We start from the raw sequence: 72089 nt of genomic DNA, 5'->3' as shown, positions 1-72089 counted from the left end.
CCAGCTCAACCTGACAAAAAGGAAAAAGAAAAAGTGCATCCAAAGCAAAGGAAACCACAGTGGTGTTTCTGACTCATCCACTACCCGAGGTGACTTCAGCTCCAGGAGAAGCGAGTTCAATTAGGCAGTAAGGGTGCAATTTGGGGGAAATGGGATCTGCTTCCTAGAATCTATAGCCAAGCAAAGCCCCTGAAGCAAACGTCTGGGGGTGTTTCTTTTTTTTAATGGGTCACCTGGTGGGGCCACAACACTCCCATGACATCTTTCCCCAGGCAGAAGGGCTGCTAACTGCAGAAAGTGACGTCAGTCCAGGCTCCTAATGGTGCAGCCTGGGGACAGGCAGGATCAAATGCTGCTCACGATGATGTTTGGCTCTCACTGGCCACCTTTCATCTGGAGCATCTTGGAGCACTTTACAGGAGATAGTTAATTAGGCTTCCTGAGGCTTCGGGCAGGAACTTGCATCACACACTGCACTTACGTCGGTGACTATGTCAGAAGAAATGCTCACGGACTAATTACTTTGCATTTGTATGTGTCATCTCCTTTCACACGGAATCTCAAAGCAATTTCCCAAGGTAAGTAGGGGAGCTAATTGCTTTGTTCCTGGGAGGCCTATAGACTATCGGGGGCAAGGAGGTTAGTCACAAATTATTTCTTCCTGTGTTCAGGTTGGCACAGGGGTCCTTGAGGGGTGAGAATCCAGAAGAAGAAGGATGACTAAGAAAACGGCAAAGCAGTCCAGGGATGGCCCGTCATGGCATCATAGAATGTCAGAGCTGGACAGGCCTTCAGACATCATCTAGATTCATGCTGTCCAATATGTCAGCCCCTGGTCACGTGGGGCCACTGAGCACTTGAGATGTGCTGGTCGCATTGAGATGCACCATAAGTGTAAACTACATGCCGGACTCTGAAGAGTTAGTACAAAAAAGCCCAGCACACTCTGATTACCTGTTGGAATGGTTAATAGTTTGGATATATGGGGTTAAACAGAATATTATAATTTTACTTGTTTCTTTTGACTTTTTAAAATGTGGCTACTAGGAAATTTTACACTCCACATATTTCCCACATTCCATTTTGTGTGACAGTGCTAAGCTAGATTACTTCCCTCATTTTAAACATAACTAACCTAACACCTAAAGAGGGTAGAGTCTGATTTGTCTAAGGTGAGATTCCCAGAGCGAGGACTGGAACCCATGTGTCCTAACCTCCTCTGTCAATATACTGTCCGTTACAATTCAACAAGCAATTGCCCCAGCTTCTCCAGCCCATCTCCTCTTAAGAGTTGACACCATGGAGTTGCTGATGGAGGTTGGGTGCCCTTTCCCAAAATCAGGAACAGCATGATCCCCAAGCCACCCCAGTGAAATATCCTCTCTAAAAGCAGTGTACCGACAACACCCAACAACGCCCTGGCCAACCCCAGCAGACTCTGCCCTACCCCAACCCATGCTTGCAAGCAGGTTGCTACCCGGGACCTCCCCAATGTAGAAATTCTAGAGTCAATACTGCCTCTTCTGGTGCTCTCTTGCTCAGCCAAAGTTAAAGACCAAGAGCACCGTAGCCTTAAAACCTATTCCTATCTCAAAAGTCAATTATGCATCGTCTCAGCAATCTAAACTTTCCAGAGTAATGTTATAGGGGACAAAAAGCTTTTCCTTCTCTAAAATTCTGCCCACCAGCCTGACATCAAGGGAATTTGCAATTGGGCCATTCTCTTTCTCTACTACCAGATTTTCTTCCTCTGGTTCATCCAAAAGATGGAAAAGTGGTCATCAAGCCAGAGACAGCTATTGACCTGATATTCCCAAATGTCTAAAATTCCACTTTAACTATCTCAAGAGTGAACTCATTCTCCTAAATTTGCAGTTGTGACAATTGGGCTGGTATACTCTTCAGTATTGCAGGGGCCCGGGGGAAATCCTACACTGCCTGAAAGGAAACAGCGTAGTCCTCTTCATCATCACATGGACTCCGGCAAGAAATCACTCTTTATCCTATTCTTTACTTGGAAAAACTGAAGCATTTGTGTCATTGGAGCAATCAGTGTCATCATTGGCCATCAAGCCCACTCAACTGATCAAATAAGAGCAGGAAGAAACTAGCCCATTTTGAGAACCTCCACATCTGAACCCCCAGAGTTGACCCTGGAAAAACCCGCCAAGCAGGTGAATGCATCTTCAACTGGCTAGCTTCCCCTGCGGCCCATTTCTCCCTTTCTGCCACTTCCGACCCCACCTGTTCATCAGTGTCCAGGTTTTTGTGTTCCAAGTGCTTTCACACATTCATCTGACCTATCTCCTCACTAAGTACCATAAGATAGATCCACTTTACAGAAACTTCTCATTTAAAATCACCCATTAACCCCAAACGCTAGACCTGGCATCTCGACTCCTAGGCCAGTAGAGTTCTCTTCCGCTAAACCACTGCCTTAATCCTTCTTCGGCTCTGCCCAAACCTGCCCTTCAAAAGAGCTTCGTATCAGTTGTTTTCACTCTAACCTGAGATAGCATGCTGCCTGCACTCCTCAAGACAGTGTTTTTGGAGCAGGGTCCCTCATTTTGAAATAAGGGATTCACTCACTTTCACAGACAGTGGAGAGGGGCGCAAGCATGGCGTGAATGAAACGTTTGGTTCGGGGTAGGTTTGCACTCAGAGTGGTTTAATGTCGTCAGGAGCAGGGCCTGGGGGTCTCTCCATCAGGTAACTTTACCAGACAGGGAAGAATCCCCACAGAGGACTAAGGCCGCGGGTGTCAGTCATGGAGAGCGCTGCACCTGCCGGCCTGAGCACCTCGTCCCTGGCTGCGGGGCAGGCAGAACCCTCGCGCAGTCAAAGCACGAGTTATACAAGTGTTCATGGTTTTGCTGTGTTTTCGTTTTCCACCATGATGAAAAACTTGCACCTTTTACACAGTCACCAAAAAGACTCGTGACAACTTTTGAGGTTGCGTTCATGTGTTTTCATATTTCTGTCTCCTTCCCAGCAGTTACAAACACTGCTCTCCATGAGGTAGTGGGCACGTGTGCTTCTCCCAGTGCCCGCGCTTCTGTGTGGTGGAACTTTATGAGTTCAAACCCAGATTTTGTGACCTTCTGAAACCCCACGGCTTTGCCAATCGAGTGCTCTTGGAGAAAGTTCCAGTTTGCCCCTAGGCAACAGCATAATTGGCTGCCTACAAGTACTCCTCCTTGCTGGAGAAGGGGTTCTGCTCATTTCTCATTGTCAGTCACTCCCTCTGCCTTCGGTTGGGTCTTAGTGATTGCACTGGTTTTACAACAGTTCAAAAACATTAGGAAGATGGTATCACTTATACATGGAATCTAGAATTTTAAAAAGTCCAATTCATAGAAACAGAGAGTAGAAAAGTGGTTGCCAAGAGCTGAGGAGTGGGAGAAATAGGGAGAGGTTGGTAAAAGGGTACACATTTCAGCTATAAGACGAATAATGCCTGAGGATCTAATGTGTAACATGGTGACTATAGTTGATAATACTGTATTGTATTTTCTATTGGTAGTTGAAACATTGTATTTGTAATGGAAATTTACAAAGAGAGTAGAATATAAAAGTTCTCAAAAAAATAATGATAAGATAAATATGTGAAGTGATGGATATCCTTTCGCAATGTATCTGTACATTAAATTATCATGTTGTACACTTTAAACATCTTACAATTTTCCTTGTCGATTTTGCCTCAGTAAAGCTGGGCAGGAGGAAGAACAATAGGAACGATTTCATCTGAATCTCCACTTTGACTTTGGGGAAATAACTTAATTGGCTCAAGCTTCAATTTGCTACTCTGTAAAAATGGGAACAATGATGACAATTTTATAAAATTACTTTGGGTGTTCAATGAAATCATATGCGTGAAAGCTTCAGATATAAATCTTTACATGTAATAAGTTTTCAATAATACCAACTGAACCTCAGTCTGAAGTATTTTGATTTTTCCAACACAGATTTGGTTTGTTTTATGTGAGATCTCATGTTATTTATTCTGATATAAATTTTCTTTTTTAAAAAGGTGCTGCTTTTTTGTTTTTTTTAAACTTTTCCTCACTATCAAAAACTTTTTCTTCCCTTAAGACCTTTTATACAGCCTTATACGATTAAAAATACTATACTTTCCTAAAACCTGTCAAATTTTGTCTGTCTTCCATTGTCATTTTTGCCCTTGTTTTCTTGAATTTAATCTTGGTTTAATAGCAATGAAATAAAGTACTAGGACTTATTTCCCAAATTTTAAAATGCCTCTCTCAATTCCCTCATACTTGTGTGCTCTTTCTCTCCCTCCCTTTTTCTCTAATGAATTTGTGAAACTCACAGATCATCATTTGCAAGTCAATGAATGTCTCTGAAAAAGTGAAGTTTGCAGTTTCCCAAACACCAGCTGTTCCCAGGAGGGGCGTGTGCATTTATCTTGAGAGCTGAAGGAGTCTGTGGAAATGAATAGATCTATTTGTTGGAGACATGTCAAACTTACTCTGCATAAAAGGGTTGATATGTCTTCTCAATGTATGAAATCCCAAAAAATATACTGTCACATGAAAGCCTGATGGTCTAGAATTGCTCATTTTGAGAGAAGCCGTGACGACGTGACTTTGGTTCAGTGCATGTGTCTGGGGCAGGGGAGGGCAGCTGGAGCCATAAAGCAAGCTCAGTGAAGGAGTGAGGAGGATTTCCCTCTGAGAGACAGGTGAGACTATTGAGATAAAAGGAATGGGGCAAGAGGGTGAAAAAGAGCACGTGCTCTAGCTGTGATCCCACGTTACAGAGCTATAGCTGTGAGAGCATGAAGTTGAGGGTAGTCCTCACTGAGAAACCTGGGGAGCAAAAAGGCTGTGGGACTGCGCCAGTGCTTCTGCATGGAGGGGCCAACTACCCAGTGTGTCCCTTCTCATCCTGGTGAAAAGGCAAGGTGAAAGCCTGACATTATGGAATTGGAACCTGTTTTCGATCCAGAGAGCCTCCACTTGCCGAGCCCTGAGAAGCACTGAATGAAAAAGCTAACCAACAGACTCATATCTGCGAACCAAGGTCAGATTGTTTTTGTTTGGAGGGAGGGTTGTGGAAAGAGGGGGTGAGGGATTTACCTTTTCTGCTAGAGGGGAAGACAGAGTCCTGCCACCTCTGGGAGAGACCAGGGCAGGGACGGAACAGAAAGGGGACGGAACCAAAGAACCCTCGCATAAGCTCAACAGAGGGCCCAGCAACAGAGCACAGAGGATGAAGACAGCTGAGAGGGAGCTTGGCGGGGAAGATGGGTGATGGGTGACAGCCAGGGAAGGAAAAGACCAGGGTGGGGACACAGGGAACCTGCCAACAAGGTGGCACTGGTGGCAGCAGCACCAGCCCATCCAGCAGGAGGCACTCCAGCCAGCAGAACAAGGCCCTGTTGCAAAGTGCAGCATCGGGTGCGGGAGAGGCCGGTGCATGACAGTCCAGGGGGCAGGACTTCAGAGGAAACAGCGCACACAGAACTTGCTGTGACGGTGTGTGCAGGATTTTCTCATGCTGCTTCTGCGTTAGAGTTAGCTTTTTGTTTTCCTTTTTAATGTAATTTAAAGGAACAGTTTGGCCTCTTTCCACTTTCCTTCCACTCTCCTGTTCAAATTCTGAGTTTAGTCATTCTGTCGTCCAGATACCCTTTCAATATTTCCACTGTACGAGTATTTAAGGAATCAGTAATATCAAGGTCCCTCAAACAAACTATCGATTTTAGAATCAATCTCTTTTTCACTGTGTTTGAATTTAAAAGATATTTGATTTATTATCAATGTTACTTGGCCAGTTATATTATGACATGCTGGGGCTCCCATCAGCTACAATAAAGCTCTAAAGAGACATCCACACTTGGGTCTGGGTGTCTAGGGACTTTTTTATTGCGATCAACAGAAACAAACTTTGACTGACCCAAGGAAGGAAAAATGATGCTTATCATATGAATGTAGTGAGTTCACAGAATATACAGGAAACACTGAACAAGCAAGGTCCAGGCCCACATCTGTGAGGAACGGGTGAGTAAGTACTACAATTCACTGCTCCTCTTGAACATGAGAAGTAGAAGAAGAGATGGTCCTCCAGGTGAAAGAGGGTGATGTTATTAGAAAATAAGATCAAGGATGTTGGCAGACCAAAACAACACAAGGACATAATCAGTCAAATTCAAACTCTTCCTAGTGAGTAGAGATTTTGCTATTTAAAAAGTGCCTTACTTACTGTTCTAGCTGCCTACACTAGATGATCTGATGGAAAACTCAAAGGGCCCATCTCTCAGAGCCTGTTTTCAAAGACAATGCTAAATACCCATCTCTCCTTGTCTTCTCCTTTGGGCTTACCCTCTTTTGCTTTTCAGAAGCACACAGCTCTAGACAGGCATTCTAGGCAAGAAAAAGCAATAAAAAGCATCCAGATTAGAAAAGTAAGACTATATTCACAGATGGTATGATCTTATATACTAAGGAATCCACTAAAAAACTATTCAAATCAACAAGTTTAGCAAAGTTGCAACATACAAAATTAATATACAAAAATAAGTTGTTTCCGTAAACTAACAATGAATAACCCAAAAATGAAATACAAAAACTGTTCCATATACAATAAGATAAAAAAATAAAATACTTGGGGTAAAAAATTAACAAAAAAAGTAGAAGACTTGTCCACTGAAAGCTGTAGAACATTGCTGGGAAAAAGTTAAAGACAATCTAAATAAGCAGAAAGAAATCCCATGTTCATGGATCAGAAGCCTTAATATTGTCAGGATAGCAATACTCCTCAGACTGATACACAGATTCAATACAATTCTATCAAAACTCTAGCTGGCTTCTTTGCAGAAAGTGACAAGCTGATCCTAAAATTTATATGGAAATGCAAGAACCTAGACTAGCCAAAACCATACTGAAAAATAAGAATAAAGTTGGAGGATTTATCCTTCCTTATTTCAAAACTTACTTTAAACCTATATCAATCAAGACTGTGTGGGACTGGCATAAAGGTAGACACATGGATCAATGGAATAGAATTGACAGTCTAGAAATAAACCTTTATGTTTATGGTCGATTTTGCCAAGTGTGCCAAGACAATTCAGTGGAGAAAGAAAAGTCCTTTCAGCAATCGGTGCTGGGAATTCTAGAGGAAAAGAATGACGTAGAACATTTTGCCTAAAACCTTATGGAAAAATTAACCCAAATGGGTCACAGACCTAACTGCAAGAACTAGAACTATAAAACTCTCAGAGTAAAGCATAGGAGTGAACCTTCATGATCTTAGACTAGGCAACACATTTTTAGAAGACAAAAACACAAACAGCACAAGCAACAAAAGAAAAAAATAAATTTAACTTCCTCAAAATTAAAAATCTTTGTGCTGAAAAGATACCATCAAGAAAGTAAGATGACAACAGACAAGATGGGAGAAGACATTTATAAATCATGTATCTGATAAGGGACATATGCCTAATATATAACAAACCTTTACTACTCAATAATAAAAAGACAAGAAACCAATTAAAAAAACTTAAAGGATCTAAATAGACATTACTACAAAGAAGGTATAAAAATGGCCAATAAGCATATGAAAAGATATTCAAAACAAAAATTAGCCATTAGACAAATGTAAATCAAAACCCCAAGAGATATCACTTGACACCCACAAGGATAACTCTTATCAAAAAGACAATCTGTAACAAGTATTGTCAAGAATGTGGAGAAATTGGAAACCTCATCCATGGCTGATAAAAGTATAAAATGGCACAGCCACTTTAGAAAACAGCTTGGCAGTTCCTCAAAACATTAGACATAAAGTTACCATATGACCCAGCATTTCTACTCCAAGGTAAAATCGCAAGAAAAATAAAAACATATGTCCACACAAAAAAAACGTGTACATGAATGTTCTTAGCAGATTTATTCGTAGCCAAAAAGTGGAAACAACCCAAATGCCCATCAACTGATGAGTGGATAGATAAAGTGTGGTATGTCCACAGCATTCTGCAATAAAAGGAAACGAATTATAGATACATCCTATGCATGGATGAACCTTGAAAACATTACGCAAAGAGAAAGAAGTCAGTTTAAACAAAGACGTATTGTATGGTTTTATTTATATGAAATGTCCAGAATAGACAAACCCATAGGACAGAAAGTAGGTAGTGATTACCTAGGCCTAAGAGAAGTGGAGAGAAGCGGGAAATGACTAAAATGGGTACGCATTTCCTTTTTGGGATGATGAAAATGTTCTAAAATTAAATTGTGCTTCTATTAGTGTGCTATGGCTGCCATAACAAAAGCCACAGACTGAGGGGCTTAAACAACAGGAATTGATTTTCTCGCAGTTCTGGAGGCTGGAAGCCCAAGATCAGGGTGTCAGCAAGTTTGGTTTCTTCTGAGGCCTCTCTCCTTGGCCTCTGTGCCCTGATGTGTTAGCCCCTCAGTCTGTGGGTTGTCTGTGTCTAATTTCCTCTTCCCATAAGGACGCCGGTCATTCTGGATATGGTTCATCCATATGAACTCATTTTATCTAATTAGCTTAAAGGCCCTGTCTCCAAATACAGTCGTATTCTGACGTACTGGGGTTAGAACTTCAACATATGAGTTTTAGGGGCACACAGTTTAGTCCCTACAGTGGTGACGGCTGCAGAACTCTGTGAATATACTAAAAAACATTGAATTGTGCAATTTAAATGGGCAAACTTTATGGCATGTGAACTATACTTCAATAAAGCTGTTGTTTAAAAAAAGAGAAATAGGGGAACATTTTAAGATTTCTAGGAAGGAAAGCAAAATGGTCCAATTTGAGTTTTATAAAAAATTTTCTGTCAGCCACCTCTAGGATGAAAATACAGGGAGGCTGGAGAGAAAGGGACAATAAGAAGATTAGTGCGATAATCGAGGTTGGATGTCCTGGGAGTCTCAGCTAGCCCAGGGCACTAAAATGAGAAAGAAGGAAGAAGATAGGAATGACTTTGCCTGGTTAGATACGACCCCCACCAGAAAACATCTCGACGGGCAGACTGCAGGGCTGACTCCACGGCCAGCTGTGCAGACAGCTGGTGAGGTGTGCAGGGTTCTGAGAGGTCTTGGGGAAGCTTGAAGACCTGACCAACATCAGTGCCTGAAACCTCCATATTGCTTTGTTTTAAATTGTGTATAAAGTTTTGAATAAAATAAAATCTTAGCTTCTGTGTTCTTAGAAGGAGCTACACATTAAAACATTACCATTTGCTAATGTATTTAGTATAGATGATTCAAAAGGATCTGTTGGTCACTTGGCAGGCTCTGAGGGCTGGGACGCTCTCTCAGGTTCCGCCGAAGGGAAGGCCAGAATGAGAGGTGCAGAGCATGTGACAATGGGCTCACCCCAGGCTGATTCTGTGGACACCAAGAGGCGAAGTGGGTAGACAGCTTGGAGAGGAGACAGGAAAGGCCAGGGAAACCATGTTTCCTGGGCCCAGCACTGTACCATCTTGGGGTATTGGTACAACCTTGATTTAACAAGGAAGGCGCTTTCATCTGTTTATTTTCTATTTTTTCCTGTTTAAAACTTGATTTTCTAGTATATCTCACTGCTACGGTAGGAGTCCAGTGCAAGCAAGTTGAATAAAAAGGTATCCACATGAGGTAATGTTCACTCTGTGCTCCAGTATGCATGAGTATGCCTCTCTTTCCCTCTCTCTCTCTCTCACACACACACACAAAATCACTCCAAGAGGACCTGGAGAAGCACATTTTGCCTGTGAGCTCCAAGTCCTGCCTTACACTGCCCTTTCTCTCCTCTATCAAGAGCTCAGCTCCCTCCACTTTTCTCCTTCTTCTCGCCCTCACCATCTACTTTTTAAAAATTTGGATTCTAATCATTAAAACAGAGAATTCAGCCTAGTGGAGTGAAAAGAGAAAGAGATTCAACACTTGAAGACCTCGTTTTGATCCAGCAGCTCACTGACCCGGGTGTATAACCTTGGGACTCTCTGACTGTCTCTGACCCTCGGTTTCCTCATCTTTAAAATGACTATAACAACATCACCTGCTTCACAGGGTTGTTATGAAGTTCTAATGAAATAATAGGTCTGAAGGTACATGCAAGGCTCTAAACAAACACAAGACATCATTACTTCTCCCTAGGGTATTAACACCTGAAGTCCTTTACAATTTTTTGGAGTGGAAGCTTAGCCCTGAGCCGAGAGGTAGAAGAGCGTTTGGGATGAGGGCAGGAGGTTGCCCAGACTATGTGGAGGCGAGCGCCTCCTTTCTGCCTATGTATAAGACCTCTTTACACACACACATGCACAGGGTTTTAATCCCTAAAGCTACTTCAAACCTTCTATTCAAGTCTCCAGGGTACATTTTCATTCCTTTCTGGCTGAACTCAGAAGTGGAAAATTCCCAGAAAGTCCTCCCCTCAGCTGTCCAATTTCGGGTTTGATAAGCTGGATAGCCCACAATGACGGGTGTTTCATTTGTTTTGCACCATCTGGTGGACTGTGCCTGGAGCTACAGGGCTTGCTCTGGAATTGCCAAACAGCTGGGGAAACTGCCAGTCATTGCCCCAGGGCAGGAGGGGAGGCGGAACAACCCCCCGAGGTGGCTGGCAGGGTAGTCAGGATCAACAAGAAAAACGGCGACAGAAGAGACCCCAACTCATCTTTCTTGAACAATATGTGACAATCTGCAAGGAACTGAATTGTCCCCTCATACCCTACACCCCGAAAAGCTGGCCTCCAACTCCTTTACAGGTGAGAGTGCTCTCCCTGGTTCTTTTACTAGAATGTAAGCTTCTTGAGGGTAGAACTACATCCCAATCGTCTTTGCAGTTTCTCCTTCCTCTTCCCCTCCCGCCTCTATAAACACACACACACACACACACACCCCTCAAACTAGACTGAGGACAGGACTCAGCAAATGTTTACAGTTACACTGAGTTGCGCAAACAAAGGACTCTTAAGCCTGAAAAGAGAATTAGATTTTAGACTAAGCCCTATAACTACCTGAGGTTAGGCAACGTCGGAGTGTGTTGGTCCTCCGTCCTCCTTTTCTACGCCTAATGAAATGGGGACACTAACACTCACTGATGACATAATGAGGTCATAGACGTACATCTAAGCAAAAGTTTTATTCAGAATCCAACGGATCCATCAACAGACATTTACTGAATACATGAGCTATGCCAAGCACTGGGTGACATGCTTAGGGTAGATGGGTAGGCAAGGAAGGGGAAGCAGAGAATAAGACTGTTGTGCTCATGCCTGCCATGTTAGCTCACAGGCCTAACTAGGAAACACGATGTACTCATAGGACATAAGAGCAAGCCAGTAACTGAGCATAACGGACGGGCTACTCAACGATGGCCGCCATACCAGAGACCAGGGTGGCTAGTGGAGAACTCATGGAGGAGATGCCTAGGTCTACAATGCTGAAAAATCCTGCTGAGTGTGGCACCTTTCAGAGTGGCCTGAGGCTTCCTAAAGGGACTTGGCAATGCAGTCCCTGAACAAATCATGTGTTTCTTTCAGGCCTTTCCCCCGCATGACTGCCTTCCCCTCTGGTCCCTATCTTTTCAAATTCTATTCATTCCTCCGGCCCTACCTCCCATACTATAGCTAAGGCTTTCCTGATCACCCCAGGCTGACTGATGCCCTCTTCTCCTCTAAATGCCTGCAATTCCTTAAAATCTATATCACATGACAAAGTCCACAATCGTCACCTTACATTTTCTGACATTCCATGTGTATGTGCCTTATCTCCTCAACTAGATTGTTAGCTCAGTAAGGTAAGAGTGAGACTGTCTCCTTTAGTGGTCCCAGGGTGCCCTGAAGAGTGCTGTACACATGCTGCGTGTGCATGGACTCAGAGCACATGCAGATTCCATCTCTCTGCACCTCCAGTAGAGAAGAGAGGTGCCCCCTCCTGGCTGGGGGAGCAGCCGCAGCCAGCCTCCGGATCAGCAACCTGGGAAGTCTGCCAAGAAGCGAAGAGGCCCTCCCAGCTACACTAATGTAAGTGCAGCCCCAGCCAAGAGGCCATAAGTCTGGCCTCCCCCATTAAGACACCTCCTCTTCTACTCCACGTTGCAGGGTTTTGGGACTTCTTTTCCACTTAAAGCCAGGCTCTAATGTTCACTTTAAGTGGTGTTCACCTGGACACCAATAGAGGAGAGAAGAGACATCACTGTTTGGTTTGCCGCAGGCTCTAGAAGGTTTATCCTGAGACCCGAGGGCTGCAACAGAGTTTCTGTGGAACTCGTTTTAGGGCACTCTCCCAAAGTATGTTTCACAAAATACTGGTCTTGTTGGAATGTTCAGACACAAAAAGTAGTCTCAAATCAAATATGTTTAGAAACACTGACTTAAAAGAATTAAGACAAAATTTTATGTTTTGTTTTATTTTATTTTCCTGCAGAAAGTTCCAGAGCCCTTAATGGGCATTATAAGTGTCCAAGAAGGGGCTGGAGCACATCACTCCAAGTGTATTTGGCCAAGGAAGGGTTTTTCCAAGATCGCTTCCCACTGAGCACTTTAGGAAATGTTGTTCAGGGCTTCCCTTACAATCTTCCCCACAAAATTCCCCACAGAGTTTTCAGAGCTGCTTCCTCCAGGCATTTTATTTCTTTTAGAAATTATGATATAGATACAGATAAATACATATAAAATAAATTTCTCTGAAGACCAAGGTAAGACGTTCATGACAGAAAACTTGGAGAATGGAGAAAAAGACAAAGAGGAAAATCTAAAACCAAGGAAAAGTGAATAGCATTCCTGTCCTGAAAGCATTTTCTACTGAAAATGAGTTAATCCTGCCGAATTTCTGCTACTTGTGGAGACCTTTCCAGATAAAATCATGCCTTGTTGTCCCACAGGTCACAGCTGTACTTCCTCCATTTCGCCTATTGAACCCACTGAGCAAAGATCACTTGCGCTCATCTTTGCGCCCTACGTAGCCTGCAGCAGGCTCTAGTCCTCATCAAAATCAACACCCAACAAAGCAAATATAAAATCTGAATAGGTGCTGTCAACATGCAGAAATCACCAGCGGGCTGGAGGAGTGCCCCGGGGCTCATGATGAGGGTTGTCACCTTTTACCAGGCACCAATAGATTTAATGGAAGCCAAAAGACTTCCGGTGTTGAACAGACCAAGGGGATAGAGAGGGGCATCTGAATTTTGGTGTCCTTGTGGGCAAAATGAAGAGATTGGATTATATAGTACCTGAAGTCTCTTCCATTGTGAACAGTCAACGCAATCACCATTGCTAAATTATTAGACCAAAATTATTATTTTGAAAAATGCCTAAGAGAAAGTAACACCAACAGTAAAGACAGCCAAATCCACCATCTCTCTCAAAGTAATTAAATTCTCCCTCCTTCCTACCTTCTCATATACTTTACCCAGATGAAATCAGATTTTCAAGGAAAGTATTTAGGGGATAAGGAAGTTACCAAAGGACAACACATGAGCAGGCTAGGGAATCTCTAGGAGGAAATACATACAGAGCTGCCCCATTTTGCTTGGAACCAGCTCTGCTTGACCCCTGCCCGTGCTCTTCACTATTCCATGCTCCCTCCCAACTAGCATTTTCAGTTGAAAATGAGGCAATAACATTTAGGCTAACTAGGAACAAGAATATTAAATGAGATAATATGTAAGTACTAAGAAAAAAAGGAGGGGGAGTGGTACTCAATGAAGTTAGTCGTTGTTATTTTAAGTATAACTTTTCAAGAAATTATAATATTCCAAGTCCTGGAAACCAGAGAAAAGAGAAAGGGCAGAAATATTGTGTGGCTTTAGTAATATGATGACGCAGGGGGTTGTTCTCTTTACCAGCTGCCAAGTGGGATCCCCCTGCAAAGTTCCATGAGGGATGTCACTCAAGAAAGGCAATCGCCAGGGCTAGAAATGATACCACAGTAGTGTCACTACTCATTTCCTTACACTTAAAATATTCACCCCGAAGACCAGTTCATTTTCTTTGGAAATGTGTCTTAAATCAGGTCTCTATTATTTTCCTCACTCACAGTCAACATCTGCCAGTTCAGCGTCATAGCTGCAACCTCAGCAGTCCCCATGGGGCTTCCTGTCTTCAGCCTTCCTCAAGGCTTCCCAGGGCCATCAAATTCACTGTCCTACTTTGCACTTTGATCTTTGATCTTCCTCCCCTACGTCAAATCCCTCTCAGTCTCCCTCTAGGTATAGAATTAATTCCGAACTCTCCAGCCCAGCACATGCCGCTCTGTATAGTCTAATATTCCACTCTCCGCCTTTCCTTTCACTGCTAGCCATTGCCTGGACCCAACCAAAAGCCAGAAGGCAGGTCAGCCCATTGAGGCAGTCCGTTCCTCAGTCTCTTATGGCACAGAGCAGCTGGAAAGGATAGGAAGCGGATCTGGAGGGAAAAGGGGAGAATAACCAGCACGGCCACTATCGTAGGTTTTTAAATGTAGAAATGTAGAAAATCGGACTTAAAAGCACCTGAAAAAAATAGAAGTTAACTTTCCTGTAGTCTTGGGGGTAGGCCTTTGTAAGCACAACCAAACCCGACAGAGCTCGGGCTCGACCCAGGCAGTTTGTCTCCAGAGCTTTAGACACTTAAATATGTAAATACATACAAATTAAAATAAAGAGCTTTTATAGATAAAAAAAATCGGTAAGTATATTGTAAAAGTCCAAAAATTGTTCAATGTCAATAATCAAGGAAATTTAAATACATATGTGACACTTTTAATCTATCAGATTGGCAAAACATTAAAATAATCTATCATCTGCTATTGTCCCAGGGGCGATTCAATGCACAGAAGTATACGTTGAGACAACTTTCTTGGGGTCAAGTGGGCAACAAATATCAAAACCCTTAAATTTTTTGTACCCTTAGACTTTGATCCTAAAGAATAAAGTATGATTACGCACAAAGACTTAGCAACAAAGATTTTTAGGACAGAAGTATTTAAAATGATAAAATGTTGGATATAAATTAAATGTCCCTAAAAAAAGGTACAGTCAAATAAATTATGATATATCTACATGACAAAATACTACACAACCATGAAATATGATATTCTAGAAGATTGTATGACACGGAAAAATATTCAGACATATTATTGAGAGAAAAAGAAGTTCAAAAAACATTGTAAACAGCATAATACTGCCTATGTGAAAATATGCATTTAAAAAGCCTAAAGAATAATATAACATGTTATCAGTGGATATCTTTAGGTGGCAAGATTCAAGTGGTTTTTATATATTTATTTGTTGCTTATCAGTATTTTTCAAATTTTCTGCATGAAATACTTTTGCAATAAGAAAAGCACAATAAAAACATTATAAATTAATGGCAAATTGCTTCTTTTATATGCAGAATGATTTTGTACATGATTGTGAGCTGCCAGATGATGCCATCCAGGCTGTGCGCTTACAGCTCCAGTAGACACATTCTCAAGTTAGAACTTATTTTCAAATAAAATGTAAAATCATAATAATCTACTATAATTCAAAATAATTTTCTAAATACAAAAAAGGGGCAACAAGAGATATAAGTGACTTCATCACATCCAAAGCTGGCAGCATGAAGACAAGGACACTGACCTCCTCGCTCGCCCTTCTGGGCTGCAGCCTTTAGGCCGCGCTGCTTTGTACCAAAACTTCCAATGCCTACAAAACCCTTTGTGAAACTAAACCACAGAAAGAAAGAACCCTTGTCTAGCAGCTGAAGGCAAACTGCCAATCTATTTCCATCCTTCATCTAATTCTCAGTTGGCTAGCTAAGTGAAAAAGGTAACCAGAGACAGGGGAGAAGGCCACTGATAAGAATGATAGATAAGTAAATAAAACATTCATAAGAGGCAGTTCTCTACATCTCAGACCCATTTTATGTGAGTCTCAGTGAACATGGCTGCTTAAAGAACCAATGTTGCACAAAACAAATGGACAATGGGACAAAAATAATGACGCAATGCAGATGTGCATATTATAAAACATGGGATACAATATGAGGAGTGTAAACCCAGAGAAGGGCTGCTTCTTTCAAGACCTGGGTCTTCCGGTTCCTCTGGAAGAGAACTTGTGCTATTTGGAGATACCTCCCTGGTGAAGCTGAGCACACTGGGCGTAGGAGGTGTGCCTTTCATCCCTGCTGTGACTTACACAGTCCAATCAATTTCTATTTGCTTTACCTTGGCATTTAGTCCAGTATTTTCTAAGTAGTAGGCACTTGGCATACCTTTTAAACAGATTCCTCTCCAAAATGTGAGAAAAAATCATTTGAGGCTAGGAAAACTATTTCTTCCTTTTGGTGTTCAAGTGCTGTACGATCCAGTAGAGGTCAGCCTCTCACAATTGATTCAAGGACACAGAGAAGCCCCTCCCTCCCAACCTTGTCACCCTCAAATCCTCCCCTTTTCGTTCATGGTATAGTGGAAAGAATCCCACAGATAGAAGTCATTGCATGATGACTGGGGGTACGTTATTTAACGTCTGTAAGCTTCAGTGACCTGTAAAAAGAGGGAGGAAAGTGGGGAAGCATTTTATAAGTTATATAATAGAATCCAGCACAATACCTGACACAAAATACCTGCCAGTGAATATGGTTTCCTTGCTTTTTTTCCTTCTTCCTTAAAATCTCTCCATTCCACCATCAGAGGTAAGACAAATTCTCCTACAAGAGGTCCTGATGGGCTTAAGTTCATACTGAGTTATCAATCACCAATAGTAGATCTTTTCTTGAAAACTGTTTCTAAAGGGAAGAGAGAATCAGGTGCCAGCAAGAGATGGAAGACAAAGAGGGAGGAAGTATGGAAAGGCCAGGGTGGAGCAGAAAGAAAACACTTGTGTTGAAAGCTAAATCAACATCACCTAGTACTGGTTCTCAGAACACCAAAATCGGGAGAAAAGAGATTCAAGGTTTTAGGAACTAGACATACATACTGAAGTCTAGTGATTATATAAAATATTCTTAAGGTCAAAATCACAAAAGACATTAGAGGACAGGTGCTGGGAACCCTGGCTCCTGGCTCCAACCCCCCTCCACCTCCTGCAGGAGCAGAATAGTACGCTTGTTGAAAGCAACGAACACGGGCACAGGGTTCTGCTCTCCATCCTGCCACGGAGTCTGCACAGCCTTGGACAAATTCTCCCATCAGCGAAACGAGGATAACAAGGACTCACTAATGAATAACTGAGCAGATAAGTAAGACAGTACATGCAGAACATATAGCACAATGTCTGGCAGTTTAGGTTCTCAAAAGATGGGAATCCCTAGGGGTTATCTGTGTGATCCTAGGAGGCACGTCCTCCCTGGACATCAGCTTCCTCATCTCTAGAAGGGGACATAAGGAATCGAAAGATAACCTCTAGGGTCCTTCCAGAACTAAAACTTGTCTAAGCCTCATGCAGAGGCCCAGCCTCCCTCGGCTCAGCTCTCCCGAGGAGCCGGCAGCTTGAACTCAGGGACGTGGCCCACAGGCCACAGCCTAAGGTTTGACAGCTGTTTCCATCAGGCAAAGCAATAGGACAATGTGGCAAAAGAATCCGTGAGAGAGAAGGATTCAGTGCAGCCCAATTTGAAGGAAAGACTTTGTCAAGATCATTTTGAAAAAGAAACGTGACTTCCTCTTTTTTCATTTGAGGTCAAGAAACAAGAAGGGACACCCAGCTGAGCTGAGTCTCTGGGGCTTCTGCAGGATCACATGTCTCTTCAGAAATGCCATTTTAACTGATGTAAGTGTGAAGGAGTTGGAACCCCAGGGATTAAATTTCTGCTGAAATACACATGTTTTTCGAAAAAAAACAAAAAACAAAAAAGAGCTCTTGACCCAGGGAATGCAAAGCCTTTTGGAAAGCGTCCTAAGCCTGATATGGAGGGTATCAGATGCCGCTGGCCGGCCGGGGCTCCCCTCGTGCTGTAGGTTAGCATGGGACCACCTGGCCGTGCTGGCCTCGGGGCCAGGGAGGGGGAGAGAGACACCTGTCTCAGCTTGTCTCACATATACGAACACACATTCCTAGGCCTGGGGACTTTTCCCCCCACAAAGACATGTTTTATGACTACACTTGCATTTTTATGACAAAACAATTCCACACTCGTCTGAAAGGAAGTGGGGTCTAAGTAGCCTGGGAGACTAGACACCTGGGTTCAGCCTAGTCCTGTCGCAGCTCTTCTCACCTGCTGGCCATGCTGCTGGGGGCCAGGCTTCTCCCCTGTGAGTGGGTTGGAGTGTGTGCCCTGCCAGCCTCCTTTGGGGACAGAGTCAGCTACAGCTTGTGGCAAAGGCTATTCGACTCTCACTGCCATCCCCGTGCCACCACACGATTCATGGTCACCGTACATTAGTTTGCATTTCCTAGAATTGTATATAAATGAAATCCTACAGTATGTACTGTTTTTTTTGTCTGGATTTGCATTCAGTATAATTATTTTTAGAATTATCTGTGTTGTGCGTACCCATAGTTTGATCCTTTTTGTTTACTGCAATTTACTTGTCAAAATTCACCTCTGGATGAGTAGATACTTTGGCTGTTTCCATTCTGGCTTACTACAAATAAAGCTGCTGTGAATATTCTGTGCAAAATAAAAAGACTACGTGGCTCTCAGAAAGAACGTCCGGTTGCAAGTCCTGCATGTTACCTCACCTCTCTGAGCCTCGGCGTTTCCAGCTATCAAAAAGGTGCAACACATCCTCCACCCCAGTTGTTGTGAGAATTAAGTGGCATAAAGATGCAAAGGTTTTTTTAATACAGTATAAAGAGGGGCCTGCCCGGTGGCACAGCAGTTAAGTTCACACATTCCGCTTGGCGGCACGGGGTTCGACCGTTCAGATCCTGGGTACGGACATATGCACTGCTTGGCAAGCCATGCTGTGGTAGGCATCCCACATATAAAGAGAGGAAGATGGGCACGGATGTTAGCTCAGGGCCAGTCTTCCTCAGCAAAAAAGAGGAGGATTGGCGGTAGATGTTAGCTCAGGGCTAATCTTCCTCAAAAAAAAAAAAAAAAAACCACAAAAAAATAAAATAAAATAAACTATTAAAAAAAGTATAAAGATATTCATTTTCCCTTCAGTAATTATTCATTCATAATCAAATAACTGCTGGTTGAAGGTAATGGGAGGATTTCTGTGAGTGTGCGCGCACGCGTGTGTGTGTGTGTGTGTGTGTGTGTATGAGAAGACACTCTGCACAGAACAGGGGGACATAAACAAGTGCAATTCAGTGCCATCATCCATGTGGGGCAAAAGGGGTAAGCACTGAAAAAGATGAATAAATTCCACTAGACAGCAAGGTGAGATGTCCCAGGGAAGCACAGGGATCAGAACCCTGGACGGTTAGAGCCAGAAAGGAAGTTGGGAGTGTGAACCGCACTAGTCAGGAAGCCTTCGTGGAGGACATGAGGTCATCTGGGTCCTTCAAGCAGGACAGGAAGGACGTGATGGGGAGCACATAATTGGTCAAGGACCTGCCCACACCCTGTTGTCCTGAGTGACAGTGTAAAGAGGAGTCAAAGGGGGGCCCCAGGAGTGCTTATTTCACAAATCCTTCTCACCGCATTAGGACAAGTGCTTAGCAAACTTTCCACAGTGTCTTTTCCAATCAAAACAGGCCTGTGTCATGCTGTTGCTAGGCCTGAGGGTTTTCAGTCCCGCCTGGGCAATACAGACGGCCCAAAAGAGATGAGCCCTCATGTCTCTCTGCGTGAGGGAGAAGGATGCTTGAAAGCCTCAGCAGTTGGTAGCAGCAGGAACCCCCAAGGCCAGAGGGAGGGTGGGGGTGGGAAAGAGAAGAACTGGCTGGAAATCTGTGTAGTGGGTAGATGGACACCTAGGACTCCTCCCCGAGCCTGCACAGCCAAAAGTTGCCATCTCCCACCCTGGCAGAAGATGGGAGAACTATTCTCTGCACAGGTTATATGAAGAAGCTCTGGAAACAGGAATACCAGGCACAGCTATGGGCAGGAATGAGACATTGCATAGAACACAGGGGCATTGATAAGAGTCTAGAAAATGAATGGTGGGCACCACTCCTCCACCTTGCCCTAGTTAACCCTCAGAAAAGTGGCAAGCAGGCATACAGCCTGGAAACAAAAGAGCTCCTCTCTGAGGAAGCTGAGAGGTCCAAAGAGGGGGAAGGGACCAAACAACACCTAGAGATATTGATGTTTGATCACCAAGAAATCACCCAGATTCTTACTTGAATATCCTATAGTGGCGTCCAGCAATCAGAGAGCCCTGCCCACACACAGCTATTCCACTCAGCCTTTGAGCAGTTCGTCCTTTGTAAGGCCAGTCAACACATACTGAGACTTGAGGAATGCTTGTAACATAAAAGACAGACAAAGAAAGATAATAAACGTAATAGAAGAAAAAGTTTAAACATACTCAATATAGCATAACAGATATAACAAACAATGAAACAAGATCAAGATCTATAAAACAGACTGCTATTTGTTGTTGAATAGAGTGCTATTTAAGAAAGAGGTCTTGCACAATTAGAAGGACCTGCAACTAAGATATACAACTGTGTACAGGGGGGATTTGGGGAGATAAAGCAGGAAAAAAAAAAAAAAGATTGGCAAGAGTTTTTAGCTCAGGTGCCAATCCTTAAATAAAAAAAGGAAGATTGGCAACAGTTGTTAGCCCACGTGCCAATCTTTAAAAAAAAAAGAAAGAGGTCTTGCAAATTTAAAAGCATGCTAGCAGAAGTTTAAAAACGTAAAAGGTTAGAACAGAAAGTTGAGACACTCTCATAGTAAGCATCACAAGAAGAAAAAGAGATAAGAAACATCAGGCAAGAATATAAGGAAATTAGACAATCAATCCAAGACGTACACGAGATATATTGTAGGAGTCCTGGAAAGATAAACAAGGAAAATGGAGGGGTTAAAATTACCAAAGAAGTAATGTAAGAAATTTTCCTAAAGCTAAGTAGCATTTCCAGATCTAACACACCCACCAAGGCCTAACTCATTGAAATCACTGATGGAAAAACCCACCCCACATGGCCTCATGGGAAATTTTATAACACCAAGGTTCCAGAGAAGATCCTAACACTTCTAGGAACACTAGGAGTTGGAAAACTCTGTGCCAGTTATTAAACCATTGCCTCTCAGCCCTGTCCACCCACACTGGGACTCTGCCAACCAAGTTTCTCCTTTGATGGCTGGTTTCCTGTTACAGTCTGTCAGTAGGTGGCCTAAAGGGAGACTAGAAGTCTAGAGAAGGGACAAGGACATGCTCTTTCCTGTTTCCTTCTCTGCCTATCAGCATCATCTCTGTAACAGCCCTTCCCCTGGCTGAGGCAGTGGATCAGGCTCTAGGCTTTGGGTATTTCATTTCTCTAGAATTCCAGAACCAATTCATGCTACCTCTCAGAGATCTCAGCACTGGCTGCAACACCTCTTCTCCTGAGGGCTGGATCTTAGCACCATGGAGCTCCTGCTTCAAGCTTCAGGGTTCGAAGGATCCCAGCTCCTTCCCTTGTTGCCCATATGCTAGCTGCTTCCCACAGTTATTGTCTTTGTGTTACCTTCGTATCTCCTTTCCCTCTTCAGTTCTCCAACACCCATTTAACCTTCTGTATATTAAATTCCCTCTTTAAAATAAGTAATGTGATTTCTGTTTTCCAACTGAATCCTGGCTGATATAGGAATTAGTACCAGGAGTGATCCCAAGAAACAAGCCCTCAGAGAATTCTGGGATTTGTTTGGTACAATCTTGATTCCATATCCAAACGATCAATCAAAGATGAAGGTGGAATAAAGGCATTTTCAGAAATAAATGATCTCCAAAGTGTTATCTCTTGTGTACCCAGAAAGCTACCACATGAGTTCTTCTACCGAGACAAGGGAGAAAACCATGAAGACAGGAGACATGGGATCCAGGAGACAGCAGCTTCAGGTGGTGGAGAGAAATCTTGGATGACAGCTATGCCACCGGAGAGAGCAGCCAGTCCAGATTGGAGCAGGAGGAGAGAGGCATCCAATTAGAAAAGAGGAGAGTGATAGCTTCCTCGATGTCCTTATCCAGACTGAGGGGAGTTCTACGATTCTGTTGGAAAGATTGAGGCTGACTTGGTGACCGGCACCTAGAAAATGAATAAAAAGCAAAAATCAAAACTTTACTCCAAAGAAAACACATGATAGGAACGTGCACAAGATAGAAAATGCCTTCACAGTGTGCTACCTGGTTCAGCTGCATACAATATTTACATAATCATAAGAACGCTGACACAAAATCCTAGTTGAACAGAAGCATCCAACACATCCATAATGAATGCAGGGAGTGGAAAGGCTGAATAATGTCCCCCAAAGACAACAGACCCTCATCCCTGGGACCTGTAACTATTCCTTTATTTGAAAAAGAAAAGTGTCTTTGCTGATGTGATTAAATTAAGGGTTTTGAGATGAGATTATTCTGGATTACCAGGAGGGCCTTAAATGCAATCACATACATCCTTGTAAAAGGGAGCCCGAAGGAGATTAGCCAAAAACACTCAGAGGAGAAGCCACAATGTGCCAACAGAGGCAGAAATCAGAGTGATGTGGCCACAAGCCAAGGAGTGCTGCAGCCCCAGAAGCCGAGAGAGGCAGGAACGGACTCTTCCCCAGTGCCTCTGGAGGGAGTGCAGCCCTGTCAACGTCTTGATTTGGGCCCAGCAATACTGATTTTAGACTTCTGGCATCCAGAACTATGAAAGAATACATTTGTTCTGTTATTTCAAGCCACCAAGTGTGTGGTAATTTATTACAGCAGCCACAGGGCATTAATTCAGGGGATGTATGGGAAAAGAGATGAAATAGACATAAATTCACATCTTCTCCAGTAGGAAGTCAATAGATTTTGTCTAAAATGGAAAGATCAGAAAACAGTAATAAACACAGGAGGGAACCGTCAGAAGAGTTATTAGAATAGTTCTGGGGACTGGACGTCACAGGTAGAGGGGGCCATTGTTCGTTAGAAGACTGACAGTGCTATCTGGCTTTGTAAACAATGTGAAATTTAAACTGTACTAACTTAAAAAAAAAACTTAAGGGGAGGAAACTGGATCAATTCATCCCATTTTTAAGAAGTATTTTGTAAACCCTTCTGGTAGAGAGGAAGCGAGTCAGGACAATAAAAATCAGGGAGCGGAAGAGCTAGAAAGGCCTTTATTATGACCCCTTTGCGAGCAGGGCTCTCTGGAAGGCACCATACAGGCATTGTGGCTTCTGTGCCTCCCAACAACCTGCAAGACAGGCGTGAATTCACAGAAGGAGGCTGAGCCTCAGGGAGATGAAGTAACACTCCGCGACGTCGTGCAGCCGTCTGCCTCCAAACCTGTGCTCTGCTCTCCATCACCTCTGCCTGGGGACCTCAGAGACGAGGCTCAGGAACTCGAAGGAGGCGGAGACTGTTGCCTGAGGGAATAACACAGGCTTCATGGGAGCTGTGACTCTGGGGTTTCATAAATGTGGAGAGAATACCGGTTTCTTTGAGTTTTTACTACTTGGTTTCATAGGAGACTCTTAAATGCTAAAGACCACCTTGCCAGGTGAATATTATTTTCATAGTCTCCATTTTACAAAAGAGAAGGCTAAGGCTTTGAGTAGTCAAGTTGTTTCTCTAAGTCGTAAAGGCAGTTCTTGAACTCAGGTTTTCAGCCGCCACATCTTCTGCTCCTTCCATCTCATGAGGTAGCTAGAAACCCTTGCAGAACTGAACAGCACTCCAGACCAGCCCGCAGCGAGGCCTGCTCTGTGGTTAGAAGGGAAGGAGCCTAGGACAAGGCTGAGCACAGAATGAAGGAGCTGGAAAGTAAAACAGGGTTCCAGAGCATTCAGAGAGTCAAATGATGAAGTTAGCCCTACTGCCATTGTCTCTCACCTACCCCAGCCCTTATGAAATCTGGAGCTACATACTGACAAGAAAAAAAGGCATTTCAAGGCAAGCAAAGTCCAGCTGGGAGCAGGACAGTCTGGCTATAAGCATTGAACCAAAGCCAAAAGAGAACAGAAAAAGTCTCTGTCAGATGATCCACCCATTTAAACTCGATCTGCCAAACCAGGGCTCCTTGTCTGTCTCGTTCCAATTACCAGCCATGCTCCCAGCAACCGACATGCCGAATCACCCTCCAGTGCCACAGCTGATGGCTCATAAAGCTTTGTGCTCATCTAATCCTCTAACAGCCTGGAGCTGTATTAGTGTCACAGTAGCAAATTCGCTCACGAATTGGAACTTTATTATTTTACTGTACAAAAGTCAGCAGGGTTCTTGAAGGAACGGCAAGCTATCTGTTAACCCTTTCCCATCTCATCTCCCATAACTGCCATCAGAAAATATGACTTCACATCAAATAAATGCCTTTGGATCAAACCCTCTGAAGCCTCCAGCACCAGTGTGAGTACATATTCAGAAAAGAAGGTCAGTTGTCCAGCTCATGTGATGTTAGGCGCAGCCAAATCTCTCCAAAAAGGCAAACTCGGGTCAGGACCCATGGCTGAGTGGTTAAGGTTCCACGTGCTCCACTTCAGTGGCCCTGGGTTCTTGGATTTGGATCCTGGGTGCAGACCTACTCCACTCATCAGCCATGCTATGGAGGTGTCTCACATACAAAAAACTAGAGGAGGATTGGCACAGCTCAGGGCTCATCTTCCACAAGCACAAAAAGAGGAGGATTGGCAGCAGATGTTAGCCTACCACTTACGAACTGGGTAACCTTGGAAAAGTTCCTTCATCTCTCTAAGTCTAGTTTATTGCCTGTAGAATAGTCAAATCACACTTCTCCCTAAGAGTAGAGATGTAAGGAGACCATGCAGGTGGGCGCATTTAGCACTTTGATCACCAGAGGGGAGGCACTTGCTAGATGCCTGTCTTCTTCTTTCCTTGATTCACTTTCCTGTCCAGATTAAGTGGTTGCCATTTTCTTTCGTTTCTTGTGGAAAATTTTCCTGGAAAGGACCAAGAGAAATTTGTGAACTTCTGGGTATAAATGATCCTGCAGCTCAGCTTCTGTCCTTCATAAGAATATGATATATCTGGAGGTGGTTAGTGGAATTTGAAAATACCTGCCAAACTAAATGTGTGCGGTTTTAATGACACCCAGCTATTGGAACCCGTGGAGCAGAGATGCCGAAAAAGATAGGAAAATTCAGACAAAGGATCTGGGAAAGGATAAATACAAGATTTATCATCTCCATAATTTTGCCTGGATACAGCTAATTGCAAAAACTCTTTAGTAAGTAGTTAAATGTCAATTAAGTCAATGAAGAAATTCATTGAAGGATTTATTTTGACAAATGAATAGTTGTTTGGGGCAGCACAAACGGAGACTGCATGCAGTGTGAGGCAATGAGGAAATGAAATTCCCCAGGCTGCTTCATCCACGCGGGAGTTTGTGATGGTGCAACGTGGAGAAAAACAGTCAGCGACTTACTGCAGGGTGTGGGCGTGGGGAGAGCTGAGACAGAAAAGCGTCTTTTCCATTTCTTACTCAACCCAGAAAATGTCTTCTTTTTACCAAAAGTAAGAAGAATAAAAGATTTCTCCCACTGAGATGCCACAGAATGCAAATCAACAGAGAGAGAAGTTTCTCCTGGGTCTAGGCAGCTGCAGCAGGCGCCTGACAGAGACTGGAAAAGAACCTGAATGCCTTGAGCCCAGCGTTGCACAGAGTGGCCACTGCAGGGTCGAGAAGTACTGTGAGTGTTATTACTGTTAAGTGCTAACATTTACTGAAACCATACGGAATGGAAACATGGCACTGTCTCGTTTGATCCTCACTACTAGACTATCCTTATGTCCATTTTAGAAAGAGAGTGAGGTACACACAGAAACATGTCCACTTAGGATATTCTTGAGTATACAACACAATATTGTTAGCTCTAGGAACTATGCTCGCTATACGGTAGATACCCAGAACTTATTCATTTTATATACCTAAAAGTTTGTGCTGTTTGATTAATTTCTCCCCATTTTCCCCTCTCCAAGCCCCTGGAAACCACATTCTACTCGATCTTCTGTTAATGTCGGTTTGAAACCTTGGGACCTTCCCGGGTGAAATCTGAAACTGGCCCCTGGAGGGCAAGGAGAGACCAGAGAAGGAGGCAGCCCTCTGCGGTTGGTAGGTGGCAGGTCGAATAAGCAAGGGCACTTACACTGGAAGCTTGTCTTGAGCAGCCGCAAGATGAGTAAATCTCTACTTCCACCCACCAGAATTGTAGAAATTTTTATCGAGGCCTTAATGGGATACAGCCACATATACTACCTAGATAGTCTCCACAGCACCTGCATCTCTCAAGGCTAAGGCCTTGAAATAGCTCCTAGTGTAGAAATGGTGGACCCAACATACATTCCAAGGACAGGGGAGGGGGATGTCAGCATCATGGCAGAGTGAGTTGTTCCTTTTGTTTCTCCCCTCCAAGTTACAACTGTAGGACATCCACTGACCAACAAAGGACTTTCTGCACAGCACACCAGGATACCTGAGAGATCCATGTATCTATACATCTGAAGGTGGGTAGATTGGACCTCCTGGAGGTGGAAACAGCAGAGCAGCGGTGGCAGCTTCCGAGACCAGAGTCTCCAGGAACTGTAGCTGCGCCTGTAACCTAAGGCCCCAGGAATGACAGTAATACCCACAAATGGAGCCCCAGGAACCCAAGCAGCCCACACTCTGAGTGACACCAATACTGGAGGTTCTAGGAACCACAATGACACCTGTGACCTTGCCTTCTCCCCATCTCTTGGCAACAGCAACTTCAACCCAAGCCCTCCCAGTAGTGAGGGCTGCATCCAAGACCCTGACACCCCTGGCAGTGGTGGTGGTGCTTGTGACTTGAGGTCCCAGGAATCACACTGGCACCTGAGACCAGAGGCTGTAGGAACCACAGGGGCACTTCTGGCTCAGCCCCTCACCCTCCCACCACAGTCTCAGGTGATACCCATCACCCAAGGCTTCAGGAACTGCAGTGGTGGCCACGACTCAGCCCCTCCTCCTTCCCTGGTGGTGGTGCCTCTGACATTAGCCCTTCCTTCCAGCAGTGGGGGATGCATATAAAACCCTGGTTCCCTGGCAATGGTGGTGGCACTCATGACCTGAGGTGCCAGGAACCACACTGGCACCTGAGACCAGAGGCTTCAGGAACCCTGGCAGTGCTCGCCACCCAGTTACCCCTCCCTCATGGTGGTGGCAGTGTTGCCCACAACCCTGGCCCACTGCCAAGTGGCAGTGACACCCAAAAACCCAGCAACCCCAGCAGTGGTGATGCCAGCACCCCTAGAAAACCCAGGAGCAGCAGCGCAGGCAGTGCACGTGGCAGCAGCACCCAAGTCCATAGAGAGCCAGGTAGCAGCAACAGTGGGGCCCATGATCCCAGTCATCTCCAGCTGCAGGGTCACACACAACATCACCCCCCAACACAACCTGTAGCAATGGCAGCTGCAGACCCAACAAACTTGGACATGGTGGGGGTGCCCATGACACCAGCTCCTGCCCCACTCTCCCCCTCCCCCTGCTGCCATGGAGGAACATGCAACCTAGGTGACCCAGAGGCAGCAGAAGTGCCTCCCAGCCCAGTGACCCTTGTGGCAACACCCACGACTGCAGTGACCTCATAAGCAGCAAGGCAGCAGCAATCTCAGAGTCACAAGCAGCACAAGGAGGGCACCAACGATGCCCCTGGGAAATTCAGACTCTCAAATATAACCAGAAGCAGCTCAGAATCAAAGTACCCAAAGCCATACCCAAATAAGAAAGGTGTTTACCACCACAAATGTGCCAGCAGAGGAACAACTCATCAAGCCCCATGAAAAACTACAGTAACACAGTACCATAAAGAGAAAATAATCCTCCAGAAACCAAGTGAAGTCATGGAAGATTGTGATCTAACTGACAGAGAATTCAAAATAGCTGTCATGAGGAAACCGAACAAGTTTCAAGAAAACTCAGAAAGACAGTTCAACGAGCTCAGGAATAAAATGAATGAACAGAAGGAATACTTCACCAAAGAGATTGAAACTCTAAAACACAACCAAGCAGAAATTCTGGAGCTGAAGAACACAGTAAATGAGATGAAGAATAAAGTAGAAAGCACTGGAAGTAGAGACGACTGTATGGAAGAGAGAATCAGTGAGCTCAAAGATAGAAACCTAGAAATGTTTCAGGTGGGAGAGAGAACTAAGATTTTTAAAAAATGGAGAAATTATGCAAGAAATATCCGAATTAATTAGGAAAAGCCACTTAAGGATAAGGGATATCCAGAAAGAGAAGACAGGGAGAAAGGAGCAGAGTTTATTTAATGAAATAATATCTGAGAACTTCCCAAACCTGGGGAAGAAACTGGATATGCAAGAATATGAAGTTAATAGAACATCAAATTATCTCAATGCAAAAAGACATCCTCCAAGGCATATTATATTAAAACTGTCAGAAGTCAATGACAAAGAAAGAATATTAAGGGCCACCAGAGAGAAGAAAACAGCAACCTACAAAAGAACCCCCATTAGGCTATCAGCAGATTTCTCAGCAGAACCTCTACAGGCTAGGAGAGAGTGGAAAGATATATTCAAAATTTTGACAAATAAAAACTGTCAGCCAAGAATATTCTATCCAGGAAAGTTATCTTTCAAATATGGAGAAGAAATAAAGGTTTCCCCAGACAAACAAAAGCTGAGAGAGTTCATTGCCACTAGCCCTGCCTTACAGGAGACATTGAAAGGAGCCCTCCTGCCTGAAACAAAAAGGCAAAGGTTTACAAAGCTTTGAGCAAGGAGATAAACAGACAGAGAGAAGCAGACAATTGCAACTGTGTACCAGAATAGGTTAAAAACTGTTAATTATAACATAAAGGCTAAAGGAAAGAAAGCATCAAAAATACCTATAACCACTTCAATTTGGTAACAAACTCACAATACAAAAAAGGATAATATGTGACAACAAAAACATAGCAGAAGAGGAAAAGGACAGAACCTGTATAGGCAAATGGAGATAAGACACTATCAGCAGAAAAACGACTATCTCATCTATGAGATCTTTTATACAAACCTCATGGTAACAACAAAACAAAAATTCAGAACAGAGTCATGAAACACAAAAAGAGAGGGAACCAAGGGCAGGGGAGGGGATGAGGAGCCTCCGCGGGGGTCCAGCTTACAGGTCAACCAGCTGTCACCTCCTCTGGGTGACTCCCTCCAAAAGTGAAATGTTCTTATCACAAAAAAAGTTAATTGATTAATAATACTAAAGTAGGCAGGAAGAAACTTTTGGAAGTGATGGATAAGTGCATGGCATAGACTGTGGTGATGATCTCATGAATGTACAGTTATCTCCAAACTCATAAGTTGTACACACTAAATGTGTTTAGATTTTGTGTGTCAATTATATCTCAACAAAGTGGTTTAACAAGAAAGACAGAAACATATCCAAGGTCATGGAGTTTTTTATGACAGAGCCTAAAATTCAAACCCAGATTGCCTGAGTTCAAAGCGGCAATTTAAATTATCTGTACCTAAATTCTGAATTTAGAACAACTGCATATCAGGAGATGATTTGAATAAAAATCCTAATTTAAAGTAATAAATATCCCCAGGCAAACCTGCCTGGGACTCAGACTATCACGGGCTCTGGAAAAGGGAAGCAGAATGTTCCAGAAGCAAAAAAAGAGAAAAAGAGGATACATACAGAACCAGGGCAGAGACGTTTTCTTTGTCACACTTGAGGAGGGGTTTCTTCATTCTCATGCAGGACCCTGGTGTTAACTGCAGAACCACATTACATTATCTGTGGTTGTATCTACAACTCTATGCTGGGTTAACCGGACAGTCAACGTAGGTCCAGTCAGTCTCAGTAAAGCTTTTATGATGTCATCATAAAGCCACAATTTAAAAAACAAAAACCGTTCAGGTATTGTCAAAGAAATTATTAACAAGCAATATTAGATACCGTTAAGGAAGCAACGTACCTCACTGAGAGTCCTGTCAAAACCCTGCTGCACGAGACTGCAGGCCGGCCGAACCTCCTCCTTGTTCCCATTGGGTGGCAGCTTGTCACAGAAACACATCCAGAAAATCACCCATGCTGTTTAACTTCAGGACACATCATTTCCCTACCCTCACAAAACACCAGGTTTTGTGTCCCAACTCTGCTTTGGGCCGTGTTCCCAATCAGCTGTGGCCGGAGGGATGAGGGTGCATGCGATGAAACACGAATGCTGCCCCTCAGGCCTGGGATGAGGCAGCATCCCTCAGCACGGGGTGTTGGTAGACAGGCACTCCAAGGGACAGCTAGGAAACGGGGATTCATATTGCTGCCTGGCTAGAAGCCCCATGAAGAAGTTATTCTTCCCGTCAAAGACAGTGAAATAAAAGAAGTGGAGGGCCAGCCCACTGGCGCAGAGGTTAAGTTTGCACATTCCGCTTCTCGGCGGGCCAGGGTTCGCCAGTTCGGATCCCAGATGTGGACATGGCACAGCTTGGCGAAAGCCACGCTGTAGTAGGCGTCCCACATATAAAGTAGAGGAAGATGGGCATGGATGTTAGCTCAGGGCCAGGCTTCCTCAGCAAAAAGAGGAGGATTGGCGGCAGTTAGCTCAAGGCTAATCTTCCTAAAGAAAAAAAAAAAAGAAGTGGAGAAGAAGACAAATACCCAAATACAAAGCACAGGATACTCAATGATGAGCATGTCAGAGAGAAATGAAAGAGTCATCCCACAGTAATGAACACATGAGCTCAGGTGTATGGAGAGTATTCTTGAAGGAGTCAATTAAAAAGATTTGGAAGTGGAAGTGAAACGTGATTAACTGTGCATATTGGTTATTGATCATTTCCCTCACATTTATGAGACCACGCAAGAAGAAGAGAAATTGGATAGAACTTAACGCAAAATGACCAAAAACCATTCTATTCATAAGAGAGAGAAGGTGAGTTACTTGAGCCAGGGTGAAGATTGTAACCTGGAAAGGCCTTTTCCAGAAAGAACGGAAGAGTCCTGGAGAAGCATGGTTTTCAGTAAGGTCTTATACCTTTTTAGAACAAAGAACACGCATTAAACAAGCCCAGGATACATATTCATCAAAGATTCAGAGAGATATTCAGCTGCAAATTAGCGGGTCAACATGACTCTGACATCAGAGAGAGGGACTAATATGAGTATTGCCAATAGGGTGCAGGAGGGGAAGTGTGCATTCTCCTCTTAAGGGAGCACATTCTTCAGTGGTTAAAGCAGAGGTACGAAGTGCGTTTGATGGGACGTAAGTCAGGCTGCTTCAGTTCGAGCCGAATCTGTTTTTGAACCTGAATAGTTACCCCATATTCTTCAATGGGTGAAAATCACCTGTCAAACTGAAACAGAAATTATTTTCTTAGCCACTTGTGGTAAAAGTTTCCTAAATAAAAAGGAATAGACCCCATTCTATTCATTGTCAGTATGGATATTGTTATGTTTAAGTTAACTGTGTACTAGAAGGTTTATAGGTCTCATTTCATCATGTGGTTTGAATCACCTGATTTAATCACACTGCTTCCTGCATAATCTCCCAAATGGAAGTGCTAGACACAGATATGGATGTAGATAGATATAGATATAGATGCAGGTATAGATACAGATATAGATATAGATACAGGTACAGATACAGAGATAGATATAGAGATAGATATAGACATAGGTAAAGATATAGATATAAATATAGGTATAGATACAGAGATAGGTATAGATATAGATATAGGTATAGGTATAGATATGGGTACAGGTATAGATACAGAGATAGGTATAGATATAGGTATAGGTATAGATATGGGTATAGGTATAGATATAGGTATAGATACAGATACAGAGATAGATATAGATATAGATATAGGTATAGGTATAGATATGGGTACAGGTATAGATATAGGTATAGGTATAGATATAGGTATAGATACAGATACAGAGATAGAGATAGATATAGATATAGGTATAAGTATAGATAAAGATACAGATATAGACATAGATATAGATGTCTGACTTACCTCCTGTGGGCAAAATTCTAGAAAATTCTAGAGCCTAAACAGGTGAACCTAGGGAAGCAGAGCACCTTGTGCACTACTGACCTTACAGGGCTTTCAGTTTCACGGGAACAGATACTATTAAGCGCCATCACCTAACAGAAGACTAAAGGAGAGGAACGGGTGTCTACAACACTTTAGCCACACTCACAGATGTCACAACAACCCTTCCTCTATCCCTTATTATCCACCCCCAAACACACACAAATTCTTTTAAAAAAATACATACACAAGTATATTCTTGGACTCAGATCGTTGAGCAACCCTAGATTATTTTTCTCCATCTAATGCTATACCCATGTACTCTCCTTTATAATCCCCCAAAGAACGTATCTAAATTAAACTGTTCCAGCATTAAAAATTCTTCATGGAAGTCTTAATCTATTTCCCCCTTATTCCAGCCCTTTCCTAAGCTCATGGACAACCAGAAACAAAGAACAGGTGTTCAGTAAATGATAATCTTGGAAAGCTCAATTAAGGATGAATACCCTTAGATGGGTTCCGTACAGCTTGCACACTTACTGCAAGTGAGACGCCAACCCAAATTTATACTGAAAAGAGAACAAAATAATTTATTCATTTATTGCTTTTTCATAGTGTACCAATAAAAGCAGTTTAGATGCCAAATAGAAAAATAATTCAGTAAATATGTGCCAAATGCAAAGTTTTTAGAACCATGTGCCATAGAGTACTAGTTCAGAGAAATATTCTACATGCGGTCTAGCTTCTTGAAGGTTGACAATGAGTCTTAGTGTCGAAAGTCTCTGGGACACCATAAGGAAATGAACGTCGCTTAGCTCAGTGATTCCCAAACTTCTTTGACCACAGAACACAATCTGCTTATTTGTTTATTCCTTGATTGTACTATCTCTCATCAGCATGACCAACATTCTATGTAACAATCTCCTGGGAAGCTCTCATATGATAGCCAATATTGCAGCCGTGGAAATACTGACTATCAAGACTGCGTAGCAGCTCAGATGTATTAGTCTGCTAGGGCTGCTGTAACAAAACACCATGGAGTGGGCGGTACAGACATTGATTTTCTCATAGTTTTAGAGGCTGGAAGTCCAAACTCAGGCTTGGTTTTGGGTGAGGCCCGTCTTCCTGGCTTGCAGAGAGCCACCTTCTCCCTGTGTTTTCACATGCCCTTTCCTCACTGCGTGCTGGAGAGAGAGCCCTCTCTGGTGTCGTTGCATCTTCTACAGGATATCAGTCCTGTTGGATCCGGGCTCTACCCTTATGACATCATTTAAGGCCTCATCTCCAAACACAGTCACACTGCGGATTAGGGCTTCAGCATTTGAATTTAGGAGGGACACAATTCAGTCCATGACAAAGCGCATCCTGCTTTCTTAATTTTAACCATGTGTGATGTCGTGATTTATAATAAACACATATTTTGGCCTTTGTTCACAGTTCCTGGCTCACAGCTCCCAAAACCTTTGGAATCTCCTAAGAGATAAGAGCAACGGGAGCATCTTTTGTTATAATATTTCCTCTCCTGTCCTCAGTGCCTGAAATGACTTCAGGGCCACCAAAATGAAATGGGTGTCTTGTTATTCATAACAAGCCCCTTTCAACCACAACTGAGTTTATGTTAATGAGGTGACTTTTGGAAATCCCCTAAAGTTGGAGGGGTTGGCTGCCAGGGGGATAAACCATGCATAGTGGGTTGGAACTTTCAGTCCCACCCCCTTATTTCCAGGCAGGGGAGAGGGGCTGGAGATGGGAATCAATCACCAATGGCTGATGACTTAATTGATCATGCCTATGTAATCAAGCTTCCATAGAAATGCCAAAAAAATGGGCACTTTGGAGAGCTTCCAGGTTGGGGAACCAGAATGCTTCCATGTGCCACAGTGCCAGGCCCCGAACTCCACAAGGACAGAAGCTCCTTTGTTCAGGACCTTGCCCTGTGCAGCTCCTCATCTGGCTGTTGTTTCATATCCTTTAATGTTCTTCATGGTGAATCAGTAATCTAGTGAGTAAACTGGTTTCCTGGGTTCTGTGAGCCTCTCTGGCAAATCAGTAGAACCCAAGGAGGGGTCATAGGAACCTCTCATTTACAGCCAGTCGGTCAGGAGCACAGGTAACAATCTGGATTTGTGATTGACATCTGAAGTGAGGGCAGTCTTGAGGGACTGAGCCCTCAACCTGTGGACTCTGATGCTATCTCTTGGTAGACAGTGTCAGAATTGAGTAAAATTGTAGGACATCCAGCTGGTGTCAGAGAAATTCTTGGTGGTGTGGAAAAACCCACACACATCAGAATTGTGACAATTTTACACAATGTTATTTGTTACATTAACTACATTATATAGTTATATGAACTGTAACTGTAGGCATATGGAAAATATATATAGGAAAAAAGAGGAAGGAAGGAACTATGTGAAAAGAGAAAATGAATTGTGAAATAAAGTGGCTTGTGATTTTCTTCTATTTTTCATTTTTGTAATATAATATAATAAAAATATAATTTATATAATTTTATATTAAAAATGATTTGCTTTCTAAGATGTAGCATACACGGTGGTAGTTGGTGGTAGACTGTGTGGTGTGCCCTTGAGGACGGCCATCTAGTTTAACAAATGCAGCTGTGACACACATATCTGCAACACGCGTGTCTGCAACACACATGTCTGCAAGGCCTGAGGGAAGGAACATGAAATCCTTCAGGTCTCGTGAGCCAGCACCGACCTAACCAGAAAGGGGCAGTTCTCTTCCTTCTATTCAGATTTGGTAAGAGATCAATCACTTACCTGTCACTTAAGTTCATCCCATGGAAAAAACAGGCAAAGTAGCAAAATACATAAAGAGTTTTTACCACCAAATAGGAGGCTGGAAAAATAACACCCAAAGCAACATAAGCTTTCTTCCTATACTCTCAATCTCAAATGTAAACTGAGAATTACAGTCATAAGGAACTATAAAATTTTTCAGGATGTTCCTCTGTAAGCACAAAAACTTGTTGCCATAAGCCCGAGACATAAAACAGAAGCTGAAGAATTCATTAAATGCAAAATATAATGCAAAGTTTACCTTTCCTTCTGTTACCAGTGTCTCCCTAGAAGAAACTTAAAGAAAAAGCTTGAAAACCAAGTGTAAATTTAGAGCCAAGTTTGATTTGCATGTGAGAAGGACACGTCTGCAAAATCCAGCTAACATGATGAGTCCATTCAAATACAATAGTCAAAGCATGTCTCTCTAACACCTGAAATCTGAACAGAAAGGCAAATTCAGAGACTTATGGCCAAGATATGTTTACCTAGAGCAAAAGCCACTGAAGCCACAATCTGTTAGGAACGCTAAAAAGGTAATTTTGATAAACTAGTCAAGGCTGAGTGTGCACTAGCTTGAAAGTGAGAAACTCTTGGCTGCATAGTCTTAGATGGATGCCTACAGTTATATAGATTATACCTCCAGGTGTTCTACCAGGTTCTCTCTGGGAAGAGTCAAGGATTCCCTCCTGGCTATAGCAGGAGAGGAAAAGTAACCATTATGAAATACAGCCAGAACAATCTTCATAACAAAGTCCTACTCTCCAGGAGAAAATATTTTCTCAGAGCTTTATCCCACCTGAGGGAACTAGATTTCTCAACTCTGGCCCCCTTTAATTTTTCAGTCTCACCTGAACAGTTAAAAAAAAAAAAGAAAAAAGACTAAGAAACACTTGTGAGGGCTGCAGCCCAGAAACACAGGTCCACTAAAAGACTGAGATTTCATTTTAAGATTATAAAATGCTTCCTCTCCGTACCAACAGAACTCCAATATAATAACAGTAGATTATAGGTGCACAAACTTCAAGATGGAAACTCTCCTTGAGGAGGAGTTCTTAGGGAAGCTCAATGACAGCAGGAGAGACAAAAGCAACGATATTAGAGGAGTTTTAAGCATCCAGAACCTACAGCTACAGCAACATTAAGCACAGCCCAGCTCCTAGCCAGACTGATATAGAATCTCACACTAAAGGCTTATTTACCTCAGTTTCTATTACCCAATACATCATGTCTCGCTTTCAACAAAACAGTTAGAAGGCATGCTGAAAGGCAAGAAAAAAACAAAGTCTGAAGAGACAAAGTAAGTATCAGACTCAGACTCAGATATGACATCAATTTTGGAATTGCCAGACAGAGAATTTAGAACAACTATGATCAATATGTTAAATGCTCCAATGAAAAAGTGAAAAAAAACATATAAGAACAAATGGATAATGTAAGCAGAGAGATGGAAACTCTAAGAAAGTATCTACAGAAAATGTTAGAAATCAAAAACAGCTGTGGCAGAAACAATGAATGTCTTCAATGGGCTCATCAGTAGATAGGACATGGCCAAGGAAAGAATCAGTGAACTTGAAGATAGGTCAAATAGAAACTTCAAACTGTCTCTGTTTCCAAGAGAAAAAAGAATTAAAATCATAAGAATAGAACATCCAAAAACTGGGACAATTTCAGAAGTGTAGTATACAGATAATTATTATACCAGAAGGAGAAGACAGACAGAATGAAGTAGAAGAAATATTTGAAGTAATAGTGACTGGGAATTTTCCAAAATTAATGACATACATCAAACCACAGATCCAGGAAGCTCAGAAAACACCAAGCAGAATAAATATCAAAAATATCTACACCTTAGCATATTACATTAAAACTGCAGAAAACCAAAGACAAAGCAAAATCTTTATTGAAGCAGAGTCGGGGAAAAACCTTACCTATAAAGGAACAAGGATAAGAATTAGAGAGGACAAGCAAGAAAGTGGGGTGAAATATTTAAATGTTGAAAGAAAAAACCCACCAACCTAACATTCTATATCCAGCAAAATTATCCTTTAAAAGTGAAAGAGAAATAAAGACTTTCTCAAACAAAAACTGAGGAAATTCACTACTAACAGCCCTGCTCTGCAAGAATTATTAAAAGAAGTTCTTCTCCACATCATAAGTCATCAAGGAAATGCAAATCAAAACAACAACGGACCTATCAGAATGACCAAAATTCAGAACAGTGACAACACCAAATGCTTCCTAGGATGTGGAACAACAGGAATTCTCATTCACTGCTGGTGGGAATGCAAAATGGCACAGTCACTTTGGAAAACAGTTTGGCAGTTTCTTACAAAACTAAACATACTCTTACCATTATCCAGCACTTCTTGGTATTTATCCAAAGAAGTTGAAAACGCATGTCCACACAGAAACCTGCACATGGCTGTTTATAGCAGCTTTCTTCATGATTGCCAAAACTTGGAAGCAACCAAGATGTCCTTCAATAGGTGAATGGATAAATAAAGTGTGGTATGTGCAGACAATGGGATATTATTCAGAGCTAAAAAGAAATGAGCTATCAAACCATGGAAAGTCATGGAGAAAATTTGAATGAATATTTCTAGTGAAAGAAGCTAATCTGTAAATGTTACATACTGTATGATTCCAACTCTAAGACATTCTAGAAAAGGTAAAACTATGGAGACAGTAAAAAGATCTGCAGTTGCCAGGGGCTGGGGACAGGGGCAAAGGATCAATAGGTGGAACGCAGAGGATTTTTAGGGCAGTGAAACTATTCTGTATGATACTATAGTAATGCACACATGTCATTATACATTTGTCCAAATCCATAGAATGTACAACACCAAGAGTGAACCCTAAGGTAAATTCTGGATTTTGGGTGATAATGTGTCAGTGTAGGTTCACCGATTGTAACAAATGTACCCATCTGGTGGAGAAGGTTGATAACGGAGGAGGCTAAGCATGCGCAGGGGCAGGGGGGATATGGGAAATCTCTGTATCTTCCTCTCGATTTTCCCATAAACCTAAACCTTCTCTAAAACAGTAAAGTCTTAAAAATAAAAAGACGGTTTTTAGGGAGAAGAAAAATAACACAGGTCAGAAACGAAGATTTATATAACAAAAGGAAGAATGTTGGAGAAGGAATAAATGAAGAGCCCCACCTCCAATTAGATAATCTTTCAGTGCCACAAAGTGTGTATCTCTATGCCACAGGACAGCCATAACAGATAATAATTTAGGTGGGATGTCTTCCTATGAATGCTTAAAAGTGCAGATCTCATTTTGGGTGCTCCTAATGGAGGTTTGATTGTCTCCCCTCTTAAGTAATTATATTGGTGATAGTTTGATGTAATCTATATCCAAAGGGAGGCTAGAAACAGAAAGAATAATTTAAGAAAAAAAAGAAAAATGGATAAACTGAATCCTGGATTTTATTAAGCGGAACAGTGAGTGTTGGATAAGCTGATCATGTGTGATGTCATTTAACACTTACACACTCCTGGTTAAATGTAGAAATCTGTGGGGGTGAAAAATGAGGAAAGACCGGAGAGATTGACTTCTCCAAGGTCACACAACTGGGAAGTGACAAAACTTGAATTCAAGCCCAGATCTTACTTCACATTGCCATGAATTATAAATAAATTATGAGAATCCAGATTTTTCCCAAGTACACAATTGATAAGGGGAGCTTTTATAACGTAAAAGATCTGGACAGCAGAGTTGTACTTTTGTAAACTTGAAAAATTTTTGCAGCTTCCCAAAGGACCTAATTCACGTCAAGGAGAAGCTCCAAAAAAACCCCAGGACAATCTGTGACGGTTGTGTCAAGCTGCTGGTCATTGAATTGCAATGGAGAATCCATTTGCCAAGACTTTTCTGGAAAAGAAGTCAGATGGAGACTTTTTCACTGGAGTCAGTTTCTTTGCTCCTGGAATGGCTAAGTCAGCAGTAAAGGCCTCAGAAAACAGACCCTGCTCCCATCCCCCTGGGCATCCTCATGCTGATTAATCACAACAGCTGGATCACACCAGCTGGAAAACTTCCCTCTCTCCTCTGAACTGGCCTGGTACTTAATGTCTATACCCTTCATCTGATACTTAAAGTACACTCTGTTAGCTTGGAGGCAAGATTTTAAGTGCATTGTTCTTGTTCAAATTCTAAGCTTTTTGAGGACAAGGACCTACACGTTATCTTCCAAAGCACCCAACAGTTTGCAGGGCGCCCAGCAGATGTTCCGCCAATGTTGGTTAAATGATTGTCTACTGACGAAAGGAAAGTTGTCCAAGTATTCAAGAGTGAAACTGGTCTAGAGTTAGTAGTTTGGAAACATCTTAACGAGCTGTAATGAAGTGAGGCTCAGATTACAAGAACCAGAAGTAAAGTACGTTCACTAAGAGGTCATCCATTCCCCCATCTGACAAACGTCTCTGTGCCGCACAGCACTACCAAAGGGTGGGTTCATATTTGGAAGAATGTGACTATAAAACCACAGCAGACTTAATCACTCTTACCAGCGGGCTCCATCTTTTGTTCACATTATTATAGCTTATCATATCGTTCCACCTAGTCATCTCTGTGTTTGTTTCTCTACTAAGAATGTGAACTTCCTTATGGCAGAAAGGATTCACCCTGCACTATGTATTTCTCTTCAGTGTATATGTGGTTTATAATTCATATATTTTATATCTAAAATATATAACTTACATTTACATTTTGTCCAGTTTTATTTCACAAGCAGTTAGTGAGCATTGTCTCCCATCTGATAGAAACCATGCCTTTAGTGTAGCCCTAAGATGTCTAACCATTTAACGGAGATGTAGACAAAACCTGTCCCAGAAAATCTTTAGTGCCCACATTTTATCTGACAAATCTTTGATTTTGGGCCCTGATTTGCCAGCTCCTCTGATATCCAACTCCCTGGTAATGCCCTCATTATTACTGTCCCAATAGGCTTTGGTGTTTTACAATCTTTTCCCAACACACTGATTCTTTAACCCATCAACTGGCTTCTAGTTCTATCTTTCACATACTAGCATTAAAGGTGCTCGTGAGCCCTATCCCCTTGACATGGCCCTGAGAGGATGCATGCTTATGCCCCTCCAAACACTGTGAGAATGCTCATGGCACAAAGATGAACAGTCTTTACTATCAGGTAATTTGGTTTCTCTGCATCGATGGAAATCTACATCTGTGCCATCCAATATGGTAGAAACATGTGGCTACTGAATCCTTGAAATGGCAAGTACAACTAATGAAATGAATTTTTAATTTCATTCAATTTTAGTTAACTCAAATTTAAGTATCCATGAGTGGCCACTGGCATCTGTATTGGACTATGCAGGAGAGAGACAAACAGCACCGGAAAAGGACAACTAGGCAGATGCCAAGTATTAGTAGCATGAACAAAATACTATGTGAGCACAGAGTAAGGAACAATTAATTTTGCTTCAAAAGGCTGGGTAAATTTAGCAAAATGAATGGCATTGAAATTGTAATTTAAGCAACAAATAAGATTTTACCAAACAGAAGTGCAGAAAAGCATTTCAGATGGAGGAAACAATATGAATAAATGCCAACAGAGAGATAAGTTATTTAAATCTATGATTCTAACACCCAATTATAACATGTGTGTGCATGGGGTGGCGGTGGAGTTCCCATACCACCAAGCAATTTTGCGACACCAGCTGGGTGTCCTACAATTCCGACACCGTCTACCTGGAGACAGCATCAGATCCCACAGGCTAAGATTTTAGTCCTACAAGACTGCCACTCCCCACCCACCTTGCTTCTGACCTACCAGCTATAGATTGGAGGTCCCCACAACCTCCTCCTTGGGTTCAATTAATTTGCTAGAGTGGTCCACAGAACTCAGAGAAACATTTATTTACTGGATTACTGATTTATTGTAAAAAGATATAACTCCAAATAGCCAGACGTAAAAGATGCATAGGGCAAGGTGTGATGAAAAGGCACAGACCTTCCATACCCTCTCTGACGCCACGGCTCTCCCCAAATCTCCACATATTCACCAACCCTGAAGCTCTCTGAATCTCCTCCTTTTGGGTTTTTGTGGAGGCTTCATTGCATAGGCATGACTGATTAAACCATTGGCCATTGGGGATTGAACTCAATCTCCAGCCCCTCTCCCCTCCCCAGAGGTCGGGGTTGGAGGGAGAACTGAAAGTTCCAACGTTCTAGTCGAGCAGTCCGCTCCACTGGCAAGCAGCCCCCATGCTTAGGTGCAGTCCAAAAGTCACCTCATTAACATACAAAAGACATTTGTATCACTTGAGAAATTCTAAGGGTTTTAAGAGCTCTGTGACAGAAACAGAGATGAAGACCAAATATATATTTCTTACTACAAATCATGATATCACAGTCCACCCCCTGGTCTTTGAACACAATCTCTTATAACAAAACAATCATAAAAGTCAAAAGATATCTGCATATTACTAGAACCCCACTCAGTCATTAATAACCATCCCATCCATCATCATATCAAATGAAAATGTCTCCCAGGGTGAGGCCACTCAGATTTGCAGGGTTCCATTTGATTTTGTCAGATTCCAAAAGCAGGAGTGGTCTCAGCAATATATGGCTTCACCCTTTCAGGCATGTGGTACAGTAGAGCCAAGAGACAGTATTATCTCTTGCGCTGAGCCTCTTTCGAGGTGTTAATGTAATATTGGATTTTTCCAGATTACATAACTCACTTATTCATTCCTGTACCCGTAGTTACCATTTTCCCTTCTCTCCACTTGTACCCAAACTTCTCCACCTTTGGAAGGAACATTAGGTTCAGCCACCGTGTTAGTCTAGATTGCAGGCAGCGATACTAGTCTAGCAAGTACCTCCACCCCTGTTCACATGGGGTAAGGCTATATAGGTACAGAACTAGTGGCCTATCTTTACTCCCAGGCAACATAGGTGCATTCACTGTTAATCCAAATTTTGTTAATGAAGTGAAGGCACATCCTGCCCCAACAGGCCCTTAAGAATTCTGACAAAAATATTAAAAAGGTAGTTACAGTTTCTTGCTTAGAAGTCATTTCTGCTACTAGCCCTTGTAGTTGCAGCCCTGGTCATATGACCACTGCATCAGGTAGCGGGGGAAATGTTAAGGTGGTATGGGGAAGAGAGAAAACCGGCACTTCCCTCACCCCCATTTTAAGTCACAATATCACAAAACTCAAGGAGCTTAGGAGTACAGAGATAAGAAATGAAACTGGAAAGATTGGTTGGGGCCAGATATTTCTAGAGATATGCTATCAAATATGGTAGACATTAGCAACATGTGGCTATTTAAGTTAAATTATTAAAATATTCAATTAATCAGTTGTACTAAGCCATTTCAGAGAGTCAATAGCAACTGTGGCTACTGGCTACCATACTCGAAAGCACAGATATAGAACATTTCCATCATTGCAGAAAGTTCCAATAAACTGTGCTGCTGTAGAGTTTTATTGCTTGTTTATATTTTTGTTTTTAATTCATCTTAAATTCTCTAATAGAATGGAGGGGGGAAGATGAGGAAATATAAAGTAGTGGAAATGGTGAACAGACCAGTTAGGATTTGATGGGGGGAGAATGAATCAGAAGGGCACCTGCTCTTTTTAAATAATACCATTTCTTTCCAGACAATATCACTGGCACTGAAGAGCCACAATCAGACCTTGCTATGGTCTGAATGTTGTCTATCTCCAAATTTGTATGTTGAGACCTAACCCCCAAGGTGATGGTATAAGGAGGTAGGCCTTTTGGGAAGTGATTAGGTCGTGAGGGCAGAGCCCTTATGATTGAGATTAGTGCTCTTATAAAAGAAACCTCAGAGAGCTAGCTCTCGCCTTCCACCATGTAAGGACACAGAGAGACGTAGACAGTCTGCAACCCAGAGAGAGCTTTCACCAGAACCCAACCTTGCCAGCACCCTGATCTAGAACTTACAACCTCCAGAACTGTGAAAACTACATTTCTTCTGTTTATAAGCTAGCAGTTTGTGGTATTTTTGTTATAGTAGCCCAAAAGGGCTAAGATAAAAAGTTGGTACTGAAAAGCGGGGGTGCTTCTGTAACAAATGTCTCAAAATGTGGAAGAGCTCTGGAAATGAGTAACGGGCAGGCTGGAAGAGTGTTGGAGGTTCATGTTAGAAAAAGCCTACATTGCCATGAAGAGACCATTAGAGGCAAACTGGTAAGGACTCAGTAGAAGAGGAAAGCTGTAGAGAGCCTCGGTCCTCGTAGGGAATACCTAAATGGTCGTGAACAGAATGTTGGTAGAAATGTGGATGTTAAAGGCCATTCTGATGAGGTCTCAGACAGAAACAAGGAATGTGTTATTGGAACCTGGAGGAAAGGCAATCCTTATAAAGTGGCAAAGAGCTTGGCTTGAACTGTGTTCATGTCCTAGTGTTTTGTGGAAGGTAGAATTTTTGAGTGATACAATTGGATATTTGGCTGAAGAAATTTCTAAGCAAAATGTTGAAAGAGTGACCTGGTTTCTTTTCAATGCTTATAGCAAAATATAAGAAGAGAGAAATCACTTAAAGATGAAATTGTTAATCAAAATGAAAGCAGAATTAAAACATTGGAAAATTCTCAGCTTATCCCTATTGTAAAAAATGAGAAAGTTTGCTCGAGAGAGAATACAAAGGGTGTGGCCAAAATAATAAAGAGATTAGTTCGGACTGACCACCTCAACTGAAGCTAGAAGTTATTCATCGAGACAATGGACATCTAAACAGAAACCAGGACCTATTGTCCAAATAGTGGAAGAACGACCCTGATGTGTTTCAGAGATCTCCTGGGGCTGCCCCTCCTATCACAGGCCCACAGTACAAGGCCTGTGGCACAGAACAATTTCAACGCTCTGCTGTCCGTGTTCTGGCACCTTGCCCCTTGGCTGCAGGGAGGGCCGAGGTGACCGCCCCCCCAGAGGGCACAGGCACTAAACCTTGGCATCATCCTCAGCAGCATCCTCATGGTGCTGTCTCCACTAGCATAAGGGTGCAGCAGCCTAGATTTCAAAGAAAGGAGATACCCAGACCCTGGGAGGTACCATCCAGACAGGGAGCCACTACAAGGGTAATGCCCCAGCAGAGCTGTGAGGACAGGTCCTACTCCAGTGGGCCGTAAGGTTTTGGACTTGCTCAGAACCTGTTGACTCCTTCCTTCTTTGTTATTCCTCCTTTTTGGAATGGGATGTCTGTCCTGTACCTATCCCACCCTTGGATTTTGAAAGCGCATAACATGTGTGATTTCACAGTGTCCAGGCTCACAGCCGGAGAGCAATTTGCCTCAAGATCTGATTTAGATGGTATTTAGATAAAACTTTGAGCTTAGATTTTGAGTTAATGCTGGATAGAGTTGACTTTTAGGGCTATTAGGATGGAATGAATATATTTTGCATGCGAGAAAGACACGAATTTGGGGGTATCAGAGGTAGAATACTATAATCTGAATGCTTGTGTCCCCACTCAAACTCATGTGCTGAAACTCTAACCCCCAAAGTGATGGTATTAGGAGGTGGGCCCTTTGGGAGGTGATTAGGTCATGAGGGCAGGGTCCTCATGTTTGGAATTAGTGTCCTTATAAAAGACACCCCAGAGAGCTAGCTTACCCCTTCCACCATGTGAGGACACAGCAAAAAGATGGTCATCTATAAACAAGGAAGCCCTCACCAAACTGAATCTGCTGGTACCATGATCCTGGTCTTCCCAGCCTCCAGAACTGTGAGAAATAAATGTTTGTTTACAAGATTCGATTGATGGTATTTTCTTATGGCAGCCTGAACAGACTGAGATACCCCTTATTTAACTTTGGGTTAGCACAGTTTCTGTACCATTTTGCAATTCTAATACACACCCTAAGCGATGAAATGAACATGCAGCCATGAGAATCAGAAACTATTATGGAAGAACATTGGTAAAGAAATAAATATTCACTGAATTTTTTAAGTATGATTTGAAAATGACAAGTAAGAACTAGAGATCTGAAGGTTCAAGAGGGGGAAGGTAATCCTTTCAAATGCACTTTTTTCTGTTGTTTCTCCCCTTTTCACCTTTAAAAGGTCTCACACTGATTGATGACTACTAGGGGTTCCCAACACTGCAGGAGACTTGTGTCCCGGCCAGCAATCTTCTACACAGAGTCAACCTAGAATCAATCACACAGCAAGATACACTCCGGCTAAATTATCCTCTATTCCTGACCCGGCTGCTGTCTCCAAATTCCTCTCTGCTTGCCTACTCAGACAAGCCAGGCCCGACGGCCGAAAGCCTTAGGTCCCCCTTACTCCTCTCCCTTAAAGATCAAATAAAGGTCCTAAGTAGTTAACCTTTTTCATTCTTTCCTCTGATGCTTGCTCAATTCCTTCGTATCCAGCAGTTCTCAAACAACCAGCAGTTCTCTCAGGGGGTCCATGATGTCCAAGTTATTTTTATCATATCACTAAGATACTATTCACCCTTTTCGCTCTTATTCTCTCACAAGTATATAGAGGTATTTTCCTCATGCTTCATGATGTGTCACAATGCCACTGCTCTGATGGCTAATGAATACGCGTTTGTGTATTCTTGGGGTTTTCAAAATTTTTTAAAGTTGTAGGTTTAGGATCTAAAAAACTTAGATTAGCTCAGTTTATTTTCAAGACTTCTATTGAGATTTTTCTAGCTGCCTTCAATTACACCATCTATAATCCATGTTATCTCCTTACCATCCAATAAATTATTTTAAAATCCCCAAATTTTCTTCATATCTATATGGAAGCACAAGAAAAAAAATGAATATAATTCTTGTCTTCTTTTGAAAAATATTTTTTAAAGTTCTTAAACTTTCTAAATTTTATCAAAACATTATTTTGGAATTTAATAAAATTTTATCCTAAAATAAAAACGTTTTAAGAACAAGTTTCCTTGTATTTTATGATAGATTGTTGGCTTAAAAAGGGAGATTAAAGATTTACTTTCCAACTCACAGGTGTGCTATCTACCTCCAACATACCAAAAAGGATAAAAGTGACATATCAGAGAGTTCTTCGACTCATGGAAGAGAAGAAACAACTCCAAAGAAACTGGGAACATTTTCAAATAAAAAATACAACAAAAGCTATCTTTTCTTCAGTTTTATAAATGATAATAATTTACCACCTAAATTATTGTGTCGTATGCAACAGAACATTGTTGGATAGCATTTGGGTGTCACTTAAACAGCGGCATCATGTTGAGATTCAATGTCTAAAGCATTGGCTGGAGAAGTGAACATGATAACTAAGACTTTAATAAAGCTTCTACATTTGACATTTGCTGAATATCTGCTGGATGAAAGTTGGTTAAAGGAATCATGACACCACCACTTTCCAAAAATACAATAACTTGACAAATTATTTAGCTGTAGACATGAAAACTGAGTTAGTATCTCATCTGCAGAACTGCACTTTTGTTTTGTTACAGATGAACCTAAAGATATGACTAGACTTGTAGTCTTGCTTGAATTTGTCTGGTATTAGCACCAACTGATGATCAAAGTTTTTTGGTTTTTTTGTGAGGAAGATTGACCCTGAGCCAACAGATTGACATCTGTTGCCAAACTTCCCCTTTCTGCTTGAGGAAGACTGGTCCTGAGCTAATATCAGGGCCAGTCTTCCTCTATTTTATGTAGGATGCTGCCACAGCATGGCTTGACAAGCCGTACTAGGTTCACACCCAGGATCCGAATCTGCAAACCTGAGGCCACCAAAGGGAGCACCTGAACTTAACTACTACGCCACCGGGCTGGCCCCCAAGGATGTTTTATGCGACTGCTTGACAGCAAACACAGTGGGATTGAAATATTCAAAATGTTAAATAATGTTGAAATATCTCATGTTTTATCCTGGACCAACTATGGTGACATTTGCAGTGATTGTGCAATGGCGACAGTGGATAAACTGCTGAGAACTTGTATAAATCAAGGAAGCGGCACCAAACTCTACTAGTTGTCATATTCTTCAACCCCATATATGTGCAGGGGGACAAAAATGCCAAATTCTCTTTAGAATGTCCTTGAGCAAGCAGGAAAAAAAGTAGTAATGTTATTAAATTTTGGCCTCAGAGGGCACGTCTTTTTAAGATTCAGGGTGACAAAATGGGGAGTATGCATAAAGCACTTCTGGTACAAACTGAAGTGCAATGGTCGTCTCAAGGACAAGCACTCCCGTGGTTGCTTGAGCTTGAGCTGAGCTATCTGCTTGTTTCGCAGAGCGCCATTTTTACTTGAAAGAATGACTAGCCATAATACTATCGTTATTTAGATTTGTTTATTTGGCAGGCATTTTTTTGAAAATAAACAGAGTGAGCCTGTCATTTGAAGAGAAACAGGCATCAGTGTTTGTTGCCAATGGTAAAATTTGAAGTTTTAAGAAAAAATAAGAATATTGGAAAGCTTGTACCCCTGCAATGAGCTTGACAGCTTTCCAATACTTAGAGACTTTTCTGATGAAGTTAGTGATTAATGACTATGATTTTTTTTAATAAAACCAATCAACATTTGGAAGATTTACATGACTCAGTGAACTCATATCTTCCAAATAACCAGTGCAGGAAAATTACAAAATCATGCATGATTAAAGATATATTGAAAGTGCAAGATAGACCAATAGATTTCAATTTTACGAAGCACAAGAAGTACGAGTAAGGCTTCACATTCCACATCGTGCTAACCTTTAAGAAACTACTGTTTGTTACATTTTGGTGAAGTATCAAAGAATAATAACAGTTACCTGAAACAGCTGTTAAAATACTCCCCTTTGCAACAAGATGTCTATATGAAGCTCCTATCAAATATACTTCAACCAAAACAGTGTACTGCAATACACCGAACACAAGAGCAGATGGCAGAACGCCACTGTCCCCTAAGCCACACATGAAAGACATCTGCAAAAAGAAAAAAAAGCCACTCTACACATTACATTTTTTTTAAAAAAATAATCCTTTTTTATTAAAATGTGTTAAGTTAACATGTAATAGGTACATTTTGTTGTTATTAAATGAGCTAATAAATATTTTAAATTTTTCTCTACTTTAATTTCTGCCTTAGTAAAAACCAATATAAGCTGCATAAACAAAACCACTTAGAGTTTCTCAATAATTTTTATGAAGTAAGAGGCCCTGAGACCAAAAAGTTTGAGAATCACTACTCTTAGCTATCAATAGTCAGAAGTGTCTTTTAAGCTGAATGCATCCTGGGCTTGAGTCTTAACAATGAAAGAGAAAGAAAAAGATAATTGCCTTTTGACTCTCCCCAGGTTCTCACAAGAGTGTCCTCCTTCAAGCTGTCGTTGATTTCTTTCCCCTTCACTTCTCTCCACAGAAGTACCACCCTCTGCTGCCCGCTCTCCTCCTCTAATCCTGCGATAATGGAAAGAGAGAATGGAGAGAAAGGAGTGAGGGTATCTTTTATTGCCTCTGCTCGCAGCATTGGGCATTGTTTTATTTCTTCCCAACATTTTCACTTCTTTAAGGACCCTTCGCTGTGATGCTGGTGTAGAGAGGCAATAGGATTTACCGGAAAGGGCTGGTAAGCCTAGGGTCAAACTTCACTATCTGTGTGATTTGGGGCAAGCCATTCCGTATGAAGGAGACTCAGTTTCCTCTTCTGTAGAATATAGAGAGGATTAACTAATTTACAGGGTTATTGATAGGTTTTCACAAAGAAAGCATGTTGAAGAACATAGGAGGCACTCAACAAACTTCAGTTCCTCTCCCTCCTTCTCCCATTGCTTTTTGTCCTTGAATCCCACTCCCACTTTCTAGGGCACTGAGGAAGTCAAAGAGATCTGGGGAAAAGTGGAAGAGTGGTCTACAGAACACACATCCACCCCCATCAAGAATGGAGATGATCATTCTTGCCACCATCTCCAGCCTCTGTACACGGGAGCTTGGAAAAAGATAAACTCTTTCCCTCTGTCTTATCCTTCATAATCATTAAGTAATTCTGCTTTGTTTTTGGAGGAAGAAGATGATAAAAGCAATGTCGCAGGAGATCTTCAGTCTGAACATTCATGCAAAACCTCTCTGGCTTTCATCCTAATAAAGTATACTGCTATCACAAGACCCATTCGGCCTGGGACCCAGAGTTAAATTGGCTCCCTGTTGAACAAGATGTGAAGGTTTTGAGAAGGGCATATGATGACTCTGGCTGACATCCAGGCGCACTGCGGAAGGACGTGGATTCTATACATAGGACGCCAGAAGAGACTTGTACTAATAGCTTGTCTTTGTCTCTAAAAGTTATCTGAGTGGCCAACACCCTGGTGAGGACATGATCCAATTGCTTGGGCAGGGCAGAACAAATTGGAAGTACAGCTGTGCTGGAGACAGGATTCCCAAGCCAAGCCCATGAAGCTATAGCAATAAATAGTTTTCCAGGGGAGTATGCTCCAAAGTCTAATGTTTATGATTTCCTCTGCAAGAGCCCCTAGGGAAAAGGGCCATGCTTTCATGTGGCATTTTCCAACCTCGCAAAGCAGCCCCTTCCTTATCCAGCCATCCTGACCCTGTACTTCTCTCTGAGGAATTAGTAAACTGTCTCTTGAGGAGGCCACTCTTGCCACAGCTCTGGCACCTCTGCTGAGAGGGTGCTCAGAGCGTGAAAGGGGTTTTTTTGTTTGTTTTATTGCTTCATTGATAAAGCCTATGCTTGGAGAAAACAAGTGAAATTTGAGATGCCTCATACAACTGGGACAAAGAGGCGTTAGTAGACAGCTGCCTTTATAGGCAATAGGGTTATAAATTCAAAAACTTACTCAGCCTATCCGCTTTTCTGTATCTCTAAATGGGTTTTCCAGCATTAATGGGATCTACCTAGCCTGCCTCTTTCTAACAGAGGTTAAGCTGTCGTTCAAGGTATTCATAGTGTTCATAGTGGCGATTTCAGCCAGTTGTTAGATTTATAACCAAACGTAAACTTTCAGTACTGTATTAGTCAAGGTTCCCCAGAGAAATAGAGCCAGCACACATAGTTGTGCACCATATAACAACGTATCAGTCAATGACAGATCAAATACATGACGGTGGTCCCATAAGATTAATACCATATATCTTAGGTGTGAGTAGGCTATACATCCAGGTTTGTGTATGTACACTCTGTGATGTTTGCACAACGACGAAATCGCCTGGCGACACATTTCTCAGAATGCATCCCCATAGTTAAGCAACACATGATTGTGTGTGTGTATGAAAAGATTTATTATGAAGAATTGGCTCACGTGAGTATGGAATATTTAATCTGGGCACCACTTGGCCCAATTAAGTTGACTCATAAAATTAACTATCACAAGCCCCCTTGGAAACCATGCATTGTAAATGAGGAATGCATGTGTGTCATTCTCCCCACCATCATGCTAGAAGGCATGGGATATAAAATATCCTAATTGAGAGGACTGTGTTAACAAGCCTTTCTCTCACCCAGCACCCCTGACAAGAGAGTCCTGAATTGCAAGGTAATGGACAGCTGTGTCAAAATTAAGGGCCAACCTAGACTTCTGAATGAGGAACCACTGCAGGCACGGGGAGCTTGAGACTAATTTGGATCCTACTGAAAACACTCTAAGCACCACAGGACAGAAGAACAGTCAGATCACACACGGCTTCCAATCTGGTGCCCAGAGATGCTCTCTAAACAGAACCCATTGCTCACTTAGAACTCTTCAGGGAAGGACAGACGGCAAATTGGGAGCAGTGGATAGCTCCAAAAATTATAAGTACAGTGGGGAGGGAAGAGAGAGGTGCATTTTGCATGTTATACGTTAACCTGTTTAAGAGGTTATAGAGTATGCTGGTTTCTGTAAAAGAAGTATGGGAAAACAGGAATATGTCTACGTGTTTATTTTCTTTTTGTGGAAAGGAAAAGTAGGTAGGATAAACTAGAATGAAAATGAAAACAGGTAATGAAAATGATTGCCTATAGAAAGTGGTGTGAATGGGTGGAGGCGATATAGAAAGCAATGAGATTTCTGCGAGTGTATCTTTTTATATAGTTTTGACTTTTGAACCATCTTAAGATTTATATATCCAAAAAATAAAAATCACAAATGATGCAAAAAGCAAACTCTAAAATGGAATACAAATAGAAACAAGCGATCCTCACTACATATCAAATTTAAAACACATATATAGGACGAAAAATAATTATTTCAAGTAATTCAAATACAAGGGGATACAATCTAAGAAGAAAAGTTGCAAAGAAATTGTGAAACTTACAGTTAGGCGTGCTGTTCTCAGTGGTATTAGTGTGGTAATTTTAAAACTATTTCATTTGTGATGTAATATTGACTAAATGTGTAAATAAATTAATGTTATAGGAAGCCAGTGTTCTCACTGTGAGAGAAGGGAGATGCAAATATGGAATGAGAGGAGCTCAGGAAAAATTCTATGATGTTCAACGTGAATTGGATATATAAGTATGAAGTTTGTGTCTATGTATTTCTGAAGACCACTCCCCACTAGCAGGAACCAGAATTCCTTGAGAAACACTGATTCCAGGCCCAGACAGGGAAAGAATAAGATGAGCCTAACACCTTTTGTGCCAAGTAAGCAAGCGTTCAAAGACTGATGGAGAACACACGAGCTGTCCTGAGGGCTCTCATTGTCCAAACTTGGGGCAACTGGGGAAAGAATAACAACGGTAGTAAATTACAACATTGAAAAAGTGCATAAGTCAATACTGACACTTGAAAAACAGAGAGAGAGAAGGAAGGGGAGGGGTGGGGAGGAGAGAGAAACAAGAACGAAAGGGAAATCTCTCTCTGCAGAAGAATGCCAACTAGTAAATGTAAAAGGACTAATAAAATTAGAAACCCCTCCAATGTAATAACTGATTCAGGCAAAGATCATCAGTGCATGTTAAAAACAAAATCTCAAGGTATCACCCCACAGATTACTTATTAACTGGGAGGGGCAGGAGTTGGAGGGTGGGATTTGCATTTCAATGGAGAGATCTGGCAGTCACCACCCTATCCTTAGTTTAAATAGTCAAGTTTGGCATGCCCAACAGTGGGGCAGCTAACATTTTATGCCTTCTTGTGTGATACAATGAATACATAGAACATTATTTACGCATGGCACTTACGGTGCCATAGTTGTTTGACCTGAATCTAATAATGAGGAAACTATCAGACCAATCTCAGACCCTTCAAAAGCTTCAGTGTCATGAAGAACAGAGAAACACTTGGGAATCATTCTAGATCAGAAGAAACTAAAGAGACATATAAGGCAATGCCATAGCAGAAAGCTACCCAGGACATTGTTAAGACAATGGGGAATATCTGACTGTGGACTGTGTGTTGGGCGATGATACTAAATTCATGCCAGTTTCCTTAGGTTTGTTTATGATGTGGTTGTGTGAGAATTCTTTTTCCTGGAAGATGCATGCCGAAGTATTTAGGAGTGAATGTCATGCTGTTTGCAGCCTACTGATGAACGGTTTGAATGGTTTAGCACAAAGGCCGTGTGTTTATAGAGAGAAAGTGACGTGGAGGTGGTGTCGCAATAGGTAAGCAGTTGGAAAATCTAGGTGAGGAGTACATAGTGTTCATTACAGCTTTCAAAACATTATACGGTTTTTCCTTAAGTTTTCGGTGGATTTCAAATTTTTCTAAAGAAAAAAATAATTTACTTTTAAAAAAGAGATTTGCCAAGCCACCACTCAGGGATTTCCATGACCTCCCTGGACCTCCTCTTCAAAAGGCAGAATTTTGTTGCCACGATCTGAGTGTGCTTTGGGGAAGGATCACGGAGGCTCCTGTCCTCAAACATCCCCAGCCTAACACCCCCGGGTGCTCTTTTGAGAACGGATTCCTAAGCGTCTTGCAGTAAACTCTAGCTTCTATAAGATGTATGTGCTGGCGTGTACCTCCGTTGCATCCTTGTCAACTCAATCTTTCACGTATCCAGGGTGTTCTGCAATAAAACCCTATTAACTAGAGCACTGGGTTATTCATTTTTCCAGGCAACTAATGTGGAACCCCCAGAAAACATTTTTGCAGCATTTCTCCTCCAATCCTTCGTGCCGATGCAATTTTTTCAGGGTTTACTTTCCTGCCTTGGCAAAGTCAGGCTAAAGCTGTCCAGGAAAACTGAAGCACCACAAGACCCTAGTAGCATTTACATCCTATACCAGATTGTTCCAGTACCTACAGGGGGAGGGGTTGTGGGAATCTGTACTGATCCCAGAAAATGCCCTGGAAATTCCTTTCACAATTAAATCTCCTCGTGAATTTATTTTTCTCGCTATTTCTATTTTTTCTGTTATACAAGATTATGGCAGTTCCAAATAGCCAGGGATCCAATTAATCCAAGTTTCAGTTCCTTTCTTTAATAACAGACTTGTGAGGAGGGTTCTAGAACATGTTTTGTCAGTTCTCCAGGATTACACAGCCATTTTCTAGAATCAGATAAATATTTACTAATAAGTTTAGGATTTAGATGCTTATGAATGTCTCACATTTTAAGTATATATGGTATGATTTAATTAGGTCATGAAATTGGGAAATATTTTACCTTAGATGTTTCCTGTTATTTTAATATGATTTTTCCTATGCCATAACATTGTTTAAAAGTGTTCAAGGACTTTTATTTCTAAGACTGACTGTATTTTCCTCCTCTAGCTTTATATTGTACTTCACAACAAGACGTTGATTCCCAAACTCGGCAGAGTCCAGGCAGAAGGCAAACACAAGTGCTGTCATCTACAGATGAAGGATGCATCCCATGGTATCACCATAACCCAGGGTTCTCAGCTGTGAGGGCTGTGTCACGCACGGCAGGATGGTTAACAGCATCCCTGGTCTCTAACCACTAGATGCTAGTAGCACCCTCCACTCCGGTCATAAAGGAGACAAGCAAAAATGTCTCCAGACAGTGCCAAATATTTCCTGGGGGGTAACATCACCCCAAGTTGAGAAGCACTGATGCCATCCACATAAGGAATCGAATCAGAAACAATGAAATAAAATTAAACCTCACACCATCTCCAGTTCTTACGCTACAGCCCCCTATCGTTATTCAGAAAGGTAGCATGGTATCACTGAAGAACGCTAAATTAGACACTAGAGACATGGAATCTAATCCTGAATCTGACCCGTTCTCGTAAATGTTGGGCTTCATGACTTCCCTGAGTCTTCTAGTTCCTCATCCACAGAATAGGAACCATGCAAGTCCCACCCACTCCCAGGACTGAGGGTTACAGAAATAAAATACCATCCTGTATGCGTTAGTCAGCCTGGGTTGCTAAAACAAAACATCACAGACTGAGTGGTTTAAACAGCAAACATTTATCTCTTACAGTTCTGGAGACTGGAAGTCCAAGATCAAAGTGTCTGCTGATTTGGCTCCTGGTGAGAACTCTTTCCCTGGCTTGCAGATGGCCGCCTTCTTGCTGTGTCCTCACATGGCAGAGAAAGACCTCTTTGGTATCGCTTCTGAAAAGGGTACTAACCTCATCATGGAAGCCCCACCCTCAGGAGCTTATATAACCCTAATTATATCCCAAGGCCCCACCTCCAAATACCATCATCACATTGGGAGTTAGGGTTTCAACATACGAATTTGGGAGAACGCAAACATTCAGTCCATAATAACGTGCAAGTGCTTGGTAAACAGAAAGGGTTCTAAGGTTATGAGAGAACCAACATCTATTGAACACAGGCCATGTGCCAAGCAATTTAAGATTTTGTTTAATTCTCACAATCCTCTGAGATAATGCCATTTCCCCTGATTTTACAGAGTAGGAAACTGAAGCCCATAGGAAGTTATATTCTCAAGCTTATCGTGCTGGTAAGTGGCAGCACTTGGCGGCTTGAAACCTTAGCAGCAGCCCCTCTCCCATCCAGCACTCCATGCTGCTCCCTGCGACGCACATGACCTCTAGGGACCTATGGCCTCGACACAGATCTTTGCAGTCAACTGATGTAAATTCTGTCTTATTAGCCGATACTTTAAATATGTGTATGTTTGTTCATGTATGTGGTAGGCAAAATAAAAATTTTTGTTTAGAAAAAATCAGGAGTCAATCATTCTCTCTTGAAAAATTAATATATATGTCTTCCTCCTTTTCCCCCTTCTTATACCTACTCCTCACCCTTGATTCCTTTCTAGCATTATTTACACACAATATAGTAGGGGCCAGTTGCAATACACCCATGGCAAAAAGCAACAGACAGACACTATATTTTTAATGAGAGATATAGATAGATAGATATAGATATAGATACTGATATAGATATAGATATAGATAAATAGACAGATATAGATATATAGATATAGATAAGTATAATTCTTAGCCACAATTCTGGGATTTTTTTTTAAATAAAGACTCTGTGATTTTGAACAACTTGAAAAACTTGTAGTCTAGAATACTCTGGGATCCAAGCCTTCAGAAACCAGATATTACCAAACTCAGATGCCTGCATCAAACTGAGGGACTTTAATATTTTCGTGTGTTGACATATAGAGATGAAAACACTCACAGAGCCATCCCAAGAGCTAACGCTCTGCATATAGAGCCAAAAAGGACCAGGAATTAAGTAACAAAATAAGCCCACAACAAAAAGTGCTTGTCAAATATTGGGGGGGGGGAGTGGGGGGAGAGCACACTTCTGTTTGTTTTTCTTTTTGAGACCAACGCAGGGAAGAAGGAGGAAGCAACAGCGAGAGCACAGAGACTGACGGATTTGCACAATCGCACAGAGCCCCCGCCTCCAAACCCGGTTCTCAGGCCTCCCCATTCTCGCAACGCCCGCAGAGTTGGCACCCGGCCAGAGGCCAGAAAGAGGGAAGGCAGTCATTCCATCCAGAGCGTGAGCACTGAGGGCCCACTCCAGCTGTGTGACCTTGTCACTCACTTCGCTTCTCTGGGCCTTCTCCTGTAAACCCCCAGCAACGCCTCTACCTAGTTTCACCTGTGAACGATGGCATGGATTCCCAGTTCACGTCCGTGGCCTAAGGAATGGTTCTGCCAATAGAGCAGAGGTTTTTCCCCAACACTTTCACTGCCCCTAAAACTAGAGCCACTGAGTGGTCTTCAGTGCAGTGTGACTGACAGAGGTAGGTAAACTCTCCTGTCCCCTAAGCGTGTCTGTGCTAAATGCCTGAAAATCTTCTATTAGCTACTCTTCCTGAGACCTGCTAAATGCTGTACTCTGAGAAAGATCACAAAACGAACCCATTAACAGTAGAGTGTGTGAGAACAGCTGATCCCTGGAGACACCCCCAGCATCAAAGTTGGTCGTTCCTGAAGGAGAGGGCGAAAGGCAGAGAGCAAGGCTGGAGGCCCGGCTGGCCTGGAACGTGCCCTACATGCAGGACAGAGGAGGAAGGGGTCTTCACCAGCACAGTCCAGCGCCCCACCCAAGTGCTCAGGTCCCTTCCTGAGGGTACAAGACATTGTCGTGGGGGAGAAAACACTACTGCCCTGAGAACCCAGAGGGCAGATCCTAGACCCGCTTGGCTGCTAATCTAGCTGCATGACCTCAGGCAAGGCACCTCAGATCTGGTATTAAGTTCTCTCATCTTTAGAATGAGTATGTAAGATTATATAAAACCTATGGTCCCTTCAACCTTGAATATTTTACAGTATTTTTGTCCTACTTTTCTAGAGGCTCTACCCTCATCACAGCAGAATCGCCTCCTCCCTCGTCTCCCCTGCAGAGACGCGTGGTATGGCGGCGGGACCATTGTGTTATCACGCCAGTTTACGTCAGTGTTGATCTCCCTCTGCTGAGCTGGAAGCACCTTGAGAGTAAGGACCTTGCCGTATTCCTTTGTTCCCCTAGCACACGGGCTAGCGGAGATTATGTATGCAATCAATGATCGATGGAAAGGCCTTTAAAGTATAAAGCGCTACACAACTATAACATATTATTTTTACCTTTTTTTACTCTAAATAGCCATGGGTAGCCCTGGCCAAGGCCTTTCAAAGTTGTCTGGGAAACTCCAGAACTGAAAATCCAGCCCTTGCAAAACCTGTTTTGCTGTTTTCTCTTTTAAAAGAACATATTGCCTTTATGTTTTTTTAAGCCAAGAATGAAATAAAAGCTCTTTCTCAAGTCCCCCACTAGAATTCAGTGTAGAGGAGACTAAATCGAGATGGCTAAAATCAAACCGCCAAACCAAAGCTACACCAGTGATGGGCGAGGTGGGTCGTGTGCTATAATCAGCTATCCTATCCCCACTGTTGCTCTTGGCCACACCTATCCCTGTGCTTTCTGGCCCAGAGTTGTCTGAGGCTTTTGTGGCTCAGACTGCACCATAAACAATTGTTAGGGAAAGCTCCTCTTCAGGTAAATCATGTTTGAGTTTATGCAAAGCCTGGAGCTTTGGGCCCTGGTCCAGGGAAAGCTGAGTTGAAAGCTATCAACATTCTATGGTTCAACCATCATCCACCACCCTCTGCCAGGTAGCTGGTTTTAAACAATCCAGAGAATTTGTACAAGGTCATTTCCCAGACAAAAGGAAAACAGCCAGGTGACTGACCAGCAGTGAACAGGAGCCATACTTAACAATAGGGGAGTCTTCAAGCATGAAGGTTTAGATTGGGTTCAGATAATCACCCAAAGGTTGAAAGACATTCTCAAAACCTCGTGGGGTTCCAAATTTAGACCACCACTTGGCTGAGAATAAGTTGAATGAAGCTTCCTTGGATGGAAGCCATCATTCCTGTTCCAGGTTGGCCCCAAAGACAACAGATAAAGAGGCTAAAGATAAAGAAAACAATAAACTCTAGCAGGTAGGATTGAACAGATGGGTTGAAAAGCTTGGAATGATAGATGGATAGAAAGATGGATGGAAGATGGATGGACAGACAGATAAATAGAAACAAATATAATAGAGAGATATATGTCCTTATGTGTGTGGCAAGCAGCCATGCTAGAGCATTCCTATTTTATGACAATGAATAAACCTGGCTTTTGCCAACAAAAAGAAGAGTTTGGATCAAGAACCAATGGTTGAAAAAAATAAGTAGATAGATAGATATGGATAGATAAGAGAGAGAGAAAGAGAAATTTTGAGATAATTTCATGGCCAACAGGTATTTTCCCCTTCCCGCTCCCAGAGCTGAGCACAGTGCTATCGGAGGAAGAGGAAGCAATCGAATGGCCTAGGGAGGTCAGTTGTAGTTCAAGATCCAGTGATTGATCACGCCCTTCCTAATCCTGATGCTGACGCAGCTCCCTAGAGCAGCATCTCCCCAAAAAGAGAAGTGGAAGCTGCTCAGCATCTGCAAAATGTACCTAGCAATCCATGCTGGGGAGAAATGCTCATCTATGGCTGCACTGTTTTTTCAATTGAAAGGAAGACTATAAAATTATCATAATAATCTCTATTTTATAGTATTTTATGATTGACAAAGTACCTTTACTATACTTATCTTTCTTGACCCAGCCACTCTGTGAAGCAAGCAGAGAAAGTTTCTGTTGGTGGTTGGTGGGTTGTTTTTTGGATATTTCCCATTTTAAAACAAAAAAAACTGAGTCCTAAGGAAAGTAAATGCCTTCAGTAGGATCACACAGGTCATTAGAGGCAGGTGGGATCAGAACTCAGCTCCCCTATCTTGGTCCATTTCTTTACCCATCACTCTATGCATGTGCGTTCACTGCTCAAAGGGCTCTGCAGAAGGCTCCCATTAGAAATGTCTGACCCGGAGTCAGGCACAGGAGGGTTAGAAGCATGCTTGTATGTATTTTGTTTGTTTGCTTGTTTTGCTTTTTATATACCATGTAATCTTGATCAAATCATTACCTCTGCTGTGAAATCTAGGTTTCTTTTCCAGTGATTTCCTCAGGGTTAATACAATGACTCAACATTGCAAGAACAATGAAAGAGACATAGTCTGCCCTCAGATTCTGATTCAAAATCAACTCACATCTAATGAGTATCAGCTACATGTCAGGTATTAATAGGTATCCTTTGTTTTTTGATCCCTACAATGAGCTCAAAATGTAGATATAATTTTCCCCATTTTACAGAGGAGGAAACTGAGATCGAAAGTGGTAAAGTTACTTGCTCAAGGCAGCACAGCCACCAATTGCCTTGATTGCTAAATACAAGGGTGAAACGAATGGAATTGGTAATATGTCCTATGGAAATTGGGGGGGAGGTGAAATCGTGTCCACTCGGAGTCTTTCAGCAAGTGTGTGTTCAATGCTGAAGGACCACAGAGGCAATCCTAGGAGCTTGAAGACGAGTGGGACAAGGATCTCCCAGCCTCCCTTTGTAGGAGGGGATGGCACACCTGGGCTGTCTTTTGGGCAAATAAGGACAAAGTGGATAGTGATACAGAGCTCAGGAAGCCAAGATTCCAGACTGTTTTAACTGGACACTGCCAAGGAGAAGGAGACCCAGGTCGGAGGGAAGAGAGTGTGGGAGAGCAACCAGCCAGTGTGGGCTGGGTTTTAGGAAGAAGTTTGGGGAAATGTTGAGAGAGTGAAACATGAGATTAAAGACAGCTGCTGTGCTTTGTGAGACGGTGCAAGAATGAGAAGGAAAGAAATGCCTAGTGCCCTGGGAGGCAGTGCAGGCTGTTGGGGCCAAGCCCCACTGCCAGGGTTCCCCCGGGGCCCCCCACTTACACTGCAGAAAATCACAAGCAAGTTGTTCACCCTCGCTCGTCCTTAGATTGGTGATCTGTGAATAAGGAACACTAATAAGAAGAGTGCTGGTGAAAATGAAATGAGACAATCTGTGCAAAGTGCTTGGTGCTTAAGAACCTAAATTGGTGTAGGGGACACTGCTGTCACCCACCCTTAGGAGCTGTTTGAGAGAAGTTAGCAATGATTTAAACTACTCTTCAGCGCTTTCTTAGATTTGGGACTTGCATTTCCTCGGAATGTGTCAGCAGGTAGATAGGATCAGAGGAGAGTCGCTGTTTTAAACAGGATGGTCTGAGAAGGACAAAGTCCAACAGAAATGCAGAGGAAATGAAGAAGAGTTGTGCCAGTAACCTGGGGGAAAGGGTTCTAAGCAGATGGCACATCAAGGTCAAAGGTCCTTGTACATGACCCAGAACAGCAAGAAGCCTGTTGGTAGAGAAGAGAGCAAGGGGAGCAAGGGGAGGAAGTGAGGTGGAGCAATGGCCAAGTAGGGGATCAAGTAACACCTTGGAAGCTGTGGTCAGATCGTAGCTGTCATTGCAAGTGCAATGGGAGGACAGACACGAGAGAGTTTTGAGCACCTGTTTTACATTTTAAATTCCTCATCTGGCAGCTGTGCGCTTCAGAGACAGCAGGACAAGCAGAGTGGAAGCAAGGGTAGCAGGTAGGAGCCTTCTTGAGTCTTTGACAGGACGGTGGGGGCCTGGGCCATGGAAGTGGAGAGATGTGTTCAGATTTGGAATCATTTTTAAGGGAAAGCCAACAGAATTCGTTGATCAATTGGATATGGCATATACATGAAAATTGAAGATTGACATTTGGGCTTGAGAAATTAATTGGGTATGACTGCCTTAGTAATTCATACAGTCATCTCCCTATATTGGACATTCAGGTCGTTTTCAGAATGTTTGGTATTTTAAGACAATGGTGTAATAAATATTCGTATACATTTATTTTTAAAAAGGAATAACTATTTCTCAGAAACAGATTCGCAGAACTAGTCTTTCTGGATCAACATTTTGCACTTTTAAGAAAGATTGCCAATTACTTTCGAGAGAGGTTGTAATCGTCCATAATCCTGACAACTTGTGTGACAGTACTATTTCCCCACTCCCCTGTCAGCAAACGATGTTTTAATGGTTTAAATGTCTTCCAGTTTGCCAATCTGATGGGTGAAATACAGTGTTTCAATTGTTTTCCCTAACTCCTAGTAAGGTATGTATCTTTCTGCATGTTATTGACAAATTGTATCTCTTTTTCTCTTGTTTGTTCATAAACTCTACTTATTGTAGGCGATTTTTCTTATTAATCTCTAAGAGCTCTTGGCATACAAAGACTAGTAACCCTTTTTTTTATATAATCTCATGTTTCCTCTTCATTTATCCTTTTGCTCCGAACTTTATTTATATCTTGTGCCATAATAAATTTTTAGGTTTTATGTAGTCAAATCTGTCCATTTTTCTTTTATCATTATTGGGTTTCCTTAAAAAATTAAAAGAAAAACATAGTAGAACAATACATACCAGGACCTTTTTTTAGAAGTAGGTCTTTAAACGTTTTTCCAATTATTTTGTGGCTACTGTTTTGTCCTGGGTTTGCATTTCTTCTTGAGTCAACTTGGTGAATTGTAGATATAAGAAAATCATTTATTTATGTAGTATATTCAGAATTACTAACATAAAGTCGTCCATAATATTTCCTTCACTCTTTAAATCACTTCTTTCTCTAGGGTCTATCCTCTTTCTTCTCATCTTAAACATTTGTATTTTCACTACCTTTATAATTTACATTATCCAGAGTTTGTTCTATCTTATAATATTAAAAGAAATATCTAGTAGATTTATAAATCCATTATATTAGCTTTATGTATTCTAATTTAATAATATCAACATTCATAATTTTCTTCTTGCTTTCCTCAGGTGTATATTTTTTATAACGTCTTGCAATTCCCAGGTTAATTCTTCTCAATTCTTATTGTTTATTTCTGAAAGCATTCAGCGCAGTGACATTTCCCTTGAGAACAACAGTGGCATAAGTTTAATATGCAGTATTCTCATTGTTGGTTCTTTTCTAAGGAGTCTATTATTGCACTTTTGATTTTTTCCTGTTAAACCAAGAATTATTTAAGGTCATTTTTTAATTTAAAACTTTTACTGTTAATTTTAATTTATACTGCATTATGGTTCACGAAAATCCTCCTCTGGTTAAGTCCGGGAGAAAGAACATTAGAAGAAACCAAATATGTGAACAGCTGTGGGTAAGGCAAATTGAAAAAAAATATTGATCCACCTCTTACAATCTTGTACCCCTGCAGCAATTGCTGTCCGCTGCACAGCTGCAGGAGCACAGGAAAGCCTACTGAGGTGCTCTGTGAAAGGATAATCTGGGAAGCTCAGAAACCTTCATCTGTTCATCCTTAAAATATGCACATGGGTTTGCTTGGTTGTCTCCTCTTCCTGATCATGCGGGTAAGGAAATTGAGCACAGACTCGATGCTCTAGTGACCCCATTTCAGGTTTGCAAGATCCACTGCCCGCCTAGCTCCACAGCTCTCAAGAGAAGAGGAGGTGGTGGTGTCCAGAGCAAGCCATAACCGCCTACAACACAAGCAAGATTAAGAGGCCCCAAACGCCTGGTCGCCAGTGGTAGCCGCCACCTGTATATGTTGAGAGAGAGGGCAGGAGGGAGAGCAGCAGTAGCCCAAGTGCCTAAAGTCAGCTTAATGGCTGGGCATAATGGAGCTTGCACAGACTCCCAGAGATGACCCAAAGTGGCCTTCTGATAGCAACAGTTTCACCTTGAAATTTTCCCCTTTCTAAGGAAACACAAAGTCCTGGCAGGATATCATTTTAAATGGATGACTTTGTGCCAGGCTCAACATGAGTATAATCTAGAGGTCAACTCAGGGCTCTCTGCCCCTTGCATTCTAGACTTAAATTACTTGAATTACAGCACCCCACACATATTGCATTGGACCTCAGTTTCCAATGTCTGGAGAAGTCCAAAGTTTGTTTCTTAGCTATAATCCTCCCCAGGTTCCTGTGAAATCACAGAGCTGTATAGTCTCGAGTTCTGCCTTCCCAACCACTCACAGGCAGAATCAGCCTTTCCCCAGCATCCACAGGAGAGCCAGTCACACCAGGCTTCTCCAATTATTTCAGATCTGGGTAGGGGTCATTACATCAAGGACACAGCATTCTGCCATCATGCTCATCCTGTCTGCTGAGATCTCTCCCTTTCCCCATTCCTCACCACCTTTCTCCCGAATACCCCATTTCTCAGCAAAATTTCTTTTCTCTCTGTTATGCAAAGTATCTTTCCCCTTCGGAAGCCTCAGCACCAACAGCTCAGCCAGGCCCTGGAGGCTCAGTTTCTACTCCAAGTGGGCTAGCACAGGCATTTTCCTAGGAGAGGAGCTGAGACACTCTCTCAGAGGAATTCTATTACCTGCTGCTAAGGGGAACATCTTTTAATTAAAGGAGGAGCATCAAGTTCATGAAGTAGGAATCAAGCAACTCCGTATTAAGTTTCTACTAGATGCAAGGTGCTAAGGATGGCTAGAGCAGTACAAGTTACACCTCCTCTTCAGATGCCCATAGTCTGGGTGGGTAGGTTCAGAGGAGGAAAAGGTCACTTCCTGCTGTGAGCTTCAGGAGGAGAAAGCGTATGATTGCAAATGTGCCATGAATAAGGAGCCAGGGCCCAGGGAAGAGTCCCAAGCCAGGTGACATTCATCTATTCTCACTTCAGCACACATTACTCCACATGTAGGTAAACAGACAATATTTTTCTCCCAAACGAATCATCACCATCCTTCAAAACAAAATGAGAGCAAGCTTGGCAGTGACAGGATGAGAGACATCAGAGCTGGGAAGCAATAACAAAAGATCATAGGCAACAGTAGTTAAAGGTCAAAGAAGCCAATCCAGACTCCTGGAAAGGAACCGATAGAGTAGGTGACCTCACGGTGATTGAAAGCTCTGGAATGCTGGGAGCTCCGGCAGATGTCGTTTTAAGAGTCCACTCGGATGAGTGTAGCATGGGGAAGTGAGAGGGTGGCTGAGATTAATCAGACATTGTCCCCCACCCACCCCCCAAACCACATCTGAGAACAGCAGAGATGGAGTTAGCAGTAACTACAACAGATCAATGACTTCACATGTATTATTTAATTTTCACCATCAATAAGGTAGATATGATTTGATCTCAGTTTATAGAGGTTCAGAGTGATAATGCCACTTGGGCAACCAAGTGACAAAGCAGGATTTCAACAGTGGAGCTGCCATCTCCAGAGCCCTAAATCCAATGACAAATGTCCTTACAAGAGACACACAGAGAGAAGAGGGGGAGCCCTGTGGAGACAGAGGCAGAGATTTCAGGGATGCAGCCACAAGCCCAGGAACACCTGGAGCCGCCAGGAACTGGAGGAGGCAAGGCAGGGTTCTCCCCTGGAGCCGGAGGGATGCGGGCTGGAAGGACCTGGCCCTGCTGACATCTTGATTGTGGACTTCCAGCCTCCAGAACGGTGAGAGAGTGCGTTTCTGAGCCCCAGAGCCTTATAATCTGGTGGGAAAGGTAGACACATAAATGAATAACTCAAAATCCAAGCAGACCATGGTAAGTATGTAAAAAAAAGACTAAACAACACTCATGAGGATTGAAGAGGAGGGAAATGCTATTCTTGCCCTTTCTCTGCCTCATTAAAATTTGCACTGACCATGTCACAGGTGGTATTAAGAGAGAAGATCTATAGCCAGTGAGGAAGAAGAGGACGGACTGCATCTACACTATCAAGAATGAAGAGCAAAGGGTAGACATGTGAGCCACATCCGAATCAAAACTGCAGTGAGACATGTCTCCCTGCCGGTGTGTTCGCTACTCAAAGCAAAAAAAAAAAAAAAAAAAATCATCTTCTTGTGCATCAAGAGGTAATGAGAGGACACTGGACTGGGAGTTAGGAGAACAGGGTTTTCAAGTTCCTTTTCCATCAGCTTGAAGTGTGGTTTGGAGCAAGTTATATATGCCAGGTGGACTCTCTAGGCCAGTGTCTTCGCTGGAAGAAGACTGAAGGATTTCCAACATCCTTTGCCCACCATGAGCACCCAGAGTTTCAGCAGGATGCCCTGGGTTCTGCAGACAGTAACACCCAGAGCAGGAGACTGCCCCTGAGCCTGTGCCCAGACAGAGGACCTCACAGAGCACAGGCCTCCTGTATTTTTTCCACTTGACCACATTCTTATCGGCAGGGTAGTGCTATTGTCGGGTTGCCCATCAGATAGAACATTCCACCACAGGTGGATGCATTTCAGTGAGTCGCCAATAAACTGCAAAGAAATCCCTGCTTCTAGGATCAGATAGCCTGAAATAGCAGAAGTACTTACAGACCTTTAATTTTCGATGCAACTCCACAAAAGAACCAAAAGCAAATGAGAATCCCCTTGGGTGTTCAACTAAGAGTCCCAAGTTTGGTATTAAACTCCAGGATCCTCTGCAGCTTGAGTAAATGTAATTAAATCTAGGTTTGCCCCCATTAGATTTAATTATCATTCACTCAGTGATGGCAATAATAATACTAATAATAAGTTCTTACGTCAGTACTTTTCAGCTTTTCTAATGGCTTTGACATGCTTTATCTCACTTGAGCTTAATAATAACCATGCAGCATAAGTAGGGCAAGTATTATTATCTCCATTAATACTAATAATAGCTAACACTTAGGTAGCCTTTTGCATTTACACAGTACTTTCATACATCTTTTCCCATTGTGCTAGAGGTTGGGTTCCTGGACATCAGAACTGTCTTATTTATCTCTTTGCCCTGCAGTGTTTAGCACAGGCCCAGGCACACAGAAGTCACTCAGTACATGTGCATGACATTTTATATTAATTTGATATTTGTGAAAACTCCATCAGATTGGTAGGCAGATATTTTTATCCCACGTTTTCAGATAGGGAAATTGAGGCTCGGAAAATTCCAGTGACATGTCGAAAGTCACACAGAAGTGTCCAGACCAAGAAAACAGTAGTTTCTAGGTAAGTCCAAAATGTGGTGCTCTTTCCTCCATACCAGTATTTGCCAAATTTTAACACGTAAATAGGTGGTCTGGAAATCCTGTTCAAGTGCTCTTCCGGTTCAGTAGGTCTGGGCAGGGCGTGAGCTTCCCAAGCACTAACTAGCATTCAGGCGATGTGGAGACTACTGGTTTGAGGACCACTTTTTTTTTTTATTTTGATGTATTTTTTCACATTTCTTTTTTTCCCAACTTTATTGAGATGTAATTGACATAGAACATTGTGTAAGTTTAAGGTATATACCATGATGATTTGATATATGTATATATTACGGGATGATTTCCACAATCAGGTTAGCTGTAAGATGAGTAAGTGCTGGGGACTCTAATGTACAGCATGGTGACTAAAGCTAACAGTATAGTTAACACACTTGAGAGTTGCTAACAGGACCACTTTCTCACAGGCAAGTGGACATAGGAGGCCAGGAGCAAGTAAGTGACTTTCCCAAGGTCATCCCCTGAGTTAAATGTAGAAATAGAAGTAGGAGCTACTCCACTGACCCCCATGCTAGCCAAGACTTGTTATAGGCGCGTACCCTCATGATTCAAGAAAACGGCACTCAACGAGTAATTCTCCATTTACTCTCTCCCCATTCACAGCTGGCAAAAGTTTCTGAACCTCTCACACTTAAGAATACTGACTCAGAGTCAAAAAGAACATTTTATTGTTGTTTATCGGACACACACCAAGAAGTGTAAACGGGGTGAAATTGCACTTCAGAAAATCCAGTGGGGCTCCTGTTATGTCACAAAGCTGTCCTGGTTCCCTTCAAACCCAGGATAGTCCTGATCTTATACTTATGTGCCACCTTCCAGGCCCATCTGGCAGAGTGTCTCCAGCCCTTTTGTCAGAGAGGCCTCAGGATCTCCAGTGGTCTAGAAAATCCCCTTCTGGGAGGCACGGACACAGCAGGAGCTGGCCCTAGGTCAGGCCATGCTTGTGAACCAGAAATTCTGATCCTGCCAAACTGGAAACACAAGACAGGAGCTAGTAACCCAGCACCAGACAGGGCCACACGAGCTGGTTGAATAACCTCTCCATGAACTTTACGTCCTTTTCAATTGTCCTGGCCCATCATCAGATCTCAGGCATAGCTCAGGACAGGTTGATTAGTCAAGGCTCCCCAGAAAAGCAGAACCAATAGGATGTATATATAGAGAGAGATTTATTATAAGGAATTGGCTCACCTGATTTGGGAGGTTGATTATTCCCAACATCCGCAGGGTGAGTTGGCGAGTTGGAGACCTGGGAGAGCTGGTGGTTTGGTCTCAGTTTGAGTCCAAAGGCCTGAGAACCAGGAGAGCTGATAGCGTTTTTCCAGTCTGAAGGCCAGCAGCCTCAAGACCTAGGAAAGCTGATGTTTCAGTTCAAGGCCAATGGTAGGAAAAAGCAGATATCCCATTCAAAAACAGATGGGCAGGAAGAATTCTCTTACTCAAGGGAGGGTCAGCCTTTTTGTTCTATTCAGGCTTTAACTGGTTGGATGAGGCCCACCCACATCAAGGAGGGCAATCTGCTCTCCTAGAACTACCAATTTAAATGCTAACCTCATTGAAAATCACCCTCACAGGAACACCCAGAATAATGTTTGACCAAATATCTGGGCAGCCCATGGCCCAGTCAAGTTGACACGTAAAATTAACCATCACACCAGGGCACCAACCACATCTATATGCCGTTCAGTTACAGAGACAAAGTACCTAAAGTCTAACAGACCCTAACACCTGCCACCATGCATTTCCTGTTTTGTAGGATCCCCTCCTTCCTGAAGAAACTTTCTCAATGTGATTAGCTACAATCTGTGGGCCACCTTGTGACCATTGCCCAACGCATATTCCAGAGATACTGGCTGCAAGAGACCACTAGCTAGCAGGGGGGTGGGGCAGAATGGCACATGCCCAAGACAAGATGGCTGATTTCAGTGTGGGATCCTTTCCATGGTGTCCAAGGGCTCATGCAGAAGGATAGGCTCTGACCTTATCTCCAGCCCATTGTTATCCCTGAATACTGGCTCTTCATCCCTAAACTCAACTCCCCCCTCTTCTCATAGCTCAGGAAAAGAGGAAATTTTCTCAAAAATCAGTTGAGCATTAAAAAATGAATAATTATATGGGCTCAGGAGTAGTGGAACTACGTCTGGATGGGAAAGGAGCTGCAAGAGCAGGCACAGCGTCAAGTCAGGGGACTCTCCTGTGTAGTAAGAGGCCACAACATAGCCAGTCCCCAAAGGCTGATGAAAATATATGCTGTACAACTGTGCTCCAAGAAGCCCTCCCTGGCCATGGTCATTCTAGTCTGCATCATCATCAGGCAGAGGACTTGAGAAAACAATGCCAAGTTTCCTTTATCCAACAGGTGACAATAGAGGGTTCTAAAAATAAGGCATGTGCACTAATGGGAAAAAGGTAAAAAGGAGGTCAACTGGGTTGGGTCTGGTCGTCAGAAGTGGGGAATATAATACTCACCGGGAGAAAAAAAAGGTGGCTCAGGCATTCTGCTTGCAAACCCTTTTCCTGGTTTAATCATGAAACCGGCTTCCAGAAATTCTAACCATGGCCACTAGTTGTGCACTACATACGTGCAATATGCGACATTCAAAAAATATGCTCATTATACGCTAGGCACGCTACTAGAAAAATATTTTTTACTGGAAAAAAATACAAAATAACATACTAGTCTGTTCCATTTCTCATGTACATGATCTCATTTAGTCCCTCCAACTGATTTCTGAGTTGTACATTCTAAACCCCATTTAGATATGAGGTGACTGAGACTTGGGGAGGTTCAATACTTTGTATGAGACTGTGTATATAGAAGGTAGCAGAGTTGGTATAACCAAGACAAGTCAACACCTACCTACAAGGGGTACTAAGATCTCTCCCCCAGTGATCTTAAAGTGCCACAGAAGTGTCCCTAGCACGGCTGAATGAGACCATCTTGAAATCTCCAGCATCCTTTTCTATGATGTCTTACCCAACTCATCAAGCATTCAGAACTCTAATGCTCCACCTCGATTTCCTCACCATCATTCACCAAAGTCTACATACAGAAAAATTCTAGTATTCATTATAGGACTATTCAAGGTGAGTGACAGTTGGTTTGTGACCTCTCCCAAGGGTAATTATATATTAAGTCTTCTTTGGAATAGCAAAATGAAGGTCATTGTCCCCTACTGAAGGACCATCATTGAGGAGAGAAGACCTCCTCAAACTGTACCATATCAACTTCTGCCCTCTGCACAAGTCAAGACTTCAAAAGCATATTCAACTATTTTGACTAGCATTCATTCTTTTATTCATTCATGAAGAATTTATTATCCGTTATGTGCCAAAGTCTGAGATATCAGGATGAAAAATGTAGTTTCTGCCCTCAAGAACCCGATGTCCTCCTGAGAGCTGGGACAGAGAGAGAAATACAAAGAAACAGACAACCACAACTCACAATAGAATTCTGGGCTATGGGGGACCTCTAGGAAGGAGTAACTAATATAGCCTGAGTGAAGAGCCATCACAGAAAAGTCATATTCGAGCAGAGCTTTGAAGGATAAGATGGAGTTTCTAGACAGAGAAGAGGAAGAAGAGTGTTGCAAGCAAAGGAAGCTATGCAAACAAAGGCATGAGGATGACATGGTAGACCTCACAGCAAAGAGTAGAACATACCCCACGTGCTCTCTGTCACGGCGTGGATCATGGACCGCCTACTGTGTGCCGGGCACCTTGGGGCATACTAAGTCTTGAACTCTGAGATATAAATTGATGAAATATTAGAGCACAGGATAAGAAAACAATGCCTCAAAAGAGAATAATACCAGCAGTTAGCACAAGGCAGCAAACGGCAATTTACTAGTGAGTGAGATGGACAATAACTGCTTGGAAGTCATTAGCACTGTTCCCATTTAAACCACATCACAACAGGACCATTTCCTCCTAAGAGAAAGCATGTGGCAGACTGTACAATTTAACATGTAGCTTTGGGTCTAGGCGACATAAGGTCAATTTGCATAACCCCGGATGACGTTCTCTCAGCCATCAATTGTCAAGGGCTGTGTGATGCCTCCACGTACTCAGCACTCTAATAGGCGCCATGGGATAAGCAGAATGAGTGAAACACTCAGTGTCTTGTTTCCAGGAGCCTACAGTTGAGTTAATACACATATTTGAATCAATATTGGAGAACAGGTATTGCAGTGTGAGGCAGACTAGAGATTATAAGTGGAGCTGAGAGACGGGTACAGTCAGAGGACATTGCGTGGGGGAGGCAGAACTTGAGATGTGCTTTGAAAGAGTGGAAAGACTTGAAGAAGAAAAGACGGGACATTCCAAGCATGAGAAACAGACTGTCAAGGTGCCAGAAGAAATTCTTCTGACAAATGCAGGTAGAGTAGGACAAACCGTCAGCCTACAGCAGAGATTTTGTGTCAGAGGATAATGGGTAGGATAGCGAATATGAGGCCAGACTTCAACAGGTCCTAACTCAAAGCCTGAGAAGTCTGGACTTGACTTTGTGGGTACTGGGGAGCCACTCAAGGGACTTCTCAGATTCGGGGGTGGACTGATCACAGGCCTTGGGAGGGTGGCTGAATTATTACCAGAGAAAGGATGAGTTGGCACTTGCCTAAGTAGCCTATGGAGTAATGTATCTTCTTTATACTTTGGTAAGTGTACTAGTCAGGATTCTCCAGAGAAACAGAACCAGTAGGATAGATAGATGATAGATAGGTAGACAGACCGCGATTTATTTTAAAATTGGCTCTTGCCAATGGCAGGCTGACAAGTCTGAAATCTTCAGGGCAGGCCAGCAGGCTGGAGACTCAGAGATGAGCTAATGTTGTAACTTAACCCCAAAGGCAGGCTGGAAGCAGAAGTCCCTCCTCTTCAGAGACCTCAATCTTTCTCAATTAAGGCATTCAACTGACTAGTTGCAGCCCACCCACATTATGGAGAGTAATCTGCTCTACGCAAGTTCTATGCATTGAAATGTTAATCTCGTCTAAAAGATATCTTCACAGTGACATTTAGACTGGTGTTTGACCAAATATCTCGGTACTGTGGCCTAGAAAAGTTGACCCGTAAAATTAACCATAACAGTAAGGAGCCCTGTATCGTTCTTACCCCTCAAGCCCTGCCTCCTCTGCCTGCTGCCTCAGTGTCCTGGGGAGTTTGCAGCCTGCTTGGAGTGGATGTTTGACTTTACTTGAAGAAACGGTAAAAAAACAAGCACTCAGTCAACCCAAAGTGAAGCCAGATCTTCCGTCTCAGCAGGAAAATCTCCCACCTTCTTAGATCCGTTTTTCTTGAGGCTCGCGCCAGCTACACCTCTTCTCCTGCTTGGCACACGAGGCCTGAGGTCGACCCTGAGAGCCCGCCTCTTGCACACTCACTGTGGGTCTGCAGAAAACAACCTGCAAAACATTTCACATGAGACTCATGCCATTAGGGCCGTGTTTTGATTTGGTTTGGTTCAAAGATTTCTGAACCAGCTCTCAAAACTTCATTTAGCTTATAATTCATTGTGGTTTGAAATGTCTTATGTGGAGGAGAGAGATGACTTTCATTTAATATTAACCAAGCAGCTTTCCACCACTTCCTCTTTTCCATTGTTTCACTTTAATAAACAATGGATTTAACAAGTTGTTTAAAGTCGGCAGAGCTCTGAAGCATTCTTCTGAGTATTCTGCCTCACACATGACCTGAAGATTTTGCTCAACATCTGTTTAGAAAAACACACTCATACCCAACACACAAGACCCAAACAAACTATGCATTGTTTCTAAGTAATGGTCATAAAGTACTTGATGTTTCTTGAAAGGGAAATACTAAGAAAAAAAATAAAATTGTTTTCCCCCAAATTATTCATGCTGAACAGAAAAAAAGATTGAAGTCAGAAACATTAACCCACAGCTGGTAACTCCCTTTCTAGCCGTAGAGGGATCAGTGATGAAAAACAAGCCTTCTTGGTTAAAATGATGACTGTCTCTACCAGATTCACACGAAAACATCACTGAGGGGACAGAGAAATATGAAAACTTACTACTCCAAACACTAAGACTCAGAGACAATGTGATATCAGACTCTGCCAGTGAGTTCCACTGAGGAGAAGCGGGATGGAAATACCCAATCAAGACTTTTCATCATGGCAAAACCAGGCTTCACTTTTTGAAACAACTGGGAAAAGATGTGTGATAGAAATAAGTGGTCTGAAAGAAGGGAGGCAGAAGGTCACCGCCTGCCAGTAGTGAGCCTGAAGCACTGCTCACTGGAGAGAGAGCAGAGAACCCTACAAGCAGTGCATGCTGGGAAATGCCATGCTGCCCATCCTGCATCAGTTCTGGGTACAACCCTAAAACAAAGTGATCCAGGAAGTTCTAAAATAAAAGAACCAGCAAAGATATCCAAGTAAGTGTCGATAAATAAAGTAGGGATAGCTATAGTCATGATAGACAAATTAGAATTCATCACCAAAAGCATAGCATTCCAAAGAGGCTGACGTTATGGTGCTAAAGGGTAGTATCCACAATGAACATGTAAATGGGATTGCTAGGCATTTAGTATTAAGCGAATAGTAAAATATTTTAGCTTCTTGTCTTTATTAAAAATAAAGCCTACTAGACACCTAAATGT

General features: G+C 42.4%; 2 long non-coding RNA genes across 2 annotated transcripts; both read right to left on the bottom strand.

Annotated features, from left to right (window-relative positions):
* Nucleotides 1-12365: 12365 nt before the first annotated feature.
* On the bottom strand, nucleotides 12366-54254 carry LOC106782846 (uncharacterized). The gene is made up of 3 exons (XR_001380196.3): nucleotides 54094-54254; nucleotides 21344-22062; nucleotides 12366-16478 (listed from the first exon to the last, which is right to left on the bottom strand). It is a non-coding gene; the product is annotated as an uncharacterized lncRNA (long non-coding RNA).
* A 9294-nt stretch (nucleotides 54255-63548) lies between these two features.
* Nucleotides 63549-70870, bottom strand: LOC138923262 (uncharacterized). Its single transcript, XR_011436653.1, has 3 exons — nucleotides 70744-70870; nucleotides 66657-66814; nucleotides 63549-63961 (listed from the first exon to the last, which is right to left on the bottom strand). It is a non-coding gene; the product is annotated as an uncharacterized lncRNA (long non-coding RNA).
* Between the last annotated feature and the right edge of the window lie 1219 nt (nucleotides 70871-72089).

Source organism: Equus caballus, chromosome 2, assembly GCF_041296265.1.
Source record: "Equus caballus isolate H_3958 breed thoroughbred chromosome 2, TB-T2T, whole genome shotgun sequence".
Classification (NCBI taxonomy): Eukaryota; Metazoa; Chordata; class Mammalia; order Perissodactyla; family Equidae; genus Equus; species Equus caballus.
The sequence above is the reverse complement of the archived record's forward strand: the minus strand, read 5'-3'. Positions and strand labels throughout refer to the sequence as shown.